General features: G+C 35.0%; 3 protein-coding genes across 3 annotated transcripts; 2 read left to right on the forward strand and 1 right to left on the reverse strand.

Annotated features, from left to right (window-relative positions):
- Nucleotides 1–22,263: 22,263 nt before the first annotated feature.
- Nucleotides 22,264–32,957, forward strand: LOC135213091 (low-density lipoprotein receptor-like). Its single transcript, XM_064246961.1, has 17 exons — nucleotides 22,264–22,421; nucleotides 24,181–24,281; nucleotides 24,460–24,607; nucleotides 25,022–25,128; nucleotides 25,372–25,497; nucleotides 25,905–26,181; nucleotides 26,653–26,777; nucleotides 27,108–27,249; nucleotides 27,660–27,822; nucleotides 28,212–28,352; nucleotides 28,677–28,895; nucleotides 29,110–29,314; nucleotides 29,464–29,616; nucleotides 29,752–29,932; nucleotides 30,082–30,365; nucleotides 30,476–30,664; nucleotides 31,026–32,957. The coding sequence occupies exons 1-17, from the start codon at nucleotides 22,346–22,348 to the stop codon at nucleotides 31,068–31,070; spliced, it is 2,682 nt and encodes an 893-aa protein (XP_064103031.1). The 5' UTR covers nucleotides 22,264–22,345; the 3' UTR covers nucleotides 31,071–32,957.
- Nucleotides 32,958–41,162: 8,205 nt separating this feature from the next.
- LOC135213092 (low-density lipoprotein receptor-like) lies at nucleotides 41,163–55,243 on the forward strand. Its single transcript, XM_064246962.1, has 17 exons — nucleotides 41,163–41,298; nucleotides 43,540–43,640; nucleotides 45,016–45,166; nucleotides 45,900–46,006; nucleotides 46,764–46,889; nucleotides 47,437–47,731; nucleotides 48,281–48,399; nucleotides 49,181–49,322; nucleotides 50,167–50,329; nucleotides 50,707–50,847; nucleotides 51,147–51,365; nucleotides 51,875–52,079; nucleotides 52,511–52,663; nucleotides 52,797–52,977; nucleotides 53,127–53,317; nucleotides 53,425–53,610; nucleotides 53,759–55,243. The coding sequence occupies exons 1-17, from the start codon at nucleotides 41,223–41,225 to the stop codon at nucleotides 53,810–53,812; spliced, it is 2,610 nt and encodes an 869-aa protein (XP_064103032.1). The 5' UTR covers nucleotides 41,163–41,222; the 3' UTR covers nucleotides 53,813–55,243.
- A 12,151-nt stretch (nucleotides 55,244–67,394) lies between these two features.
- LOC135213331 (myosin-2-like) lies at nucleotides 67,395–69,247 on the reverse strand. Its single transcript, XM_064247308.1, has 2 exons — nucleotides 69,072–69,247; nucleotides 67,395–68,838 (listed from the first exon to the last, which is right to left on the reverse strand). Exons 1-2 carry the CDS (start codon nucleotides 69,245–69,247, stop codon nucleotides 67,395–67,397), a joined length of 1,620 nt encoding a protein of 539 aa, XP_064103378.1.
- Nucleotides 69,248–72,089: the final 2,842 nt, after the last annotated feature.

Here is a 72,089-nt window from a genome sequence, read left to right on the forward strand (position 1 = left end):
GCTACAAAATCAGTATAAGTAAAAATCAAAACGTATAGTTTAAAAATTCTTTAGTTACATACTTGGAAATATTGCCTGTATATCTATTAGCATTGGACGCTAACAGAGTTCACTCCCCGTTCAGACGAAGAAGAAGAGGTACCGATTTTAATCTATTCCTTCAGTTCTCCTGTTTTCTCAGAAGGCGAATGAACATCTCGTCTGATCAGTCTAGACAGAGAGTTTCTCAAGATCAATCAAATGTATAGATGGAGGAGAACAACCACTCCATTTGTCTAGGCATCTGATTCACATGTAGATGGAGGAGAACAACCACTCCATTAGTCTAGGCAGATTCACTAAATCAGCAACAAGTTTAACGTTGAGATTTACTTGGTCTAAAATAGTCCTTGGACTGAATTCATATGATGTTTCAAGGACCGTTATATGAAATAAGTAAATATATAAATTGATCTCAGTATGACAAGTCAAAACAGCTTCGTTGCCTACAGAACTAGTTGATAAATAGCTTCGATAGCAATGTGAAAATACACATAAAAAAAGCCGACTACAAGAAGGGATGAGAAAGAATAACAAAACTAAAATAGAAAAAGTAAAAAAAAAAGAAGGAAAGAGATGCCATGACCTTCCGAACCTAGACTTGTCAAGGCTATAGGCTAATCCGATCACGTTATTAGAGAGTGATCGGCTAACAGATGTACAACTCAATATACAAATGACATAGTCACAGCATAATGATAAGGCCAAACTCGTGTTGTATAATTAGGTCTAATTATCCAAAATCATGCTGTACAATTAAGCCTAATTTTCCAAAATCATGCTGTACAATTAAACCTAATTATCCAAAATCATGCTGTACAACTAAACCTAATTATCCAAAATCATGCTGTACAATTAAGTTAATTTCTCAAAATCATGCTGTACTTCCAGGACTAGTTAACCATACTTTTGCTGTACAACGAGGCCTATTTATCCATACTCATGCTCTCCAACTAGGCCTAATTATCCAGAATCTTGCTGTACAGCTAGGCCTAATTGTCCAAAATCATGCTGTGCAACTAGGCCTAATCATCCAAAATCACACTATGAAACTAAGCCTAATTATCCCCACTCACGCTATAATCCTAGGCCTAATTGTGTAAACTTATGGATGGTGTAAACCAGGCCTAATTATCCTAAATCATGTACATCTAGGCCTATAACAATCCAAGACCCAAGACAGATCCGTCATATTGATTCCAAAGTTCATGAACCAGACGTAATAAAGAAGAAGAAGAAGAGGAGGAGGAAGATGACATGACCTCACCTACGCACTTCGACTCCGATCACGCAGCAGGGGCCTGATCGAACTCTATTTTGGAGTCCTCGATAGGATCTTAACCCAAACAACTGTGAGGCAGCTGTGTATTTTTAGCCTCAACCATCCGCAGTTCCATATAAAGGGTTACGCGCAAGAACAGAAGATTTGGCCAAGTTTACGTGGAGCTGTATTGGAGGGCGTTTTTGAGACGGGAGGACGGTCAATGACCTTTTCCCTTGATGGCTCAACAGTGATTGTAAGCGTTCTCAAACTGTAGAGTGTTATTGTCCTAATAGTATATGTATGTATATACATAGTAAATTCAAGTATGTAATATACTTAAAAAAATATATGTGTAGCTTCTAAGCTGGCTATGTATTGTTACAAGAAATATGAGACTACTCTCATCGGATAAAATTCTGAATTTATTTCTGTTAAAATTGTAAAGTATTGTATATTTTCTCTAATAAAAGATAAAAAAAATTATTACAATGAAGCCCATTCTATACATTCTATAATTATTTTCAAGAACTTTTCCTTTTATTTAAAAAATAACAATATCTGTATATACAATTTTATAAACAATCAGTCAATAGCCCTAACATTTGTCAAATTTTATGATCACATGTGAACACAAAACAATTATAATGACATTTAAGTAATACAATTATGTTACAAAATCATCACAACAAATGCTACCACAAGGTACTCAAAAAATGGCAGTATATTGTACACAAAACATTATTTCCAAGAATTGGACTAAGACAATGCGATCTAGCTGACAACGTGAACCAATTGTCTTGACTTAGCTGACAACGTGAACCAAATGTCTTAACCTAGCTGACAACGTGAACCAACCTAGACAAAGGTAATGGTTTTGTGACGTCTATAGCTCAACTCCTGCATGATTTTATTAAATTTATATCCATAAATTGGTCTTGAAAATAACATTCGTATTCGAAATCGAAAAACGCACACAAAGTTTGCATTTATTAGCTGAAAAAAGTAGGCCTATAGTAACATACCTCTGAAATTGGCACGTCTTCATAATATATCTAGATCGAGTATAGTGTGTCATATTGTGCGGTAATTTTGCTGGCATAATAATTGCTCTTTCTTTCTTTCTTTCTTTACTGAAAGTGACAAAGTTCTTCATATTATTCATTCTTATCATCATTGGTAATTCAGACATAGTATAAAAACTTGTTGAGGTATTATTTTCCCTTTATCTCCGAAGTGGGATGCTGGTCAATAAAAACCTTATATATATATATATATGTATATATATATATATATATATATATATATATTATATATATATATATATATATATATATATGACAGCCGATGGGAGTGGTAACTCACCGTCTTCGTCTAGGCTAGGCCTAACTGGAGAAAAAAAAAAAACAAAAGGGGCGGGCGTAATACAAAGGGACTTAAAACATGGAATAACGATAGACCTACCATTAAAAAAAAAAAAGGAAGATAAAGCAGGAATTGGAGACCTTTGAGTTGTACTGCCTGTCGTCACGAATATAGTTAGGCTACAGGCCAAGCGCTGGGACCTGTGAGTTCATTCATGGCTGAAAGGGAAACTGAGAATATAAAAAGGTTTGAAAGGTGTAACAGCGTCGTAGTTGCACTATGAACCAATTGTTAGGAGAGAGGAGTGACGAGAGACGAATGAGTTTTCGTTATAGAAACGTATCAGAAGGAATTACATTTTCCCAAGAAGAGACGTAACACAGTAAGAATTACCAGATACTTAAAACACTTTATCGATAATGAAGGACTAAGCTATAAAAGAAAGAAGAGATACTTATGAATAACAGAGTTGTGAGTCTACACTTTAAAGGTCATTTTACAATACAATACATATACAATAAAAGATTTAGCTCTAATCGAACTACAATCAAGATCACATTATTCATATAACTTTGAAGAAACTACTTTTCTTCGAAGCTCGTACTTTCAATATTCCTGCACCAAATCACGAAAAACAACTAAATCACATCTTTCAGTCATAAAAGTCTACGCCCCCGCCCCACGTAACTGATTATCGGGGACGATTCTACCCTAAAAATACACTTGAACCTGAATAATCTTTATTTTTTTTAATCATTTAAAGACAGTCAAACATCACTTACTGAACTGGTAATTCAACATGACAAAATTATGCGTGTATAATCTAACTTCCACGTACACACGCGCGTGGATACAGACATACACAAATCTTTTTATGCATAATTTCGTTGAATCTCACGGTACCTATGTTGATCTTAGCACTGATTTATGTACTTGGATGATGTTAGGTTGTGGTGGGTTGAAACCATGGTGGTAAAGTATATAGGCTGCCAACGTCATCCCAAAATACTTGCTGAAATCCTAAGTGTAGCATCAAATATATATATATATATATATATATATGCGTGTGGGTGCGTGTGCGCGCTTCTATGCTTTTGTGTATATAACAAACATAAAATTCTTTCTTATTCATTATTACAATAATGATATAATCCTTTCTGAATGGGGTTCTTTTAACAAACCCAATGACATAGCAACGCAATTATATATATATATATATATATATATATATATATATATATATATATATATATATATATTATATATCATGAACCAAAACTCAACCATTACGTTTTATACAACTTTCTTTCGCATAACCCTTAGGCCTATGCTCGATTTAGCCTATACTTATACTACCAGTCTCACCAACCTTGGCAATAAAAACAATAACAAAATTAAGTCTATAAAAAAAACAATAAGGCCTCCATGACCTCAACAAACTGGGAAAGGCCACCAAGCTCGTACTTTATACCTGGCAAACAGTGCAACATGGCAACAAGATTAACATAAAACCGGCATAGTGTTGTAAATAGTCTCATGTTGCTGGTCGCCAACACAGGCATATTCAGAGGATTTATCTTTGTACAGCGACACTCGGAGTGCAGAGAAGGGTTTAGACCTACTGCCTCTGATAAGATGGATGGCCAGTGTTCTGATTGTTGTCATGGGAAGCATCAATAAATCAAGTGGAACTGATTAGAAGTGTGATGGTTTTGTTTCAGAGAGTCAGTTTTTAGAGTTCTGCAAAAGAAAACGATTGAGCCGCCGTTTGTCTGTCCGTCCGGACTTTTTCTGTTCGCCCTCAGATCTTCAAAACTACTGAGGCTAGAAGGCTGCAAATTAGTATGTTGATCACCCACCCCCCAATCGACAAACATAACAAATTGCAGCCCTCTAGCCTCAGAAGTTTTATTCTATTGAAGGTTAAAGTTAGTCATGATCGTCCGTCTAGGTGCCAACAAAACAGGCCACCAGCGGGTCGTGGCTGCAAGTGTCATGGGCCATGGCTGAGTTTCATTCCACCAGCGGGTGGTGGCTGAAAGTTTCATGGGCCATGACTGAGTTTCATACAGCATTATACGCTGTACAGAAAACTCGATTGCTCCGAAGAAACTCTGGGGAATTTTTGCTTGTCTCTTGTTACATTCATTATATGAGTCACGTCAGCAAACCTTTTTTTTTTTTTTTTTTTTTAAACTCGGAAGGAATCCTTTCAAGCATGCTAGTATAGATAACAGCGTAAACCACTTTTATTTTTCAAGGAACTCATAGGAACGCCAATGTAACGGGTAATGAAATGCGTGAATAAAATCCATCCCTTTAAGTGGTATGATCGAACCCGTCAAGGTAGAAATATTTTTTTTTCCAGCTGAAAGTTACACATCGCTCTCTTTTGTTCTGCATATATTTTCCGTTGAAAATCTTTTAAATTTTCCTTATTTCACTCCTTTTTTCCTCTTATTTTAGACGACAAACCCGAGAGGGCTACGAGGTGAAATCAGCCTACAGAGAGAGAGAGAGAGAGAGAGAGGAGAGAGAGAGAGAGAGAGGTTATAGGAAAGGGTGATAACTAAACCAATACAGAGGTCAAGAATGAACCTGTCCCCCGCTTAAACATTTGGAGATCGTAAGATTCCGCAACTGCACTAGTCTAGGCCTAACCATTCTACATTTTAGTTGTAGCCGAGCTAAGACTCCTAGCATACCGAGTGGTATCAAACCTGTTGTTAGAAAATTAGCCTCTCTATCTCTCTCTCTCTCTCTCTCTCTCTCTCTCTCTTCGCCGGTCTGACTGTCTCTCCTTAAACTGTGGCTACTGCGTTGCAAGTCCATCGGCTGGCGCCACTTTGTACCGAAAGCGATCGAGATGTCTGGCTGGATCCGCCACCTATCCAACCCCTCCCCCCTTCCCCCAACAACTCCTCCACGTCCGGCTTCTACCCTCCACCCCCAACTTCCATGGTCATGTACCCAACACGTGGAATAATTGAAAGAATTAAAAAAAAAAAAAAGAATATGAAGGGTTTCGTAATCGAAGCTAATGAACTTAAGACATTTCCGGCCTAGACTGAACTTTTGAATGGCGCTGCATAACGAGTTTTGATTGCTGATGTAAATGAGACAATTCTTAATGTTTCAAGCTCTTCTCTTCCAGTAACCTTACAGGTCTTGGTAAGTGAAGGATATTGGGAAGACTCGCTTATAGGTCTAGGGAAGTTAGCCTTATAGGTTTTTTTTTTAATCTTTCATTAGAGAAAATATACAAATTTTACAATTTTAACAGAATTACATTCAGAATTTTATCCGATGAGAGGATTATCATATTTCTCTTAACAATACATAGCCAGCTTAGATGCTACACATCTTTTATTTTAAGTATATTACATACTTGAATTGACTATGTATATACATACATATACCTATACCTATACAGTGTATTGACATACTCATTTTACCTACCTATATATCTGCATATACTAGAAATCCAAGTAACTACTTGTAAAATGAGAATAAATGTTTTTAAATGACTTACACAATACATACCTATTTCTGAATATACCTTATAGGTCTAGATAAATAAAGGATACTGGGATGCCTCGCCCAGTGGGTCATCTCTTGTGAGTAAAAAAATAAATTAGTATACATAAGCCTATTCCTAAGCCTACATATGAAATTTTTATATTACATTATTACATTTTGCTCCCAAAATTTTCAGTGGAACTCAACATAAGAAATGAAAAACTATCTATCTAAATATATTAATAATAATAATAATAATAATAAAATAATAATAATAATAATAATAATAATAATAATAATAATAATAATAATAATAAACTTCTCTCATTTTTCTTCTGAATATGGAAAAAGAAACCCTCAAGCTTATTAAATACTTACAAGTAAAAAAGTTATCCTCGGTAATCTTGTGGGTTTAGTTTTCCATAATAATAATAATAATAATAATAATAATAATAATAATAATAATAATAATAATAATATGTAGGAAGTGCAATACGAAAAATGAAACCATAAACCACATAGCAAGCGAATGCCCGACACTTGCACAGAACCAGTACATGATTCAGTGGCAAAAGCCCTCCACTGGACCCTGTGCAAGAAACATCAGCTACCTTGCAGTAAGTAATAAGAGGTAACGAGCTCCAACCTGAGGGAGAGTGATAGAAAACGATCACGCAAAGATCCTCTGGGACTATGGTATCAGAAGTAGATGTGATCGTGCAAACAGACCAGACGTGACGTTGATTGACAAAGTCAAGAAGAAAGTATCACTCATTGATGTGCATATACCATGGGACACCAGAGTTGAAGGAGAAAGAGAGGGAAAAAATGGATAAGTATCAAGATATGAAAATAGAAATAAGAAGGATATGGGATATGCCAGTGGAAATCGTACCCATAATCATAGGAGCACTAGGCACGATCCCAAGATCCCTGAAAAGGAATCTAGAAAAACTAGAGGCTGAAGTAGCTCCAGGACTCATGCAGAAGAGTGTGATCCTAGAAAACGGCACACATAGTAAGAAAAGTGATGGACTCCTGAGGAGGCAGGATGCAACCCGGAACCCCACACTATAAATACCACCCAGTCGAATTGGAGGACTGTGATAGAGCCAAAAAAAAAAAAAAAAAATAACTAATAATAATAATAATAATAATAATAATAATAATAATGACTATGGTGTTCTTAGACGAGTTACTAAGCAGACATAATGGGATTAGCTTTTAGTCTAAAATATTCTAGACCTAGGTAATTCGCGAAAGAAAACTAATCATTTTCCTGGCTCCTTATATTTCGGAAATAACTGAACTTACAGTGAGAATGCGCAAGATCCCGTGAAAACACATGACACGATCAGGGACAAATTAAAAAAAAAAAAAAATATATATATATATATATTATATATATATATATATATATATATATATATATATATATATATATCGAGGGAGATAATTAACGTAAAAGACACAACCGCTGCGGAAGATAAAGTACGTGACTACGTTCAGAAGTGAAGACCTTTCTTTTGTAAGACTGTAAGGATATTCTAACAGTTTACAGGAGTCAAAAACTCGTTACAGGTGAGTTAGTTCTTGCCTTTGGCACATCATAAATACATTATTATTATTATTATATTATTATTATTATTATTATTATTATTATTATTATTATTATTATTATTATTATTATTATTAGTTCGAATTCTATTCAAGAAGGTTATCAATGTTGTATGTGACCTAATTGAAGACTACTGTTATAAAATAGATGAAATTATTGTATCCTGAATGTTTGTACAATTATAAAAAAAAAAGTGCTTTAAGGTATTAAGTCCTGTATATGAAAAAAATTAAATATTGTTCCTAAACATAATATGTAATAAAATAATGTACTGTGTACATTAGATATTTTAAATAAAAGATAAAAAATTATTATTATTATTATTATTATATTATTATTATTATTATTATTATTATTATTATTATTATTATTATTATTATTATTATTAAGAACCAATGGCTTGAATTTTTGTTTTTCCTCTTTTATTAAAAAAATGTTTAAAGTTCATTTTACAATTCAATACATATACAACATATGCAATTTATGTGCAAAATCAACAAATATATAGTCATAATATTGTTTTATAGACAAATATACTTAAATTTACTATGTATAATACATACATATCCAAAGTAACAGAGCAAATACAGAAAGAAGAGATCAGTTATTGGAGAGAAAAATATATATATATTCAATATATTTATAGATTTATCAAATTTATCTTTTCTTTAATAGCTGATCTCTTCCTTCTGTATATCCTATTACCTTCTGTTACTTCTTTCAAATGAACACACTATAATCATTATGGTCATTATACGTTTGTGTGTTTGCAGACAAAGGCTAGAATGATGTCACAGTTCACTACTAGACTTTATAATAAGCACAGCATTTTATTGGATGTAACATATAAATTCAAATGAGGCTGCTGTCACTCTGAACGCAATCTGTGGTGTTGTGTACTTAGCCACTTCCTACTTCTTCATTAATTTTGTAAGAAATACCACAATTAATACCTAGTGTTAAGAAAAAAAAAGTTTTAAAGCCTAGTTAATAATAGAAAATAAAATCCATGGTAATTTGTAAATATTGTAGGTATACATTTTTTGTAATATTTTGTAATATCTTACTTATGTAAATGACATGTAATATTTTTCTAATAAAAGTAAAAAAAAAAAAAAAAAAAAAAATTTTTAGTCGTGTTTGAAATATCTCTGTTCCTTTCTGTTTTCTCTTCAGTCGTACAAGGTTTTCCAATCAGTAGGTCGCTGCTTTTAGCTAGGGCTGGGGGCGGGTTTGGGAGGTGTCCATAAACCCTAAGGTCTTAGTATTTCTGGACTATGATACAAAGCCACATCTTTCCAAGCTAGCTTTACCGATGCAACCACGATCATTGAATCATATTTGTAAGAAAAATAAAAAATAAAATAAAATAAAAAATGAGCCCGAGATTCTTCGGGTCAATCGAGTTTTCTGTACAGTGTTTTTAATGCTGTATGAAATCCTCATCAGCGGCCCATGAAACTTTTGGCCACGACCCGGTGGTGGCTTATGCTGTTGGTACCTAGAGCGGTGTCCATATGCACGATTATGGCTGACTTCAACCTTAAATAAAATGTAAAATGCTGATGCTAGAGGGCTGCAATTCGGTAAGTTTGATGGTTGGAGGGTGGATGATCAAAATACCAATTTGCAGCCCTCTAGCCTCAGTAGTTTTTTTTTTAGATCTGAGGACGGAGAGGAAAAGTGCGGACGGACAGAAAAACATTCATCTCAATAGTTTTCTTTTACAGAAAACTAAAAAGTGGAGCTCATTTACAAAAATCTCACTCCTGAATAATTTCTTCCGGAGCTGCCAAAACTTTCATGTTCAAAGAATAAGCAAACACAGCTCTTAAGGAGATGTTTCCAAACCTGTTCTATGATATTTACTTCTTTTAATAATTATGTTCTCGTGGCAGGGGATTCCATCTTTCACCTATGAAAACATAGGAGAGTGTGATTCCAAAAAGATTGAGAACCATTTCTTTAAAACTCGAAATTCACGTTATATACTTGTTGGTCACAACGGAATCAATTATCGGAAGTGTAGATGTAAAGCGAAGGTCGATCAGTCTTTCAGTATCTAAGTGTTGACAGTTAAAATCGCCGATTAATCATTCCTTCTCTTCTAATTAATGGATTAAAGAAGATTATTTCTTGTAAATCCCTTGCTCAGCGTTGCAACCTGCTTATAATATTATGCACAATACTCAATCAATAGCATATAAGCACTCTTGAGGTGAGTTTACACTGGGCTTCACCGCATGTTGCAGTTGCATACGTAAGACTCATAAGCAACTCCTCCCAAATTCTTGTTAGCTCCGCCTAACTGGACTGCTCATCAAGACTCACGCCACACCACTAACTCACCCTAATGAGCAGTCCAGTAGGCGGGGCTAATAAGAATTTGGGAGGAGTTGGTGACGAGTTTTACATATGCAGCGTGCGGTGAGGCCTAGTATTAGCATTATATGTTGTATCTTGTAAGTGCTGGTGAAGAGTAACACTTTGATACAAAAGTCACACCAAATGCTTTCAAATATTCGTCATTATTAAGTAGGTCACGGGAGTGGTACAGTATGCAGCAAAACTCGTGTGACTTTTTTATTTTTGTACTGGACAAGCGTTGTTCTCAAGTTGCCACTTAGTATTAAATCTCGTATTTTATAAACGTGTATATATGAGGAAAAGTTGGTCACTTGTTATATAGAATCTTATAATTGAAATATATTGGAACCTGAAAACCAAAAATATTTCACGCTACAATATTTCTGAACGAAAAACTAACTACGTTACTGCAGCATGAAAACCTCAGATCACCAGTGACTTCCATGAGTCGTGTGGAAATCGTCAGTCCTGGACACTGTGAAAGAGGACATCGCGATGGATGAGCAATGAGAAAAGTTGAGCAGAGCATAGTCTAATGATAAAAAATGGGTGCATTTGGGATATGAATTCGAAGTTTATTACTTTTAGCTTTTTGTGCTTTGTGTATAAAGCAAATGTTAGTCGAGATCATGATTTCGATACTTGCAATAAATTATGGCTTAGGCTTAGGTTATAGCTAGTGCTACATAAGTCTAGTCTCCCGAGGGTTTCTTCAGTTTGAAGAAAAGTAAATAATAAATAATCTGAATAAATAAGCGAGGTGAAGAGTAATCTTCGCTATTAGAAAACACAACTAATTTATATTATTTTACTTTTACTTTAGGAATGGAAGACTATAATCAGGTCGGATATTATCAGCTCAACTGTCGAGTGCAGATTCTACAGAATGACAACTGCAACGTATTATAAACAATAATGGCTAGGCCAATGCTATTGGCTTTTATAACATACTGGGCTATATTCCAGACAGCAAAACAAGTTGCATCAAATCTTTGTAACTTATGAAGGGTGTCTATAAGACCATAAAGCAGGATTTGTGAAATTCTTCCACAGTCTTGGTGTGGTATACTTCGTCATTATTTTCTTCATAGGGCCTATAGGCTTAATGAGAATGATATAATCGAGAAGCGCGAAGTGCACTTGGCCTACGGGTAAGGCAAGCTAAGCCATTGGCGGGCCACTATGCACCCTTCACCAGTTGGGTGTCTAATGAAATCTTAGGTAGATCTCAAGAAATGTAACTTAGTAAAGGCATTAATAAACCAAGCAGCAAATAATGAATATGATTGATAATAATAACGGTACTTAGTAAAGGCATAATAAACCAAGTAGCAAACAATGAATATGATTGATAATAAAAACGGTATAGGTTAAGTAAATGGTATACCAATATAATTATTTTTTAAAAAATACGTATAATTCTTTGAAATACATAGGTCCCTGTGAAAAATAATATACAAATTCAGCAAAAACAAATAGAGTAAACACAACCATCGTCTTTTAAAACCACGTCATACATATATAGCTACATACATACATACATACAGAGAGAGAGAGAGAGAGAGGAGAGAGAGAGAGAGAGAGGGTTGAAGAGGGTTAAATTTAGTATAGTATGAGCCTAGGTTGTCTATTACCGAATTAAGCCGTCTAGGAATACTGTCAACCAGTCTACTGCAAATATTTTCCCCACGCATTGACTCCCACACTGACAAGCAATGGCTTATGATGGCTTGTTTACTGTTCAGAACGGAGCCATCCCATTCCTTTGTCATAATGGCCCATAAATTTTCAATGGGATGAGATCCGGAGATTTTGCAGGCCAGTCGATCCGAATAACTTCTGGATGCTGCTGTAACCACTTTCTTACTGGCATGCTATTATGAACAGAGGAAGTTGTCCATTGCCAAGAATATGGGCAACGGTTCCGGAATCAGTAGCATCCTAACAGATGGAATCAGCACCCTCGTCAAGAATGTCAACATACTGCCTGCCATTTAATCGCTCATGGATTGGCACTAAAGCACCTGGTCCGCAAGACGCCCATCCAACCCCAAAGGCCAGCGGTTATCCTCCCACTTCGTCGATTTGGTTCTACATATTTATCCTCAAATCTGAAAAAAATAGAGAGAAGGATTTAGAGAAAATATAAATTTACTCGATATTCGGAGAGAAACAATGACAGTGGGCTTACTTTTAAATATAAAAGAAACTGTTTTTAACAAATGCAGTTCTTCCTCTCATCAATAGATCTATGGATTAGAAAAAAAAGAAGAACTGGCGCTTTTATTAAGCCATAATTTCAGTAATATTCGCTATAACACCGAACTTTTAACTTTTAAGACTTGAAGTTGCATTGTTAAGAAAACACTATAAGGTTATTCTATAAAACTATGTATATATATATATTATATATATATATATATATCTATATATATATAATATACAGTTCTTTAATATGCATTTAACCACTTATTTAAATATTATAAACAGCTACGTCAGTTGTATTTTCTGCCAGACTTAGTTTTCACAGTGAAATAATTAAAAGAAATCTTTGGTTGTAGGCCTAATAGTATATATTATGAATTCGGAAAAGAGGCATAAGGAAAGTTGTCATAGCATAGTAACCTTAAACGGACTTTTAAGTCAGTGCAATGTGTATTCAAACATTCACGAGACTCGAAGGAAAGCTGAGCACGAACTTCCTCTGCGACTGGTTTCCCGCCAAGCAACACTTCGAAGCGCAGGCGGTCGAAGCGGAGGCGGGATTTTATAGACCTTTAAACTGCTTCCTCAGTAATGACAATTCCCAACTCCCACCCTAGGTCAGATTAATTTATATCTTCTCTTGCATTATTTCTCCCTGATTACATCGTAACTTCCATTAAAGATATTTGTCAGCAGGTTTAAAAACCAGTGTAAGAGGAATTACTATTCATTAAAGCTTTAGCATATATACAGACTAGGCCTATAATACAAAGTATATCACACTAGGCTACCACGTAAAAATATAAGCAAAATAAGTAAATGTTCATACCTGGTTTTTCCTGGACGCCAGCAGTGCAGTCTTCCCTGTTGGTCGTTGCCAAAAAGTCTTCTCGTCACAAATATAAGTTTCCCAAAACTGCTCGCTCTTGACAGATATTCGAGCGCAAACCCGAGACGATGGGTCCATATGCGTCTGTGTAAGTAGAGGCATGAGCGCAGGTTTCCTACATAGAAGACCAGCTTCTCGAAACCGACGTCTTACAGTGTCAACTGATGTTTGTATATTTGTTTCTCGTTTCACTGAAAATGATGACGAAAACGGGTGTTTGGTTATAAAGTTAATTAACACTTCGTCTTCTTCTGCGGTTGTGCAGCGGGGTCTCCCAGATCTAGGGTGGCTTTTCAATCCTTCTCCGTCGTTGTATCGTTTTTAGCCATCTATACACAGTTGTCTTGTTGATATTAAGACGATTAGCTATGTCTTTTTTTTGTTTTTTGAAAAAATCTGGCGAGATGCAGCTCAACTATAGCTCTCCTTGTTGGGGGTGACGTTTCCGGTCGCTGTCGGGTTGCTCCAACCATGTTTGGCAAATGACCACAGTTGACCGTAATGTTAGGCCACGCCCACAACTACATCTCCGTTACGTTCATTACATTAAATAAATTACTATGATGGCTAACATGTAAAATTCGTTTAATATTTACGTCTTTTCATATTTACCATGATTAAAAACTAAGGTGTTAATGTTTTTTCTAATGACCTAGCTATATTTTGATAAAAAATATATAACATTATACTATAAAACCATGCTAAATGAACTGTATCTTTTTATGAGCGAAGTTCCAAAATGTTTCGCCGTTGCAATTCAGTGTCATTAGAAATGTGAAGAAGGTAAGAGTTGCCAGTTAGTCACTTTTTGAACGAAAATCACTGAAATCGGGTCACTCGAGTTTTGCTGCATACTGTACCATTAATTCACCCGTAATTCACTATAGTGAAAAAAGGGGATTAGAGAAAAGTCTCAAAAGTGGCTGGCTTTCAGCCCTGTATGTACCACTGACTGATCCATTACAGACCGACTGTATGACTATACAGTCACGCCGGCGAAGTAGTAAGAATTATAACCATTAAAAAAAATTAATATCTGTTGCAATCTGATTTTGAGGCCCCCTTTATAATAAATGTCTTGACATTACCAAATTCATCCTCTAACTGCAGAATCATGGGTGAATCTCCTACAAAGAAATTTTTCACCAATCAAAAAAAAAAAAAAAAAGTTAGGTGGTGTGTTAATTTTATATGGGGAAAAATGGAAGAAAATGGTTACAAACAAATTCTTCTGTTCTACATTTTAATAGTTGAAATAATGTAAATATTGTATTTTTGTTATTTTTAAATAAATTTATTTAAAAATCACACAAAACCCTATGCAGTTGCTCTGTCATCTGCGTTGCCTGGAACTAATTCCCAGTAATTCCCACTCTGTTCCAACACAACTTCTACATCATATAGCAAAAATTCTTCTGTCACAAAATTTCCTTTGTAAATATCATCAGCACATCTTTCTCACCAACCCATGTTAGCCTTAAAATTAGACCTGGAATGGATCACAGGTACCAATGTGGCCCACTTGTTGATGATAAATATTTGAAAAATATATGGTGCGAATTTTGTATTAAAGTCTTCGTCTTCGCAGCAATTAAGAATTTATCATTCAATGCTGTCAATATTTTTATTTATTTGTTTAAATCAAATTTATTTACAAACATCACAATTTTCATTTACACAATAATTTTTTACAGCAATATTTGATATATACATAATAATTCGGGTTTAAATCTAGTCTAAAGGACTTCCTCCATAAATCCATCTGTTACAATTGATTTTAGTTTGTCAACATAAATGGATTTTAGGAGCCATCTGCAATAATTTATTTTACCTTTGAGAAAACTAAAGGTTTCTATTTCATTTTAAGTTTTTAACTCTGCCAAGAATTGGGTACGTCTCAAATGGCAATCTTGTTTCGATTAGATTAGATGAAGGTTATAATGCCACATGCTTCAAGTTTTCTGTTCTATCACTGCTAGAATACTGTTTTCCATTTTAGTTGTTAGCAGCATCTCGGAATCTTTACCTTTTAAATTATTCTCCGTAGAAATTACGACTTAGACATTCTGTACGGCCAGATTCAAAGATCTCTGTTTAAAGCATTATTCTCTAGTACCCTGAGTCCCAGCACATAAGAGCCAGTGCGTAGTACTATAGTCGATTCACATCAACCGTGCATCTGATGTCTAGGTCAGTCCCTTACGACGCCCCTGATTGGCTGTTGATAAGCCAATCACAGGGCTGAAAACTCTCAGCCTCTCGAGAGAGTTCACACAGGCAGGATGTATGTTCCACCTCTCCTGAGGGATAAGTCTTTCAAAAGTATCCCTCAGGGGAGGTGGAACATACATCCTGCCTATGTGAACTCTCGAGAGAGACTGAGGGTTTCCAGCCCTGTGATTGGTTTATCAACAGCCAATCAGGAGCGTCGCAAGGGACTGGGCTAGACATCAGATGCACGGTTGGTGTGAATCTACTATAGTTTTGCAGAGGGCCAGCGGTAAAGTTCACAAGTTCGAGTGTCAGTCTTTTCTGTTTTTCCGACCTGTATTATTTTTATTTTGTGTCTATATAATTGTATTTTCTTTGTTCATTCGTGTTGATTTGACTGCGACTTTCATCCGCTTTTTTTTGTTTTTGTTTGTTTATTTATTTATTCATTGTTTTATACCTGGGAAAACTTGTTTTGCAATATTCTTAAGAATCTATTACGCCTCTTTAATGCTCAATTTGAATTATATAATGATAATAGTATTGTCAGTTATAATTTGCACCAAAGACCATCGTCTTACCAATATCATTTCTGATGCAATATTTCTGAAAATGAAAATAAAAAATTAAAAAGACTCTAAAGTTGGATGATAAAAATTCCTTTTTAAAAATTGGGAAGCGCTGAGTCAAACGAAAACAAAATTAACAAAAGCAATAAGTTTAAAAAAAAAATAAAGTAGATTTACCCCTAAAAAGTTGCGTTAGTAAGTATCTTAGACATTTATTTGCTTTTTAAATAACATTTTTCTAAAATCTTGGAAGATAAGCTGTTATATCATATGAAGACTCAAGAACTGAATCCGGGGCCAAGAGCCTGTCCTGGCATAAGGCCAGCAAAATCTAAAACAAAGAAAGCCTTGTTACGAATATATATACGTATACATATATATATATATATATATATATATATATATATATATATATATATATATATAATATAAAACGGCAGAAAACTACAATATGAAGGATATACTTACCAAGCCAAATTTGAATATATGTACCCCAAGTCATTAAGTTGCTTAATAAATCAAAATTCTCTGAAGATTTGGAGAAACTGAACTGGCATCAATCCAGCAGAATCTAAAACTGAAATCTTCGTATCTAAAAAAAAGTATTAAAAGACAAAAGAAATCTTGATCACAATGCTATGTCATAAGCCTACATACAGACTGATCAAGGCTCAAGAGCCTTAGCTGGCAGAAGGCCAGCAAATTCTATCACAAACAGCTTCGTTCGAAAAAAAAAGTATCAAAATACAAGAGATATATTCAATATTTCGTTCAGAACTACTCTGGCATCAGTTCAGCAAAGTCTACAATAAACAACTTTGTTCTTAAAAAGAGAAATAATATATATATATTATATTATATATATATATATATGTATATATATATATAACTATATATATCCAATGTTCCGTTCAGAACTGGTCTGGCATAAGCCCAGCAAAGTCTAAAATAAACAGCTTTGTTCTAAAGAGAGAGAGAGAAAATATATATATATATATATATATATATATATATATATATATATATATATTATATATATATATATATATATATATATATATATATATAATATATATATATATAAATATATATATATATATATATATATATATATACATATATACTATATATATATATATATATATATAATATATATATATATATATATATATATACATACATATCCAATATTTCGTTCAGAATTGCCCTGGCATAAGGCCAGCAATATGTACAATAATCAACCCTTATTAAAAAAAGTTCTTAAAAAAACATTAAACTACGATATGAAGAAAAACCCAATCTAACATACACACATAAAAAGTATTTAAAAAAGTATTAAAAAAAACAGCAGATTCAGAACTGTACTGGCATAAGGCCAGCAAAATTTAAAATAAACAACCCCGTGTTAAAAAAGTAAAAAAAAAAAAAGCATATAGCTAACGATTTGAAGAAGAACCCAGTCTAACACATACATAAAAGCGTATTAAAAAAAAAAAAAAAGTATTGAAAGGAAACAGGAGATTCAGAGAACAAACAACCCCATATTGAAAAAAGTTCATAAAAAAAACAAGTAAAGCTACGATATGATGAAAAACCACACCTTAAATAAAAAAAATAAAAAAAACCTCGTATTAAAAAGAGAAGTATTGTAACAAAACAGGAGAGATGTCCAATACGACGAAAATACCCGGAGTCTCTCTCTCTCTGCAGCGCCGTCGTTGTCATAACAAGTATGTTGCTACCAGCTTCCAATATCAGTTACGGGACGAGGAGCTATTATGCAGCGCACTAACATCGAACTTAGCAACAGCCAAAATTCAAGTTACATCATTTACTGGAGTTTCTGTTTCATCGTTCTTCGTAAAATACTTCTTCGTTTTTTTTCTTTCTTTTTTTTTTTTTGGGGGGGGGGGGAGGGTGTCGTCAATACTTAGCTTACAGTCGGAAGTGAAATAGTGTCTCCGTAATCTTATGTGAAAACTTTCATTATGTAGAAGTGTTTAAGAAAATAAATCCATTGATTTCATTTTACTTTCGAAATGGCAAATATTCAATTCTTTGCTTACCAATCAAACCAGCTTTCGCTTATTTTCAATCCTTTGATCTTCTCTAAACTATTCATTTACCGATAATAATGATATACTTCCTGATACAGCAAATAAAAATGGAAATCAACTATAAATTTTTAAAAATTTCCATGTCGCAAAAATTTGGGGGGGGGGTTGGGGGGGGGGGTGGGGGGGGGCTGCGGTTAAGATACTTATCTTACTGTCTCGGTCTATGAAAAACAGTGTCTCCGTAATCTTAAGTGAAAACTTTCATTATGCAGAGGAGTTTAAGAAACTGAATCCCTCGATTTAATTTTATCATTGCAATGGCATATATCTAATCTATTTTCTTACTAATCAAATCAGCTTTCCCTTATTTTCGATCCTTTGATATTTTCTAAACTATTAATATACCGATAATAATGATATATATCCTGATACAGCTCTAATAAAATGGAAAATCAATATAAATTTTCAAAAAAGTCCACAAAATTACTACAGATAAATATATATATATATATATATATATATATATATATATATATATATATATATATATATATATATATATATATATATATATATAGTATATATATATATAATCATACATATATCTAATTACCAATTTATCTCTATAAATAGTTCCTCGCTGGACGAGTGGTTTTTCGCGCTCGGCTGCCAATCTGGTGGTCCGAATTTCGAATCCCGGCTCGGCCAACGCGGAATCAGAGGAATTTATTTCTGGTGTTAGAAATTCATTTCTCGATAGTGTGTGCTTCGGATCCCACAATAAGTTGTAGGTCCCGTTGCTAAGTGACCAATTGGTTCCTAGCTACGTAAAAATATCTAATCCTTCGGGCCAGCCCTATAGGAGAGCTGTTAATCAGCTCAGTGGTCTGGTAAAACTAAGATATACTTAACTTTATCTCTATAAATTACATTATATATATATATATATATATATATATATATATATATATATATATATGCCAGTTATCTATATTTGAATATATAAATCAGCCAACACTGGACTATGTTATCTATACATATATTTACTTATCTCTACGCAATCCACAGAAATTGAAACTCCTTGTGGTTTGGGATCAAGGTCCTTATAACATAATGAAAAACACACTGGCACTGGTACCTATTTGACCTACATAAAAGTCTAGTCACATAAGTTAATATCAGTAGGGCTTAAAATTCTACAGTGGATTTGGATGGTAGTCAGTCCCTTCAAATGTTAAGTTTTATTTCATTTTATTCAATCCCTTCAAACGTTCAGTTTTATTGAGTTTAGGTCAGAGCTGAGGAATGTAACCATTAATACTATATATAACTGATAATCTCTCATGTATACCCTTATTAATGTTAGGCGTTTAAATGCACTACCTTACACGTATTACGCAATACACATTCGTCTTATACGCATAATGGTAAATAACGATTAACTCATACAAATAGGTAATACGAATATACATCAGTTGTGAAACTAAAGTCAGTCATCCAGTAAACTTTAAAACTAAAGTTAGTCATCCATCAAATGTTAAACAAAAGTCGGTCATCCAGTAAACGTTAAACTAAAGTCAGTCATCCAGTGCTAAACGTTAAACTAAAGTCAAGTCATCCAGTAAACGTTCAATTAAAGTCAGTCATCCAGTAGATTTTAAAATCAGTCATCAAAAAATGAGTCTAAACTCCTCAGTCATCCAGTAAAGCTTAAACTAAACTTACGTCATCCAGTAAACGTTAAACTAAAGTCAGTCATGAGAAAAAGAGGGCAAAACTTAAAAGAAAAAAAAATTCAAAAGCATTCTCAAGCTTCATGGATAAGTAGACAATTTTCTATTTCATCTCACTTAACTGGTAAATTCTCGTTCTGTATATCATTTCCACCGACAAGTTCATAATTATATTCCCTTGTGATCAATATAATTCCTTCCTCAAGCCCACTGCATCAAACTATTGCTGCTAACTCATCTATTCGCTAGTAACGTTTACCAACATCATCGCACATCAATATGGTTGGGTATTCAGTTTTTGTTATCAAAATCATTATGCCAACGATTCATCTCAACAGTTTTCATTTACATTCGACCGTGAAATTTCACGTAACAAATGATAAAACAGTTTGGTTAATAATCCTTTCATGCATTGCTATTTTTGTATCAGCTGACTGTCATCTACTGTCATCTTGCAGATCACCTGCATTTCTTCCTTTACTTTACTGTCATCTCTCCAACATCCCTTTTATCTCTTATATACCGTGATACTAACTTTCACAGCTCGATCTACCAGCCACAAATTCACACCTTTATCCAGAACCTTGCAAACACCACAATCAAACTAAATAATAAAGAGCCATTATTTATTTCTCTTAAAGTTAACTGCTAGGGACTTGACTCATTTTATGCCAGTGGATAATATAGGTACATGTATTCATGCTTTTTCAATATGCACATGAGTGGAATGAAAATATTTACCCCAATCTGCAAGGTTGAATCAATTAATCGAGTCACTTGTAATAATACAAGACTATCAGTGACGTGTGTAATATGATACAGAATTTTAGTGAGATACATATATATATATATATATATATATATATATATATATATATATATATAAAGGCAAATGTCACTGTGGGGAAGTGAAACAACGGAGTGGATGCAAGACCTTTCGACACACGGACCTTTACTAGCAGACTAGTAAAGGACGGCGTGTCGAAAGGCCTAGAAACCACTCCTTTGTTTCACTTTCCCTCCGTGGCATTTGCCTTTATTTATATATTTCTCCTGTTCCATATCTTCGTGATTCAGCTATGCATACATACATACATGCATACATACACACATACATACATTCATATATATATATATATATATATATATATATATATATATATATATATATATATATATATATATAGGACAAACCAGTTTGGAGGGATTACATTATTATGAGAATATATATGATCTGATTTATTCCTCATTATCTGTATATATATATTCTTCCCGTTCCATATCTTAGTGATTCAGTTATGCATACACACACACACACACACACACACACACACACACACACGCTATATAATTATAATATATATATATATAATCTATTATATATATTCGATAGCCTATTTATTCCTGCATATCTGTATATATAAAGATTAATAGAGCGAATGGAATATATTTGATAAAAACTTTGCAAAAGCGCGCAAACTAAAACTGAACAAAAAGTGATACATCCATCTAAAGATATGGAATACAGGAGAGATATAAAGAAGAAGAAAAAAAAAGATAATAAAAGAGTGAGAATATATATAACACAAATATAGACTTTAATTACTGTAGACGTCCATGATACTTCATGATACAAGACAGAGACCTATATTATATATATATATATATATATATATATATATATATATATATATATATATATATGATGAGGCTATTAATCTGAAGACTCCCGTGACATATCTCTTTCAAATCATTAAACTTGCATATAGTTCAGTTAAATGTCTGACGGTCTATCGAGTGCCCGTTGCATCAGACTAGCAATATTCGGAGTAATGAAAAACCGTGTAGAAATAACGCCGAGTTCATTTCAATTTGTCCAGCGTGTTCATTAGGAAAGTAAGATGTTAAGACTTCAAGATGCTGATGCAACATTGGAGAGAGTTCAGCTCTCTGGCAACCGCTAGCCTGTGAAAAAGTAATCCTGTGCGTTGGCAGCCCTGACTAGGTGGAGGGAGGAGGATCCAGGTTAGGTCTATCGATATGAATTAAAAATATGCTCCCATTTGTAAATTAAGGATTTTAGAGTGTAGATAATGACGCTCTTTTAATTTCATTTAAGCGTTTCCTTCATATGATTTAAAATATGTCCGTAGTGGTATAAGGCCGAACTGTTATTGACCGAATTCTGGTTCAATGTCCTTACCAAAACGACAAATTCAGTTTCTTTCCACAATGATACTCAAGGAATCTTCCTGTGAACATATCTGTTATCTACAAACATACTGGCATATCAATTTCATACTCTATTACCATGCAATACAGAACGGCAGTCCCAATGTGAACGTATACGAACCAAAATGAAATTATCGTACACCAGCGAACAATTTTCTCTCGTCTCGGGAGGCGAGGATCGAGTATAAAAGACGACGACCCGCCAAGAACGTCAACATTAGGGAGGCAACCAGCAGAGTCGTAGTGTCGGAATTTATATAGTGCAGTCTGTCACACGAGCATGACAGCGAAAGGAAAAATGAAAGCAGCTCTGGTGATTTTCTTTGCCTTGGTGGCCGTGGGCGACTGTGCTTTCGGTAAGTTCGATTTGCGTTCCGTTTTTCGAAATGCAGATTCAGGGAATAACTGACAAGATTATTCCTTGAATTTGTTGAATTTATAATTCGTGTGGGTTCGCAGTGTTACCTGGCAGTTCGAATATAATATTCATATAATGGCACATGACATATAAAGTGAAAGACTGTATCATATGCATTATATTAAACCTATATTAACTTGACATAAGGAAATACTTTCGAAATATTAAACGAAAAGGATAACTTTTGACACGTTCGTGAAATATCGCAGTGTATTAAATATTTCTGCGTGAAACTCCAAATGGAATGTCGAGTTTGATTTCGCTCGATATTTTAGACCTACCTTACGATGTTCGCAGATTTTTTTTCTTTTTTTTTTTAAGTCGGGTTAAACAATAATACTGATACATGCACGGGGAAACATTTAAACAGCTCTTTCCTAATTCCTAAATATTTTGTTACCCATACGTCCAAATCTCCGTGTAAAAAAAAAATCTCTTGGACGGTATATATGCTTAAGAAAATATTTATAAGAATTCTTTTTGTATGACGATTTAAAAACTAATGATTCGGCATATACAACAGCTACTAATACCACTACTCCTGCTACTACTAATACTAGTAATAGTAGTATTACTAGCATTAGCATAAAAAATAAGAACTTGAGTGATTAATACCAATGCAACTTTTCATGAGGTCAAAGGATTAAGCAAGGGAGGATGTTAAAACTGGTCCAGTGGGATACCATTCCAATCCTACTTCAAACTAATGTATTCCATAAGCCCAGCTAATTTACGAAGCCGTACTCGTTTAAAAACATAAGGTAACTACTATTAGTATAGTCTTAGAACGGTTATCATCTTGCAGAATCTGAAGAGAGACTGAATAAGTGACAACAAACTGGAGGCATTCTATATAATGCGAAAACATTAACCCATCCAGAGTAGGAACATCTCTCAATGAAAGTGAGATATACTATATAGGATCTTTCCTAGAAAGTGACCGCAAGGGTTTACGTCGCTCGTTACCTAGTACTAACATTTTTGGGAGTCATTAGCTTTCCGATATTTACAGTTTTTTTGTTTATGTTTGTACAAAAGACGCCGCAAAGGAGATTGTTAATTTAATATGAGCAGCAGACAGAGCACTCAGTTCATTAGGAATGAATAAATAGGATAGTAATTAGTAACTTTCCTCAAGTTACAGGACAGGTTTCAATTTGAAGAATCCAATCAAGTGTGCATCAATCAAGATTGGTTTGCGAAAGCTTTGAGTTTTTGTGTCGTTTTCATAATACCAGAAAGGCGTATTGTTCATATTATGTGACACTGCAACATTATACATTCAAGCAAAGATGAATTCATTCACTTGTCGACGAATCTCCTATTCATGAACTCAATTTCTACGTTTAATGGCATAGCTACATATGAATATAAGCGTTCCTTTATTATAGTTATATAATACGTCTAAACAAGTTTAGGTGACGTTCCTTTGATAGATATTTCTACTTGACTTCAGTTGCTTTTAACATGAGACAAATTTTTATTGAAGAAGACTTCGATATCTTAGTTAAAGCGAATAAACCGATACTTCTCTTTTCTCATCATTTATCTATTCTTCGATGTAACAGAAAGCTCACCGGCCTATTATTGTCATGGGTATTAACAGCACAGGTAATGACGATAACATTATCATCTCATAATTTATAATAAAATATTATTTAGCCTCTAAATGCAACTCTGGATTTCTGCCATTGCAGTGTGTCGCGACACGGAATGGAAATGCGACCGGACGAAATGCATCCCCAAGAAATGGATGTGTGATGGAGACCCAGACTGCTCCGATGGAACAGACGAATTGGTAAATATGCACTTGAGAGACTCTTTCCCACTTTAGTTATACTAAGCAGTTGTTAAATGTATTACACCCAGCACAATTTCTGTGGGAATACACTCAAAGTAAAGGATAGGCGAGGTAAAAACTTATCGCGCCAAACTGGAAAGGAGTTAGAACAGCTCTCCCCCTTTTTTTCCCCCAGATGTCCAACTGCGCAGAGTCCGAAAAGCCCGCCAAGAGAGAATGCAGAGCCACCGAGTTCAAATGCGATAACGGAAACTGCATCCCCAACCTGTGGAAATGCGACGGAACGGATGACTGCAGGGATAACTCAGACGAAGCAGAATGCAGTAAGTATTGTTACGAAAAAGGTTACATTCGGTCTAGAGCCTGACTGAGGGAACTTGAGAGTAATATAGGTCTATCGATCTAACATTACAGGGGCGTTCATGAGATTGAAATTCTCCATTACAGCACTTTTAGAGATGCTGAAAATGTATAGGTGGCTCTTACACTGTTTCTGCTTTATAAAGGCGAAGGCAGTGAATGGTACCAACGGAAGCAGTGTTATTTTCTGTCTTGTATACTTGCTTCTTTACATGTTTATATTCCCCCAGCTCTTCACCTAAACAAGCATCTCTTTAACCGAGTCAGATGAGTTGTTCTATTCAATCCCAAAGCAATACCTATCCTCTAAGCATTCTAGCTAGTATTTAAAAGAATGATGTTACCGTCTCTCATTATTCTCTGCGCTTGACTTTCAGGTGCAACCTGCTCTACAGGAGAATTCCAGTGCGAGAGTTCAAAGCAATGTATCTCCGGCCGATGGAGATGTGATGGTACTCAAGACTGCAGAGACGGAAGCGATGAGGTAAAGTGTTTTGAAGTTACTGAAACAAAACAAAAACAAACAAAGCGAACAGTAGCAATGGTATAACAGCAATTTTGCAGATACAATGCCTTAGGCTTACGATCTCCGTTCACTCATTCAAAAACAGCACCATGAAAGAAGAGTTATCTCTTGTGTAGACATAAGTCATTCAGAGAAGTACTTCCAAACGACAAATGATTCTCAAAAGGATATAATTGTGCTTACACAACTCGTTTATTCCAGGTAAACTGCACAATCACGACTACACCAGTGGCACCCCACATGTTCAGATGTGGCTCTGGGATTAGCATCCCGAAGAGATGGGTTTGCGATGGAGAGATCGACTGCACTGATGGTACAGATGAAGAGGTAATTATAGACAAACTATAATCTTATCTTACATCTACTAAAACCGACTACTCAGAAACCACATTTTTCATTAAAGATAATTTTTCACATCTTTAAGAACCTGTTGATTCATAGACTCAAATCCTTTCAGAGACTATAAACTACTGGGTTTATTATTCATAGATACAAAGAATAAGTTTGATATTCATAGGTACAAAGGAAAAGTCTTGACGAAATGCTTGAAACGAGGTTAGGCCTATAAAATATGTCCAGTGTTATTTTTCATCTATCTGGCGTACCTCAGCTTCAAATTTTGCTCATTCCAAAAGGTCGCAGATGCTTCTGTCAACTGTTGTGTACCAAGACAGTTTCCTTCGCTTCAAATGGTAACTAAAACTAGTTTATTTAAACATTTCCTTTCTCAACAGGAATGCGACGCCGAGTCCCTCAAATCCAAGAACGCCACAGCAGCGCCTAGACCTAGCATCTGCAGAGACAACGAATTCCGCTGCGGTTCCTACTGCATCATGATGTCGTGGGTGTGTGATGGGACTAAAGACTGCATGAACGGCGAAGACGAAGAGAACTGTGAAACCTGCCCACCCAATAAGTTCCAGTGCGCCGATAAGAAGTTGTGCATCCCCAAGTTCCAGAGGTGCAACATGCACAAGAATTGTCAGGACGGATCGGATGAACTTGACTGTCGTAAGTGCCAAGGTTGTTTTTGCTTTGGATAGTAATAGGAGATATGTAGTGCCAAGATCAGTGATGAGTTTGTGATGTTTCAAAATAATGATGTACCTCCGCTCTTCGGAGTAATCATAAATATTTTCACATAAGAAAATGTTATAGCAAACATTCTATATTCTTTGGTAGCTTGAATTTTAAGTCAGTGGCCCCTGTGGGCTTCTTTCCTCAAGAATAGGGTTCACCTTCAGAATAATAATATTAATAAGTAACAATATTATAGATTTCCTTATAGCATGAAGCAGTTTTGTACTAGCCCTAAATTGGCGGATTCCTCCTCGGGAGTAGTAATAACAGGTTTAGGGTGGTGGACGTAGGACTCTATACATAGTAATATAACTCTGTGGCTGACTCAGTACTTGAACATTTAGATTAACATAAACATTTTCGATTCAAATTTTAATCTAGTAACTTTTTTCCCTTTTGTAGCCACTCTTCCGCCCATCCCAGAAGTTCTGGCATGTAACCTAACAACACACTTCAAGTGCAGATCGGGAAAGTGCATCGAACAGAAATATTTATGCGACGGAAAGAACAACTGCGGCGGATGGGATGTAAGTAGACTTAGTAAGATACAATTGGCCAGAAAGAATGTACAGTAACTATCTCGCTTCTAAGAACTAGTCTTGAAGATGGTCATGGAATGTGTCACATCCTTCAGTCTGTCATTTCCAAAGCTTCAAGTTTTGATGATTCTTGCATAGCCAATATATATGCGAGCTATTCAATGCAGAAACTACCAGGGATTAGACTCATATGCAATCTTTAATCCAGAGAAATGTTATTTGGTGAAATCTTAAACCTAGAGAGAAACATAACAAGAATCCCTACACTTCGTCATTCATACATTCCCTGTTGTATAAAAGTTACCTTTCCTTTCTCAGGATGAGAGTGAAGAAGTGTGTGGGGTGAACGAGTGTGAGAGGAACAACGGAGGCTGTACTCAAAAATGCGTCGACACCAGAGACGGCCATTACTGTCAGTGTGACAGCGGTTACAGGCTCGTCGGGAAGTACACTTGTGAAGGTTGGTAGACTCGCTGTTCTCTAAACTTTAAGCTTGATTTACTTCACAAAGAACAAAAGCAAAAGGTGTATTTAAATTAAGTGGATATGTGTCTCTATCACTGTTATTTTAGAAAACTCGTTTCTGGTTACACCAACCCCTATAACAGACCTAGTAAAGACACTGTAATTCTATAGAGCAGGCAAATAGAATACTTTCATGATCCCAAACAAGTTCTAAAGATCCAATTATTCACATTCATGAAAGGCACATTTTCATTTTTCTTGAGCTTCTTGCTTTAAAGAGTTTGCTTTCGAATACCACCTACCAAAATTAGGTCTAGAAATCTAAAAAGTTTATTCTCACTCATCCAATACAAATTTTTATTGGTCCCTTGCTCTAAAAAGTGTACTTTTAAATCCCACTTACAGATATCAATGAATGCGAAGAAATCCCAGGCACATGTTCACAAAAATGCGTGAACACTATTGGAGGATACCACTGCACGTGCCTACCAGGTTACAAGAGGGACCCTGGTAACTACACAAGATGCAAGGCAGCTGCAGGAGAAGCATACCTGTTCTTCTCTCACAGGTAAGAAGACATTACAAATGGCTGTGTAACCTATAGCTTATTGTGTTTAATGTACTTTGAATCATGATCCTTAGAAAGTAAGATAATGTGAATAAGTACTTAACCCTCTACATCAGAAAAAGTTAAGTCATATAGATCAATACTTTCTATTTCCACAGAAGTATTCCATCTTTCTTTGTCAATAATACTGAAATTTAGTACGATTTCTTCATATTCACCATTAAATGGTTGTAAAAATCCATTCTGCTTTCTTTTTATTTTTCTTTGGGTTATATTACATAAAGATTCTTCTAGTAGCTTATGATAAATTAAAGAAAAACCACACCATCCAGACTAAAGGATATTTTATCTGGTATGTGAAGGAATATTAACTTGACACACTTTTCCAGATACGACATCCGCAGTCTGAGACTCAGAGACAGAGACATGACTTCTATCATCACCGATGCTCAAGGAGCCACTGCACTAGACTATATGTTCACCAGCCATGAGATCGTCTGGTCTAACAACAAGGAAAATGAAATTGTGAGGTCAGTATCGTAGCCTTGATCAAGAGATCAAGTTCTTCGGTGGTACAGAATTGAAATATTGTAATCTTAGTGAAGAGATCAAGTTCGCTGTCAAAATTATAAACATCGGAGACTTGTCAGCTAAGTGAAGGGGCAGTCTTCTTTTAAAAGGACAGCTCAAGTATTGCAGTCTTAGTGGAGAAATTTAATCTGCAATACTATAAATATCAAGCAGTTTAGAGCACTACTATCTTACTTTTTAACAGGCTACTATTTAGCCACAAAAGACAAAGAAAACTCAATTCAAGAGAAAAAAAATCACAATTCTCTTCAAATTATTTACAGGGCTAACCTGACAACTCCAGAAATTCGTGAGGTTCTTGTGAAAGGAGACAGAGTATCAGCAGATGGACTGGCAATAGACTGGATTCATAACCACATTTACTACACAGACACAGGAAACTTCAAAATTCAGATGCTATCTTGGGATGCCAAGTGGTCAAAAACTGTTGTCAATGAAAAACTTGGCCAACCAAGAGCTATTGTTGTCAGTCCCTTTGATGGGTAAGAATTAGCACCTGTTGTTCTTCAATATATCTGCAACAATGGCAAAATCCTCTGAACTACACACATCAATTTTAATAGCATATTTCCTTCTTATATATAACTATATTTATGAATCGTTAATAGAAGTTTCAACTTAAGCTTTCAACGTAGTTATATAGATAATCAAATGCTGGACATTTAATCCAAAACCATCATGTGTTACCTATTCCAGATACATTTTCTGGACTGACTGGGGAAATGAACCTAAGATTGAGCGCGCTGGACTGGACGGAGCTGAACGCACCCCTATCATCAAGGAGCCTCATGTTTTCTGGCCAAACGGAATAACCATTGACCACTCCAATGATCACATCTACTGGTGTGATGGCAAACTCAACACGATCAGCAGGGCTAGCCTTAATGGATCTCATATTGAGGTGAGATTTCTTGCAGTGGAGTGACAAACTTAAGTTCTTCTGAACGGCTTAAGACAAGAGTTATGTGCTCCTGTGAAAACTACATAACTATTAATTCATGAAAGGCAGTAGTATAATCTGATAATAATCTTTTCTCATTTTTCAAACAGGTGATCCTCTTCTCGCCAAGTTTTCTGCGACTTCCTTACTCAATCACTGTGTTTGAAGATAGACTGTACTGGACTGACTGGTCTCAGCTAGCACTTTACAGTGCTGACAAGTTCACGGGAGAAGACATCAAGAATATTTCTGCTGGGCATTTGGTAAATATACTCTTGAAAAATATGAACATGGAACATTATTCCTAAGATTTTACATCTACTGGTTCCATAATCAACAAAAGTCTAATACTTCTGTGTTAACTGCAATAACAAACCTCTTTTTTTTTTTTTTGACAGCTTGAATCACCAAAGGTCGTCCATGTATTCCACGAATACAGACAACCTACTGGAGAGAACGTTTGTGAAGGACATCAGTGCAGTCACTTCTGCATCAGAACCATTGCTGGGGATCCACTTTGTTCTTGCCCCGACAGCTTGGTTTTATCAACAAGGAATATGCTCATATGTGTTGAACTCGGTAAGAGTTATGCATCTTCATGTAGATATCAGAAATGGATACAATAGCAACAACCATAATACTGAATTTTAAGTCTTCGGGGACAAAGGTTTTGAAATTATGTCAAATCAACATTTGCCTTACTTCATAAAGGATTTTGATTCTTACAGATTCAGAGGAGGCTGCTCCAGTGGATGTTATCCCAAGCGAAACTACAGCAAGAACCGTTGAGCAAATCACCGACTCTCCTAAACAAGAACCCAAAGTGACCACAGTTTTACCTAAGAAAAAAATCAAGGTACCTCAGAAAGAAGTCAAGGAAGACAAAAGCAACGAAGTGTATATTCCTACCAGAGCTGAGGAACGTAAAGCTCCTCTGAATGAAGAGCCCCATGCTGGAATGATCCTAGGTGTTGCTCTGGGTGCTACAGTTGTGATGGCAGTGTCGGTTTTGGTAAGTCTAGAGTCTACTTGCAGTGAATGGATATGAAGTCTTTACTTTGAATAGCAAAATGAAACAAATGAAATCTTGTAAGTTTTAATGATCACATCATTCTTCCACAGGGATTTGTTGCTTGGTGGAAATCCCGACAGGGAGTTATTAAGCGCATCCGGTTCCATAATCCAGTCTACAAGAAAACTACTGATGAAGAAATGGATGGTGGCGGATTTGTCATTGGACAGGAGGACTTAATATACAATCCAAGTAACTTCCACTACACAGAAGAGCCAGAACCGTGCATGAGAGATGATGTAAGTATTTGGCAAGGGTTCTGGTAGAAGGCAGATCTTTCAGAATAATTTCCTGCGGCCCCTTAATGCCAACATTTTTATACATCTGTGGTCAGCAAGTCTTGATATTTAAGACTATTGGACCCTGGCAACTTTTCAGTTGTTAGTTTATCCTTTTAACAGTAGTAGGTTGCCAGGACATAATAATCAAATCTACAGAGAGAGCTGGTTTTATTTTTTAATGCAAAGGTCATGAAAGGGAAAATGAGCCCTAGCCTACAAAAAGCATTATACTTGCACTTTGATAGAAATTGATAATAGTGAATCTGTTTATGAGCATCTGTTACCCTCTCCTAATAGATTTATTTTTCGACTTTTGCAGGACAATGCACCAATAATACCCAAGAAAGATAAATTAGATGATTAAGACCAGTGCCTTCTTTCCTCAGCATCCAATGACAACAAGGCTGGGCCTTGCAATAATATTCTGTAACATTCTAGGCGTTTATGCAATTCAGTGTTCTTGACATCAATGATATGTTATAAATCCATGTTCTCGTCTAAATCAAATTAGATTGTAAGTTATTTATTGCCAGCTTTGACGACAAAATGAGAGTTGTAAATTACTTTCGTATTCTAAACTATCCATGACAGTTTCAAATCAGGGCATTTTCAGACAGGAATGCCAAGAATAATTGGTCAGTGTTGAGCCTGATCTAAGGCATCAACATTTAACTTTTTATTTTTTTTATGATAACCCAGAAGTTCCACAGCAGCAGCAAACCAATCTGGGGCATCAATCAGTAGGAGATCCCCATTCCACTACCCGTAATTTTGTATCTGTAAACATTTATACCGTCGTATGTTGTGCTACTTTCTGTCTGTGATATCTGTATAGTGTAAATAATGTTCACGCCATCCGAGAAGTTGAAACGGGTTCGACAACCTCCACAGTCGGGCGAAGTCTAACGGAAGTTGTGAATCTCAAGGGCATTCAGACCTTCCACAATTCATTTCTTCATTCCACCATCATCATTATCATCATTTCACTTGTACATTCCATTTTATATAAGCCGTATTTTACTCACGCGTGCTATATTTGTTACGTAGTTGTTAAGGTCATGGCGCAACTAAATGACACTTCATACTGAATCCTATAGTGGGTCTTCTCTACCCAATGTATACATCTATATTCTCGTATTTTAATGAAATGAGGTGCGTTCATTCTTCCAAACGTAAGTGCTAACTTTTGATGACGTTTATTCTCTTTGACATTTTACATTGGACCATGACAGGTCGTAAAGTGACGTATTTAACCAGATCTGACTCTGAGACACTTTATTTATAATTTTCCACATATGCCAGGGTATCATTTTGGATCGTTCGTGAGCTGACTAATGACTACACACCCAAGATCAACTGAACAGCAACAAAGTTTTCAGTAAACACGGCAAACCGATGACTGAACAACACTATGGTTACTCTTTTCTCCAACTTTAATGTAGCAATTACTGACTGAACAACGCTGATTTTTGATAGGACAACAACAGCATACGCGCGTCCGCAAAGCAAAAGACTCATGACAACGACACAACATCCTTCAATAGCCCTTAAGAATACCTTCGGTTGTGAATCTGAGGCTTAGAAGCACCGCAAGACTATATTGCTGCAGCTATTACATATCGTATAGGAATAAGACTTCATCCCATCGTTAAAACTCAGAGAAGAAAGATTCTGTTGACCGATGTGCCAGTAATGCTTACATTTAGTCATACATATATTTTATACGGTATTTATTTCTCGTGCTATATATTTTTGTACAAAGACAGTTATATAGATATACGTGTTTGTGAATGCATCTAAAGTGTCCCGTCTATTCTCCTGCCACGGTCTTCAAAAGACTTAGTGTTGGTAGGTCGTCCTGTTGTAGACATTAGGAATTTGGGACGAAAGCTGCTCCTCGAGAAGAGAGGATTATGGTCCATTTCAATCTGAAAATTTTTAATACTCAATGAAAAGCAGAAACCATTTTGAATTACTCTTATTGTATCGCATCCAAAATAATTCTTCAGGTTTGGAAGAACGTGAAGACAAATCCTCTCTCTCTCTCGAACCAAAATTTTTTTTAAATATTGACTAAGTGCTCAAACATTTTAGGTCTGAGGCTCAAAGCCATTTTGTACATTTTTATATATATTATATATACATATATATTATTTACTGTATCAATATTTTGTGTACCGTCTAATGCAATGACAAAACTTGTCCTCTGTAAAAGGAAAAATGATCTGTAAATAAAGCGTTGTAAAACATTCTACAATCTTTCATTTGCCATTATCAACCTTTGCAACAGTCGTGAAGATCGAGTGAATGAACTAAGTACACATATTACCAAAGACTTCATAATACAAAGATGGAACGACAGGCTTTCTAACTTACCACGTCTACAAGAGTTCATGAAGCTCAAATCAGACTTTCATATGTAATATAAAAAAATTTCAAGAGAGTTATGTCCAAAGAGATTGGAGTACAAAGACTCCCAGCTCCTCAGTGGCGTGATCGGTATGGTCTTGGCCTGCCCCCTCGGTAACCGCGAGTTCGAGTCTCGGGCATTCCACTGAGGGGTGAGAGATGTGTATTTCTGGTGATAGAAGTTTACTCTCGACGTGGTTCAGAAGTCACGTGAAGCCGTTGGTTCCGTTGCTGAATAAACCACTGGTTACATGCGACGTAAAAACTCCATACAAACAAACAAACAAATTTCAGAAGAAAACACTCCGCTTTCATAAATGCTTAAATACAAGAGAGACCAGTCTAGGCTATAAGCTAAAAATTAGAACAGAAGAGCAATAAGAAGGAAAAGTCCAACTAAAAATAAAATCCGTATAAAAACAGGATTTAACAGCAGTTATAAGGGAACAAATGCTATATACAGGGTGTCCATGAAGTCCTAGCACCATTCTGAGCGATAAATACTTGAAATAGTACTGGGACTTTATGGACACCCTGTGTCCTGACATAAATATTAACAAAATAATTTAGGTCAGAATGACTCTACGAATTGATGGAGCTTCGACCTATTCAATTTTACTCACTCCGTTACCGTGAGGGTTTCAAGTTATTCCCAGTTCATTGAAAACTTCAAAACGGAGAGGATTCTAATCTATGCATATTTATTGAACGAAGTACGCACTTTACTTCGTGGAAGTTATTATATAAATAATAAAGCAAGTACGCTTGTACGCAACGACCCAAATTTTCCAGGAAACGCGGAGTATCAGAGAGGCCTCACCATCAATAAAGGGTTGGACAATAAACGACGCCCATGCGAGGAAACGGAGACTGCTTGATCACAACAGAACACGCTCATGGATCGCAAGAGAAGACAACCCACTAAAACTTATAGCTTCCTAAAGCGAGAATATTGAAGAGGAATGTCCTTCAAAATTTAATCATCACAAGCGGTTGAGAAACAGGACTTTGTGTCGGTAGATTGCAATAGAATCATTAAAAAAATTTATATCCAACCTTCTGGATTCATTTTAAAATGTCAAAGCGCTGGAACCTATGAAAGGCATTCGGCGCTTCAACTTAAATCGTCGGTAAAAAAAAAAAAAAAGGTTTGAAAGGTGAAACAATTGTTAGCAGAGGGTTGAGGGAAGTAAGAAGAAAGAAAGAGATCATAAATGGAGGTGCAGTAAAAGGAATGAAAGGCGTTGCAGGCAGCTAGAAGCCAAAGGGACGATGCCGAGAACCTTAAGTAATGCCTACAGTGCAATCATAACCCCCCAAAAAAGGGGTCAACTTCATTAAGAGCAATAAAAATACTAAATCATGAAAAAAAAAATTAAAAAAACCTTCTAAACAGGAAAAGCCAGAAACGCCAAGAAAGAGAAACCAAACAAACATGTTTGTAGAGGTTCTAGCCTAAACGTGCAAATCATTGTACGGGCTGACATCCAGCAGAGAGAGAGAGAGAGAGAGAACTCATCCACACTGGCTCGTACTGCTGTAGGGGAGACATGTCCCGATGTCTGCTGATAAAGTCAAAACCTTGAACGGTGTCAGCGAGACTTGTAAACCGAATAACACCCATTCGAGTTTCTAGCAGGGTACTACTACCACTACTACTCGGAGTCTTACGCCCTTAGCTTTGTACTTGAATGAATAAAAATAGGCCGGTTCCCTCCCTTGAAACGAGATGTGTCCGGATTAAATTGGGTGTTGTCATTTTTTTTATTTTACTGTTGAATCAAAAGTAAAGAACTGCACTTGAAGCTTTTTTCGGATGAAGTTCTCTCTCTCTCTCTCTCTCTCTCTCTCTCTCTCTCTCTTACAAGCACACACACATATTATACATACATACATACACACACACACACACACACACATATATATATATATATATATATATATATATATATATATATATATATATATATAAATGTGTGTGTGCGTATGAGAGAGAGAGAGAGAGAGAGAGAGAACTACGTCTGAAAAAAAGCTTCAAATGAGATTAATGAGGTAGGGCTAACACTTATTGGGATATTTCAGAAAAACACCATACAAAGTCTGGTATTTGGAGACTGGGAACTATACCTGAAAATTTAATATAGAAACCCATTACACAACAACACAAGACTATCCGGCTGCATCATCTACAGTTCCAGTCGAGAGATCTCTCTAGTGGGCGCAGAGTTCAGCTACTCTGGTCCAGAGAAGGAACTGGATAACTCGTAAGAACATGATATGCTTGAAATGTCTGCTTCTGGTAAGCACACTAATGGTTGGACGCCGCATATACTGCTCTGAACAACTCTTTCATCGGGTTTACTCTCAACACAGCTCCTCCATCAAGTTTATTATTATATTCACCTGAGAGCCAGGCACTGTTTTCATATCTGGGGAGGCTCCTTGCTCACTATGTTTCTTGCTAGATCAGTAAGTAGAACTCAAAGACATTCTGTATAAGAAATACGTGGTCATTCCCTTATTTTTTATTTAGATATGACGACTTTTTGGCATACAGTATTCTCACGAGTTTCTTGGCTGTGCTATATAATCGGCCATGCTCTGAAACGGGTGAGGCTTCACATTAATCGGATAATATTTGGAAGCTGCAAAAGTAATGAAATCCATACTGATATTTCTAGCATCTGAAAAGATATTTCTCTACATATTTCTACTCATTAAGATTAAGACTTGTATTCCTATTCATAGCAACTTGAAGTCTATAAAAACCCCTAGACCTAACCTTGCAATTCTTCATTTCTAAAAACTTAACTCCCTCTGAAAGTCATAATAGTAATAATACACAAGACGAACCAATTACTATTAGAATTCTTATCATTAGCATTAGCGGTAGTAGACCTATAAAATCATGAACAATCTCCCAACATGATCACGACCTCACATCCAAACTTTATAACAGAGCCGAGCCAAGCGAGCGCATGCGCAGAAAACGCCGCCCGACGCGCCAAGTCACTCTGAACCTCTTCTCCTTCGACTCAACTCCCGACCACTTCAAGGATACCGAATTATCTATAAAGTCCTTTGTGTCTTATGCGGGATATCCGTCGTCCCCGGGGATGAGACAGTGCACTTAAGGACATTTTAAGGACTCCGGTTGTTTATTACGCCGTGGCCGAAGACCCGTTAAAAGAATAATATATATACCCTAGACGGGACTGACCGTCTGCTTTCGAATTAAAATGGAAGACTGAATTGGCCATTTCAGGTGTAGATATATGACAGTTAGGCCTAGCGTACATGAATATATATTATGTAACAAAAACGCAAAATCAAATAATTAACGTATTAAACGCTTAAATATAAATACAACTGTAAACACTCATTCATATATATATATATATATATATATATATATATATATATATATGTATATATATACACACATACATACATACATACTCTTCCATGCTGGCTGCGACCCAGGACAGCTGACTCACAACCAAGTGTATCATTCACTCCTCAAGTCAACCGGAGCACAGCGATTTTTTTCGGAAACGGGTCCAAGTCACTTCCCCGTGTTGGACTGAACTCCGGTCTCTCGTTGCGCTTGGAGAGGTTGGACCAGCTAAGCCACAAAGATATATATATATATATATATATATATATATATATATATATATATATATCATTTTACAAATACAATAATTTCTACATAACTGTGATAGTTCTGTAGAAATTATTGTTTTACTAAAACGCAAATAAAAACTCAAAATATTTAGTGTATACAATCTTTTCACAACCTAATTTTACATTAAGTTATAAATATTTGACATAAAAGTGTTCAACGATGGCACATAATATTCAATCAAATGTCTTCAGCTTATATTAACCCATAAATATTTAACAAAAATGTTCACAGATGAAGCATATAACAATCAATAATGTCATTCTCCAAAGAATTAAGAAGGCTTCTGTTTGCTCTATTCAATAAAATGCTTTCAGAGAATATTAACCGGTAAATATCTAACTTTAAGATATTCGCGGATGATACATTATAATTAATAAGTTTATTTTCCAAAGGATGAAAACCAAATTAAGATCACCCTTCTCAATAAAGCCTTCTTCTGCTTATATTAACCCATAAATATTTCACTTCAAAATGGTCACAGATGAAACATAACAATGAATAACGTTATTATCCAAAGAACGAAGAACACTGACGATCCCTCTATTCAACAAACTACCTACCATTTCCAAAATGATTAGGAGACCCTCGATTCTGAAAACTAACTCCCTCTCCCCCCCAACTCTAAACCAGCGCCTCAGCGGCGTGGTTTGTATGGTATTTGCGTCGCACCTCGGTGGTCGCGGGTTCGATTCTCGGGTATTCCATTGAGGAGTGAGAGATGTGTATTTCTGGTGATAGAAGTTCACTCTCGACGTGGTTCGGAAGTCACGTAAAGCCGTTGGTCCCGTTGCTGAATAGCCACTGGTTCCATGCAACTTAAAAGCACCATACAAACAAACAAACAACTCTAAACCTCCCCAAACCTCACCAAATATGAATGAAACTCATGACGCTTCAACTGGCCAATTTCTGAATCACGACAATGTGCGCATATGGTCAGTTGGCGGGGCACGGGCATAAACAAACGTAGAGAGAGAGAGAGAGAGAGAGAGGCGCTGCTAACTTCAGACCTGCTTCAATGGATCACGAGCTGGCCACATGTCATGTTACGGACCAAGAGGGGTGCAACTGTTCCATTGTTGTAAATTTTTGATACTTTTTCATGTCTATGAATGTAGGGTATCGACCTATGGGGACTACTAGATTAAAATGTCCCGAGGCTGGCTGAAAGTAATGAGTTGTTTGACAGTATTTAAATCGGGGTAAATGATAGGTATTCCAATTGACTGAAATCGGGTAATGAAATGCATTTCAATTTATTTAAATAGTGCAATCTATTTAAACCGGGGAATGAAAGGTATTCCAATTTATTGAAACCGGGGAATGAAAGGTATTCCAATTTATTGAAATCGGGGAATGAAAGGTATTCCAAATTATTGAAATCGGGGAATGAGAGGTATTCCAGTTTATTTACATTGGGGAATGAAAGGTATTTCAGTTTATTGAAATCAGGGAATGAAAAATATTCCAGTTTATTGAAATCGGGGAATGAAAGGTATTCGTTTACTTAAATTAAGGAATGAAAGGTATTCCAATTTATTGAAATCGGGTAATGAAAGGTATTCCAGTTTATTTAAATTGGGGAATGAAAGGCATTCCAATTTATTTAAATCAGGCAATGAAAGACATTCCAATTTATTTAAATCAGGCAATGAAAGACATTCCAATTTATTCAAAGCAGGCAATGAGAGTTATTGCAAATATCTAAATCAGCAAAGAATTTAAATGAACGTGCCATTCATTTAAATCTTCCACTAAGAATAAACTTACGTTTTAAGAGTTTTACTCTGTTACCTGACGTATTTAAATATTATTATTATTATTATTATTATTATTATTATTATTATTATTATTATTATTATTATTATTATTATTATACATTCCTTTGCAGAAAACCAGACAGGCCATTCATTATACAGAGCTCAACCAGATTTCGCAAAGGTGAAAATATGACACAACCGAAGACGATAGAAGAGAAGTGCTGTATAATACAAATGAAAGAAACAAATAAAATAAAAATGAACTAACATATATACACATCAAATAAGAATAATTGAGAAGTAAGTCGGTAAACAAAAAGCTAATAAACCTTATTGAATGTTATCAACCATGCAATATGTACCAGACTTTTAATTAATTAATTAATTAATAATCTCCTTAGTTGGGTAGCAGGCTATATTGAATCAAAACAAGGCGTGATCCGACCTCCAGCTTACTCGGGGCTCGTGCTAAAATCTAAGGTCAAATAGAGCGTTGTTTCACAAACGAAAATCAATATAAATACGCTATATTTTATAAGAAATAATTGTTCTCCCTGTTTAACATGCCCATTATTTATTTTTTACACTTTCAATCTACTAGATAAATCATAAATATCCCATCCTAAAATTCCTGTATCTTTAAGTCAACACGAAACACCTTTTTCAAAACTTTTCAGGTTTTTTTATAGACCTTTCCTAACCCCCGTGGTAAGCTATAAAAATCTATCATAAGTAATTACCACTTCATTAAAGCACAAAGTTTGTCAGACACATTCATGTTTAAACTCCAACTTCTCGTTAACCTTAGAACTTACTTGAGCTCGTTTTAACCTCAGATGCAAATGCACAAGCCAGGATTCATCTTCATAACAATGTGGGAATTGTAAACTTAAGAGTTTATCACTCTCAGCAATCCTTTATATAACCTCTAGAAAGTAGTAGTATTCTCTGCCTTCCCCTAAGTTTTAATTTTTTTCAGACATTTCTGGGCAATGTCCTTACTTGAGTAGAGAGAGGTCATGCCTATCTCAAATTGTGAAAGTACTTCATTAGTTTATTCCTCATCAATGAAAGAGACAAGTAGCAGAGCCTACTGTTTAACGCATTCTACGAAACTTCTCCAGATTTAGCTAACTTCAAGTAACGGACCCATCGCAAAGGCTATATACCAAAATTCAAAGCTACGTCTAACATTGCAAACAACCATTACACTGAACTACCTTAGAATGACTAAATATGTTGGTTCGTTTGATAGAAGGTGTATTGAGAATTTTAACTGACTTATATTACTCACAATTCACACGATACATAAAGTTGCATTTCAATACGTAATTGAGAGGCGTATTCTATACATCTTTACAAATATGATGACTTAGATTATGTTAATTCTATTTATTAGTAGTAACTAACTATAATACTGACATTTATCTGGCAATACAAAAATACTGGATTTTCACCATCAAAATTAGAACTGCGATAAATCCTGCTTGATTCATTTCTATGCATTAATAGCATTTAATTATAATTCTGAAATTGATCTAACAATACAATATGCAGGAGTTTCACCATCGGAGTTAGAATTGTAGTAAATCTTGGTTAAATGAATTCTAATTATGAATATTATTTTATTTTATGATAATTCTGAAATTTACCAAACAGTACAATATACTGGAATTTCACCATCAAAATTACAATTCTGATAAATCTCAGGCATACTGATTTAGTGTTAACAAAACAGACCGAGTCTAAGGGAATCCTAAATCATACAACTGTATGATCCAACGAGAGGCCACTATTTCATCATCATCAGGACAGTTGGTTCTGATATTATACGTATAATTCCAAAGCTAGCATAATTAAAGCAACATGATATTCCCGTTTGCACGATTTCACAAAAATTCTGCCCAGGACACATTTACTGAGGCACTGATCTTACACATTTACAATTTTGTGAATGGAGTGAAGATCTCCCTCCATTCATTTGAGACGCCATTAGTGTGTTTTGATTTAGGTTAAATGGCAACGTTGTGTACTGCAATGGCAGAGATGGGGGTGGGGGGCTGGTGGGTTGCAGAGGAGGGGGGGGAGGTAGTGGTGGCCTTGGTTAAGGGGGCGTTCACACGACGATTTCGACTAAATTATTTCGGACTTTGATCCCATTTCAAAGGACAGTTCCTCCTAAGACACGTACAAAATGTAAGGAATAACTATAGATGTTTATAGTGCTGTTTGCAGCGAGCTAATGACCGCGACCTCGGTTGTAAATGCGGAGATCGCTACTGCGTTCTTGCGGAGCCTTTTATCGCTCCAATACGCAGTTCATTGACTGGCACGCTTCATTAATATACCCAATTAATATTCGCAATTATCCTTCGATCGCCTTAAAAACCAACTTAATAAATAAAGGACACATGACGTCATCAGTGATAACCTATTCTATCAAAGTCTAACCTGAAATTTCGAGAATTAACACTCTTATTACCTCGAATAGCCGTACGAACCAAAATGAAAACCTCCACCAGTTCCGAAACGCATCGAGCTTTTTGCGCGGGACGATTCGCGTATAAATACCGGTCCAGGTTCCTGGAGTCTTCAGTAAGAAACCAAACGTCAAGAGACTACAGTCACAACTAACCAGTGAATTCTGTCACAGAAAACTATGACAGCCAAGAGGAAAATGAAGATTCTGTTGGTGTTAATCAGTGCTTCAGCTGCTGTGGTCAACTGCCACATTCGTAAGTTGATTCTGGTTCGTCTCGGACACTGTTCGAATTTCGTGCCGACTTCTTAGTGTTTTACCAGATGTTAATTGGACGCGCTGTCCATACCCGAACCATATTCGCGTAAGACACTTCAAATTGACTTGTTTCCGCGACCATTTCATAACATTTCGATATACTTTGTTCGAATTTCGTGCCGACTTTTTTAAAAGGCGTTTGTACTTGATGTTAATTGGACGCGCTGTCCATACCCGAATCATTTTATCTACGGCACTTCATATTGACTTGTTTCCACGATCATTTTATAATATTTCGATATATTGACGGCTATTTTATTACATACTTTACGGTAAAACCCAGGCCTCTTTTTATAAAGTGTATTACCAAATGTTAATTGGACGCTCTCTCCATACCCGAATCATTTTCGCCTATGACAATTAAAACTAATTTGTTTCCGCGACCATTTCATAATGTTTCGATATATTAACAGCTACTTTATTAAATATACGATAAAACTAAGAGGTCTTGTGGTCACGTTACTGTACTGACTTACGACGATTTCATTATTGGTTTTTTTTTATGTTCAACACTCAACTATTTTTTTCTGTCTTAGTGGACTTTCGATACATTAACGGCTATTTTATTAAATACTTTACAGTAAAACCAAGAGGTCTTTTGTCGTCACATTACTGGACTGAATCACGACGATTTCATTATTCTCTTTTTATGTACAAAACTCACTATTGATTTTTTTTATGAAGTTCATGTTTATTTACTGGACTTCAACCCTTCTGCTAGTAGTATCATCGGCTTTTCAACTTCTCTACTATAATGTCTTAGAGACCTCTTTTAATATATACATACATACATACATATATATATATATATATATATATATATATATATATATATATATATATATAAAAGTACATCTATTTATATTTACTTATATGTTTCTATGTATATTCAAAACGAACCATGAGTTTTATGTATATATATATATATATATATATATATATATATATATATATATATATATACATAAATTGTATACATAAATTGTTATTTACACATGTGTATCTATGTATATTTGAAACGATCCACTGGAGAATTCTAAACAAATACTTTCAGCTGCCCTAAAGTACTGCAAGATATTCACCATCACATTTTGGGGAATTTTCTTTTTTCATTTACATATTCACAAATTGATTTTTTTTATTTCATTTGTGTCCCTTTTATACTTTTTTATTTTTTATTTTTTTAACCAATTGATTTTTTATTCATTATTTTTACCTCTTTTATACTTTTTAATTTTTTAATTTTTAACATTTAACGCCTAGGCATTAGATCCTGGAGAAGCCAACATAACATCGTCTGCTCTTTATTTTCAATAACTACAGAAATTATATTCAATAATTACAGGAATCGTTTCCAATAACTAAAGGAATTACTTTCAATAATTAAAGGAATTATTTCCAATAATTACAGGAATTATTTTCAATAATTACAGGATTTTTTCAATGATTACAGGAATCGTTTCCATTAACTACATTATTTCCAATAACTACAAGAATTATTTCAACAATAACTACAGGAAATATTTCCAATAATTAAATGAATTATTTCCAATACCTACAGGAATTATTTTCAATAACTAGAGGAATTATTTTCAAAAACTACAAGAATTATTTCCAATAACTACATTATTTACTTCCAATAACTACAGGAATAATTTCCAATAACTACAGGAATGATTTCCTTTCCATCATTAAATATTTAGGACATCCCCTTTATTCCACAAAGTAACTTCAAATAGAATAATCAACTCCCTTTTGCCATCGTAGTCAGAATATAACATTAACTCTACGAAAATAGTTATTTCTACTACTTGACGTTTCATGATGTGGTTCATGTGGTTCTCTGTTTGCGTAACGCGAACTCATAATATGTTACTGAACAGAAAAACGTTACGTTATTAAGCTTCTTATGTCGAATGTGAATATGTGAATACTTTCGAATAGAATCCAGCGAGAAAAATCCTCCACTCGACATTTAATCCAGACATATTCCTGCGGCCACAAAAATTTATCTAAAAAAATAATAATGAATAAAAATAACAAATAAAAAAAAAAAAAAAAAAAAAGATTTAACTAAAAAAAAAGAAAAAAAAAATCTCGCGTCGAATAGAATCCAGCGAGAAAAATCCTTCACTCCGACATTGAATCCTAACATATTATTATTCCTGCGCCTAAACAGAATGCAGCGACAACGAGTGGAGCTGCGACAGATCCCGATGCATCCCTAAAAGGTGGCTCTGTGACGGAGATCCAGACTGCACGGACGGCACGGACGAAAAGGTACTACTAAATGGACCCATTCATTGTTATCACCATTTCGCCTCTTAACCTTCTATCCAAGACTTTCACTATTTTATCTTTTTTGATTTGCTATCTGGCCTTTACCCTGATTTGACTACGTTTAGCCTCTTTTAGATTTATTTGCCATCTTGGACATTCGCTTATTTTTTTATCTTTTTTGCTTTGCTATCTAGCTTTTACCCTTATTTTACTACGTTTAGCCTCTTTTAGATTTATTTCTTATTTTCGACAATTGGAATTACACTCTGTTGTGTGAAAGCATATCTTGGTTCATGGCAACTTGCTGTATTCTGTAATATGTACACGTCTAATAATAATAATAGGCTAATAATAAATGTTAAGAACTCGTGTGTAATTTAAACACTTCATAAAAAAAATTGGACTGAAGATGAACACAGCGAAGAAGAGTTCGAAAGCTTTGTAAAGTGTTTTTTTAAATTATACACGAACTCTTAAATTTTTTTTTATTATTATTGTGGACCCCTTAGAACAAAATAGTAATAATAATAATAAGTATTTTCAACGGTACGGCCAAGGAACAAAACACACGCTGACATAAGGCTATCTTAGTCTGCACATAGTTTTTTTATGCATTTTGATATTTCAGTTAAATTCACTTTGACCTGTCAACCTGAGACTTTAACTCTTTGAGGTTAAATTCTTTCTTCAGCCTTTAACAAATATTCGACGTTTTAACATTCTCCAAGTATCCCTAAATATTCTCCAAGTTTTCCTCAACTTAAGGATAACATTTTAACAATCTCTGATTTCTCCAAATATTCCTCTCTAACATTCTCCAAGTTTTCGAAACCGTTTTTAACATTCTTCAAGTTTTCCTGAAGTTCAAGAAAGCGTTTTACCATTCGCAAAGTATTCCTCTTTAACATTCTCCCAGTAGTCCTCTTACATTCTTCAAGTTTTCTCTTTAACATTCTCCAAGCATTCCTCCAACTTCTCTTAAACATCCTCCAACTTCTCCTCTCAAGCATTCCCCAACTTCTCTTAAACATCCTCCAACTTCTCCTCTTAAGCATTCCCCAACTTCTCTTAAACTTCCTCCAACTTCTCTTAAGCATTCCCCAACTTCTCTTAAACATCCTCCAACTTCTCCTCTTAAGCATTCCCCAACTTCTCTTAAACATCCTCCAACTTCTCCTCTTAAGCATTCCCCAACTTCTCTTAAACTTCCTCCAACTTCTCTTAAGCATTCCCCAACTTCTCTTAAACATCCTCCAACTTCTCCTCTTAAGCATTCCCCAACTTCTCTTAAACCTCCTCCAACTCTTCCGAACGCAAGAGAACGCCCCCTAAACGTCTCATCCTCGACCCTCTCTCTCTCTCTCCGTCACTGCAGGCCGAGAACTGCCCTGGCGCCTCCGTCAAACACCCGGTGAAGGAATGCAGCTCTCGGGAATTCAAGTGCGACAACGGCAACTGCATCCCGAAGACGTGGCAGTGCGATGGCGCCGACGACTGCAAGGACAACTCCGACGAGTCCTCCTGCAGTAAGTCGCTGTGAATTTGTCGGGTTGATTGATGCCGTGAGAATGATACAATCGGGGTATAATTATGTGATTTACTTTTTATTTTTTTTTTTTCTTTAACTATCTCAGGACGTGATCTATTTATTGGTGTATTTGTTTATCTTATGTCTTAGTATTCTACCCTTGGGTTGTTCTGAGTGATCTGTTTTTCACAAATAGCTTTTCGAAGAAACGAATAAACAAATGATTACCAGTGAATTCGTAAAGCTAATGATAATAAAGTAACGTAACTTATGTGAACGTACATAGCATATATATATATATATATATATATATATATATATATATATATATATATATATATATATATATATATTTTTTTTTTTTTTTTTTTTTTTTTTCTTTCTTTTTTTTCTTTGTACGCTCACATAAGTTACGTTACTTTATTATTATCATGAGCATTACAAATTCACTGGAAGCAATTAGTTCCTTCGAACAGATATTTGCAAAAAACAGGAGCTCACTCAGGACAACTCAATGGTAGAATATCGAGACAAAGATAAACAAATACGCTAGTAAACAGATCACGTCCCGAGGTAGTTAAAGTAAAATTAAAAATACAAAAAATAAATTTGCTGGTCAAAAAAAACTATCATAACTGTAGACGAACAGTGAACGCACCACGATGAAATCTAGAGAGAGAAAAAATACGAAGAAATCCGTCACTTACAGACATTCCCATTCCCACTTTCAGGTAGGGAATGCACGGAGAAGGAATTCCAGTGTGTCAGCACCAGACAATGCATAGCCATCAGGTGGCGGTGCGATGGAACAGGAGACTGCGAAGACGGTTCTGACGAGGTGAGAAAATCAGTTTTTTCGAAAATATGATGTTTTTATAATAAAATAAGGTTTCACATATACTGACCAAACAGTTACATAGCTGCAAGAAAGCTTACAGCTATGTCATTGTTTGGTAAGTCACTTATGTGAAAATATTTATTATTTACTTCGTATTCAACTCTATCGATGCAAAAAAATTAAATAAAAATACATAAATAAATACATATATGGATAAATGATAAACAAACAGATAAATAAATAAATAAATAAATACATAAAAAACCTTTTGATTAAAAATGAATACATAAATAGATAAATAAATAAATAAATAAATGCATAAATAAATAAATAAATAAATAAATAAACAAACAAACAAACGGAAAACCTTTTGATAAAAAATAAATAAATACATACATAGATAAATAAATAAATAAACATATAAATACATTAAATAAATAAATAAATAAATAAATAAATAAATAAATATATAAATAAATAAACTAATTAATTACTTACAAACCTTTTGAGATACTACAGAGAAATTTTGCTATCTTTTGTTTTCAAGTGGACAAAATTTGTCCAGTGAAGCTTTACTGAACGTGTAAAATACATAAGATTAAGGGAATATGTCGACAGCGTAACATTCTAATGACGCAACAAGGGCGTCCGAAATAAATTTAGAGAAAAAGGACTATCTCTCAGGCGAGGTTTGTCTTAAAACCTAAAAATAAATAAATAAATTCATAAAGTTACACGGTGGTGCCATCTTTTGCAGGAGGGCTGCGCTGTCGAGACAACGCCATTACCTTCGACGAAGTTCAAATGCGGATCTGGAATTACCATCCCGAATAAGTGGCTCTGTGACGGAGAATCGGACTGCGTGGACGGCAGTGATGAGAAGGTAAGAATCAATTCGATTCTCAGTTAGTGACGAGGAGGTAAGAATCATTTCGATTCTCAGTTAGTGACAAGAAGGTAAAAATAATTTCGATTCTCAGTTAGTGACGAGAAGGTAAGAATTATTTCGATTCTCAGTTAGTGACGAGGAGGTAAGAATCATTTCGATTCTCAGTTAGTGATAGTGATGAGAAGGTAAGAATCGTTTTCGAATTGATCAGTCAGTGTGAGAAGGTCAGAATCATTTCGATTCTCAGTTAATGGTAGCAATAGTCAGTTTCGTAACGAGAGAAAGAAAATTAATATAACAATAATAATTCTCATATAAACTTTTCTTTGTGAGAGAGAGAGAGAGAGAGAGAGAGAGAGAGAGAGAGAGAGAGAGAAGGCAATATAGATAATTTAATAAAACACTAACAATAACTCCAATATAAACATATTTTCTTTGTGAGAGAGAAAGAGAGAGAGAGGACAATTCAGATAAATAACAACACGCTAAAAATAATAAGAAAAAAACTCTAAAACCTACACCCACTCCGTCCCCAAAACAGAACTGCGAATCAGGCGGGCCCCAGGGATCCGCGGAAGCCTCAGCCTCAGCGGTCACGGCGTCCCCTAGGCCCAGCATCTGCCGGGGGAACGAATTCCAGTGCGGCTCCTACTGCATCATGAAGACCTGGGTATGCGACGGGACCCAAGACTGCGCCAATGGCGAGGACGAAGCCAACTGCGAGACCTGCCCCGCCAACCACTTCCAGTGCGCAAACAAGCGCAAGTGCATCCCCCAGCACCAGAGATGCAACGCCCTCAAGGATTGCGACGACGGCTCCGATGAGGTTGGATGCTGTGAGTGATGCTCTGTGGTTTTGTTTATTTTTTTTTTTTCCGATGAGGTCGGGTGCTATGAGTGGTGTTTTTTTTATGCTTTTTTTTGTTTTAGGTGTCTGTAGGCTGTTTGGGTCTGAGGGATTTATATACTATATATATATATATATATATATATATATATATATATATATATATATATATATACATATACATATATATGTATATATATAGTGTTTATATATAGTGTTGATGGTTTATGGAATCTGCGAATCATGACATGAACATACACATACAACCAAGATTTTATATATATATATATATATATATATATATATATATATATATATATATATATATATATATATATATATATAGTATACTCTCATAGTAAAGAATTGTACAGTAATAAAATTCTAAATAATTTCAACAAAATGCAAGCATAACACTCATTTTTTCTATCGCTCCCTAAAAAAAAAAAAATAGAGAGAGAGGAGAGGAGAGAGCGACGAGAGAGAGATAGAGAGAGAGAAGAGAGAGAGAATTAATGTTGAGAATTGTTCTTTCCAGCTAATCTGTCAGCAGGAGCCGCCAAATGCAACATCACCATTCATTACCCTTGCAAGAGAGGAAAATGCGTCGATCTGAAACTGCTGTGTGATAGCAAAAATGACTGTGGAGACTGGGAGGTTAGTTCGTTCGTTTGTTTTATATATATATATATATATATATATATATATATATATATATATATATATATATATATATATATTTCCAATGCTGATAAGGATGAAGTGAAGTGAAAACTGTAGAGATTCTCAGCAAAATTAAGGAATTTAGTTTATTTTGAAACGAAACACAGGACCTGTAAGCTTTATAATATATATATATATATATATATATATATATATATATATATATATATATATATATATATATGTGTGTGTGTGTGTGTGTGTGTGTGTGTGTGTATATATAATATATATATATATATATATATATATATATATATATATATATACGTATACACATATATAAATATATATATATATATATATATATATATATATATATATATATATATATATATATATATTAGTTTCATTTCATTTCATCTTTATTTAGTATTGGAAAGGATTTATATTGTGATTAAACTATTTCCAATAATAGTAAGGATTAAATGAAAAAGATATGTATTAGTTTCATTTCATTTCATCTTTATTACTATTGGAAAGGGCTTATATTATGTATAAACTAATCCCAATAATACTAAGGATTACATGAAAAGAAAACTCTAATAAGAGGTTCACACCAGAACTTTTGAGAAAGAAAAAATCCATAATATTTTGGAAATCAGACAAAATCTGCAATCCTTAAAAAAACTCCATTAATGCCAGTGGAAGCTGAAGTTCTAAAAGACAAGCCAAAACAACTATACAAATTCAACATAAGTGATGTTTCTTCCATCAGGACGAGAGTGAGGAAGTGTGCGGGAAGAATGAGTGCGAGAGAAACAACGGCGGCTGCACTCAAGTTTGTGTGAACACACGCGAGGGTCACTACTGCTCTTGCAACAGTGGCTACAGACTCGTGGGCAGATACACCTGTGAAGGTGAGTCCTTGGTTTCGTGCCTAGACAAACAGGCCGGGATATCTCTTTCTCTCTGCTAATTAACACTGGAATATTCTTGTACGTTATGTTCATATAATCATCAGTTATTAAAACTAGAAAGATGTGTTCTATAAAAAGAACAGGTTGTGATATCATTTCTGTTAATTTACACTGGAATATTCTTGGACGTTATGTACATATAATCGTTTGGTATTAAAAACAAGACGATGTGTTCTTGGGTTTTTCGTACCTTTAAAAACAGACAACAACAGGAAGATGTGTTCTCGAGTTTTTCGTACCTTTCAAAATAGACTGACACATTCTTTCTTACAGATAATTATCTGGTATCAAAACAAGCAGATTTCTTGGTCTTTGCATTAACTTCACTTTCACTTTTGAGATTATTCAACTCTGAAACCCCTCTCTTTGAACTGAATACTGAAATGTTCTTGTACTTTATGCATATTTAATTATTTGGTATCAAAACAGGTATATTTCTTGGTCCTTGTATTAATCTTCGTTTGACTGTTAGATTATTTAACACTTGAACCCCTTTCTTGCTGGTAATATTTTCCCTTTGGAGTCCTCATGTGTTTTTAGACCATTGACCTCATCAATAAAGGCTTTGAGTTAAAGATTTAACGAAAGAAAGACAGAAACACTCCTATTTTGACATAGATGGGGTCACTAAACGAAAAACCGTCAGCCAAAGCAAAGATGGTTAAGAAAACCTCCCAGGAAAACCACACTGCTGCAAAAACCGAGAAATAAACAGTCCCCAAGAATTAAGTCATTTTCCCTAACAGTGTATACATAACCACTTCAACTACCTTGAACTCCACAGACATCAACGAGTGTGAAGAGATCCCAGGTACCTGTTCCCAGAAATGTATCAACACAGACGGGAGCTACCACTGCACCTGCTTACCGGGATACAAGAGGGATCCTGGGAACTACACCAGATGCAAAGCTGCCACTGGGGAGCCCTACCTTCTCTTCTCTCACAGGTGAGAAGCTCTCACTGACCCAGACTATTAAGGTGTTAGATGAGAAACTCACTGACACAGACTATAAAGTGTTAGGTGAGAAGCACTCACTGACACCCAGACTTTAAAGTGTTAAGATTCTTAGAGAAGTGTGATTCTCTTCGTTCACTTGTCAACGGAAGAGGGCAGGAAAGAGCTTACTTAAGAAAGGCCATATTAAACATAAAAATTTACATTTCCATGTGTCTGGGATGAATGTGAAAATCACCAAATATTTTGACATGTCCACATTGCAGTATTTGATGTATATGCCATGTAGTTACAGCTTATTTATTGTATACACCAGCACCGGTCTCCCAAAGGTAAATCCTAAATGAAGCTATCGCTCTGTTTCACAGGTATGACATTCGCAGTCTGAGGTTAAAGGACAGAGACATGACCTCCATCATAACTGACGCCAGAGGAGCCACAGCCTTGGACTACAAGTTCAGCACCCACCAGATTGTTTGGTCAAACAACAAGGAAAACGAAATTGTGAGGTCAGTATTGCAAAATCCTTAGAAGAAGCTATCGCCTTAGTCGTTCAGCTTACAACCTTTGACGGTAATCCAGATCTATACCCACCATGTAATGATGACAATCCAGATCTATACCCACCATGTAATGATGATAATCCAGATCTATACCCACCATGTAATAATCCAGATCTATACCCACCATGTCATAATCCAGATCTATACCCACTATGTAACTGGAAGCTACTTTAAGTGCATCTCTAAAAAAGAAAACCAGCAGTGCATGGTCTTTATATATATATTTTTTTTTATAACACCAACAGAGCCAATTTAACTACACCTGACAACCGTGAAGTCCTGGTCAGAGGAGAAAGGGTGTCAGCAGATGGTCTGGCAGTCGATTGGATCCACGACAACATCTACTACACAGACACCGGCAACTTCAAGATCCGCATGGTGACCTGGGACGCCGAGTGGACAAAGACGGTGGTCAGCGAAGACCTTGGTCAACCGCGAGCTATCGTTGTGAGTCCTTTCGATGGGTAAGTATCAACGGAAGTGTTTTTAGCCTAGAGAACAACAGCTGCTTTGGGATAAAAATGTAGGTTTTGGGCTCCTCTACTGGAATATTGTGTGGACAATAGAGTCAAGTAACTGTGAATGGATGAAAATCCAACAAGTTCAATGCTATCAGTAGAAAGTCTCTAAGGTCGAGGTATCAAAACATCTAAATACCACAGAAACTTGTTTAAAATCACGATTTTTGAAAGTAAATTGTATTTTTCCTAACTATACAAACCTGAGGTCCTTTACACGAGAAAGTAATTCCTCACCTAAAGGACCGAGGACTTGTATATCGTGTAGGAACAAAAATCAGTTTTTATTTGGTAATGTTCTTGCTATACAAAACGACAATACCTCCTACCAAAACTATGGCAGATGTTAGTAAGGGCACAAGTAGCTAACTGTACAAGATTTGAAGGAAACTGGACTAGAATATCAAGAATGAATACAGACAAGATACTGAAGACCCTGACTCCATCTTTTCCAGATACATCTTCTGGACCGACTGGGGAAGTGATCCCAAAATTGAACGAGCTGGATTAGACGGAGCCGGTCGGCTACCAATTGTCCGAGAACCCCATGTCTTCTGGCCGAATGGCATCACGATGGACCACTCCAGCAACCACATCTACTGGTGCGATGGAAAGCTGAACACCATCAGCCGAGCTAACCTGGATGGATCTCACGTTGAGGTGAGAATGAAGAGGCTTAGCTAGATTTATGTTACTGAAGTGGGTTATAAAAGTGTCATATATTTGGCTTAACAGTGCCAGAGTAACTATGTTCTTTACTATATAACCCCAGCTATTATCGATTCCATACAAAATTACTAATAATGCTGTAAGTAATTGTAAGGTAATGTTGGGTAATGATACTGCTAATAATAGTAATGACACTAAAGCTGTCATGATTATGAAAATTAGCTACCCACAATACAGAAGAGACTCCAAGGTAATCTTTATACAGCTACACACAGTACAGAAGAGACTCTAAGATAATCTTTATAAAAACAGTTAGTTCTGGTTCATAAAACCTGGTCGTGTTAATCTCCAGATACTAGAAGAAATTAGAAGAAATAAGCCTTCATGATGAAGAGAATTGACAGGTTTAATCTAATCAACAGGTAATCCTCTTCTCACCAAGCTTCTTGAGGCTTCCCTACTCAATCACTGTTTTTGAAGACAGACTTTACTGGACAGATTGGTCTCAACTGGCTCTTTACAGCGCTGACAAATTCACAGGAGAGGACGTCAAGAGCATCTCTGCAGGACATTTGGTAAGTGGGAATCCTCGTTAGTTTTTTACGGTGAAAGTGAAAACGTACGCCTATGCCATGCTCTATATCACCAAGTAAATTTTGCTCTTCAAATGTTTTAGTGTTTGTAAACATCTCAACTTTTCCTCGCCAGCTGGAATCACCCAAAGTTGTCCACGTGTACCACGAACACCGACAACCCTCTGGAGAAAATGTCTGCGAAGCACACGGATGCAGCCACTTCTGTATAAGAACTCCAGCTGGTGCTCCCCTCTGCACCTGCCCAGATGGCATGATCATGTCACTGAGAGATTCTCGCAGATGCCTCGATAATGGTAAGACGCTCCTTGCTGACCTCACACCAGGCACTGTTCTGAAGTCCACAGACTTGTAAACTGTAATTCAAAAGCAAACTATGCTCTAGATCTAGAAAATCAACAAGTTACCAGAAATCTTGAACAAATATTCTGTATTTCTTTTACAGAAGCAGAAGACGAAGACTTTTACATCAACCAGAATGGAAACCCAAGAAGCAATACCGACGCTGAAATTGTGGACGATACCTATGTGCCAACCAAATCTGAGCGCAGCAAAGTGAGTCAACTGTCTGGAACTCATCTTGGAATGATCCTTGGTGGAGCTATTGGATCAACAATTGTTGTCGTGTCAGTTGTGGTAAGTTCAAGGGTAAATTCTATAAAAACTCAGAAGAGTTGCAAAAAAGTTAACAAAAGTCTCCTGTGAATAAGGAAACCTAATGAAAACTCTTCTCCATTCCTCAGATATTCATAAGCTGGTGGAAAACTAGACGGGAAATCAAGCACATCCGTTTCCAGAACCCTTCATATAATAAGACAAGGGATGAAGAAATGGACGGTGGTGGACTCGTCCTCAACAAAAACGATCTGCCTTACAACCCGACAGATTTCCATTATGCCACTGAGCCAAACATGTGCACACGGGAAGATGTAAGTATGAGGTGGTTCTCCAGATGTTAAACAGATGCACAAAGTGGAAGTTTAAGGTTTTCAAATCACTGGCAATAAGTTTGATATATCTGACCTTAAAGATGTATACGATCTAGCATTGACAGAAGCTATTAATATTTTTTTTCAGGACGAAGCACCTCTCACACCAGGTCACAAAGTCGGTTCAAAAAGCTCAAAGTAAGGCCAGGCCCATGAACTGAAATGACAGCTCCAAGGACAATTACCAAAATGACCTTTTTGTCTCCTAAATCGACTCTTTTCACGCTGAATACTTATTTATTACGAGGCAGGATGAAGGCCAAGTTAAGAATGAACTCTTCCCCAAGTATATTTTTGCTATTATTTAAATTAAATGAAGATTAAACTTGTTGTGACATTCACAGACAGGAATGCCAGTACAGTCATGCGTTCCAGAGAGAAAAGTTAAAGAATCATAAACAATTCTTGACTCAGTTCATGTAGTAAAGGGAACAGTTTATAAATCTCATACCAATGGAAAAAAAATCAAGACAAGTGTTTGAACTCAAGAAATGTGCTAATTTCTGTCTGTGATGCATGTACAGTGTAAATAGCGTCACCAATGTCTCTCGGAGTGGGCTAGACCCATCTCAGTCAGAGCTAGACGAGTTGTGTAGCTGAAGACGTTGCCATCATTCATAATTCATCAGTACTGACCTCATTAACGTCCCATCATCATCATTATCGTGTCATCTGTAGATTGCATCCCTCATAAAGATTACTCATAGCATTTAGTCACTTAGTCATTAGGGCCTTGGCACACACAAGTATAATAAACTGGATTACAATTCCAAATGAAATCAAAGCAGGATAGCTTAGCCCTATATCCGTATAAGACATCTCATGGCAAGAGTATTATTTGTTTAAACAATTTCTATGCATTCATATTGATGCTCAGTATAAATTCTAACTATTGTGTAGTGCATTATAAACACTATGTTCATTTTCTGTTGTAGACTCAGTAAGCTTTTACAAATTCTTTAGCTGAATAGTTCAAAGGAACTTGTTATTTTGCAAAGTTCCCTTTGTTCATATTCACATGTAGTGTGCCAGTAATGTTTACATTAGGCAATGATAAATAATAAGCAATATTTATTTCTTGCACTATATTTTTATACGAGAAATATTATGTATGTGTTTGTACCCAAGTATTGTGGTTGTGCAAATTATTATTCATGAGATGTGGGAGGTCCTAAAATATTTAAAATATGCATTGGTGTTCTGCCCCGCCCCCCTCCCTAGTCGCATTTGACGAGCTGTATAAAGACTGCATACTTTTAAGTTAATGTAGCTTAAGTTAAGATTCCATAAGAATCAGGAATTAAAATATTTGATGTTAGTGAATGCCGAGTATTAGTAGGGTTAAGATCAATCATTTTATAAAAATTGTGTATTCCAATTCTTAGGAGTCTTGCTTTAATAGGCTACATTCCAAAGAATCTATGACTTGTGCTTCTATATATTTTATATTTAACGTTGAATAAGCTTCTTTGTATATGTATATTTTTTGTATGGTTGAACCAAACTTTATTATGTTTAAGTTGTACTTGTTTAACGAAAGAGACCAGTTAATAAAACGTGGTTGAATATATAAGACCTGGTTTATTTTCGCATCCACCTCATTGACAAAGATAAAGATGCAAAAAATAAAATAAATAAAATAAAAAATAAAGTAAATAAAAAATAATAAATAAATAAATCTCAATTAAAAACCAACTGAACCAAGAACTTCATAGTCAAACAATAAGACGTCTTGCTTTATTTTTTTTTTCAATGAATACCGAAATCTTTGAGGAAAAATACTAATAACATCTCAGGCCAACAATGAACTACTTTACACATTCCTAAGTAAACTCCTCAAGTCCAAGGGTATCTTGCCAACAAAGAACTTATACCCGTAACTTTAGTTATTACGGAACTTTTGCCGTTTTTATATACAATGTATGTTGTGAGGTACTGTTAAGTTGTTTAAACAATCGTTTGCCCATGTTGGGTTGTTGCCTCCTTACTTGTTTTTGTTTTTCTGTGGGGCATGTTGTCTTCTCGACTTCGCTGTTACTCATCTGTGTTTTTGGGATGTGTTCCTGTTAACATTCATGAGCGGTTTCGATGACTACAATGATTGTCTGTGTGCATCCTCTTTGACAGCTGGGTCCTGTAGAGAGTCTTTTACCTCTGAGTTGTAATAATGATTATTATTATATGTTGTCTGGTTAGTTATGTAATATTGTTGCTGTGTGATTTTGATATTTATAATGTTTATTGACTTATTGCTGTGGCGTGTGCTGCTTGTAATATGTTGATTTCTTTGGGTTATGCAGCTTGAGTGTATTGTGGATTTTTAAGTTTTGATGTAGCTGTTTGTTGTTTTAACTACTGTTTATTGTTTGTTATTTTACTATGTTTCATTGTAAAGTAACTTGGTTGTGCTACATCTATTGTTTTGATTTGTAACTTTGTAACTCACTCCTGCTATGTGATTTGATGTATTTATTTTTGCCCAAATCCCGACTCGCTTGTAAATTTGTGAATAATAAACTAATATTAAGGAAATTTTTGTGGTTTTGCTCCGCTCCTTCTTTGTTTGTCCCAACTGCTGTCAGTCATTCCAGTCCCATTTTTTTTTTTTTTTTAATTCTGCAGGACCGAGTGCGGTCCATTACAATATAATGCCACTTTGGACATTATACTAGGCCTAGTGACTGCCAGCCATCCTATTTGAGAGTCGGTTACTCTTTGTAATTCTTTTATAAATGAAGTGGTATGAGAACTATAAATTTCTCTGGCAGTTCAGGCTGAGAGAGAGAGAGAGAGGAGAGAAGAGAGAGAGAGAGAGCAAAGGTCATGTGTCTAAGACTGGAGGCTCTTTATACCGCAAGTTGGCCTCCCTGCCTCCCTTCTAAAAGTGCTACTTTCTCCAGTGCGCCTTTAACTTAAGAAACCAATAAACACAATCTAGGAAAACAAAAAGCTAATGGTAAACAGCAAATTACACATGCTAAAGCGACACAGTCTCTATTAGACTCAAATTCACAGGTGGCAATAATACGCCATAGGCTAACAGCAAATGTGAGGAGGATGCACCAATCCACGTGCACCAACCCACACCAACCGCTTACTAGTCGGCGTTGGTCTAAATCATTATCGACGAGAGAAGTTAATCATCACTTCAAGCAATCTTATCTAAGAGTAAAAAAAATTAACTTTAGAACTGCAGCGTTGGCAGAAGAAGATCTGAAGCGTGTGAACCCGATCTTATCCCATCTCTATAAATACAGGTTTATGACTAATGACAAGTTCTCTGTAGTACTAGATGATACACCTATAGAGCTCTATGGATGTATTATATACAGCAAACAATTATCCCAAAATTAAATCTACAGAGAAAACAAGACCAGAAAACTGTTATTAACAGTGGAATTACTAACAAAAAATTCAGAAAGCCATAGGGCTATCTAAAAAAGAATTACAGAAGTAGGCCTGTGTTAAGATAAACTTTTGGTAGACCCAGAACTCCATGCAAAGAAAAACCAAACCACATCTGACAAAAGTAGGCATATATTAAGACAATGGGTAGACCCAGAACTCCATGCAAAGAAAAACTAAACCATGCAGTAATACCACATCATTTCGGAAGGGTAGTAACGAAGGCTTTGCCTTATAAGAGCAAGAAAGCAGAAAACTTATCAGCCCTTCGGGTAGTATATTTTCAGCAAAACATTAAAATGCCATAAAAACGAGATCAAGTGCTCTTAAGCGTACCCCCAAGCAAGGGCGCTTATACACTATCAATGATATTGAGCTTCAAGCACAGACTTATGCTTGAGTACACCAACATCTGATCATCTGATCACCAACCAGCGTATAGCCACAAAATTAAGACCTCCAGGATGTCTCAGTTACTACAATTAGCAGCACAGACTCTACTTATCAGCCATACTTAAGCAAATTCGAAAGGTGAATGATTGGCGTCCAAGACTCCAGGATTTGAGAAATAGTACCATGATGGTGTATACTTAAAAGAAGGAATCCTGGCAAACTAATGATGGAAAACATTACACGTAACTTAGAAAATATAATAATGTAAGCTGCTATAACTTATTATAGGAAGGAATACTGGTAAATTAATGAAGAGTACGACTAAACCGTTAACAGATTTCACTTGTATAATAATAATAATAATAATAATAATAATAATAATAATAATAATAATAATAATAATAATAACAATAATAATAATAATAATAATAATAATAATAATAATAATAATAATAATAATAATGACAACGACGTAAATGGAACCTCTGGCAACAGAGGAGCTTCGTCCGGCAACCAGGTATTCAACCCAATTGAAGGGGAAGACGGTCAGGTACTTGGAGGTCGTCATCCAGCAACTGATCACCACAACACATAGTAAGAAGAGTGATGGACTCCTAAGGAGGCAGGATGCAACCCGGACCCCCACACTATAAATACCACCCAGTCGAATTGGAGGACTGTGATAGAGCAAAAAAAAAAAACAATAATAATAATAATAATAATAATAATAATAATAATAAGTGCAATTGGAATATATATTTTAAGCTATAGCCAAGCGCTGGACTTAATAATAATATAATAAGAGAACTGCTTTTTCCCAGTGTAACTGGTGACGAATTAAGATCAGCGAGTCCCACAGTATCCAAACATATCTTATCTGAGAGAGCACTCGATTTCTTATCTACGAGATTACTCTTAGCTGGAAGAATCTAGAAGATTTCGAATTAAACGGTTCAATGAACAATAAATCTACCATTACTCACCAGAAAACACGAAAGCTTATCGTTTTGGAGTGACGCAACACAATATGTCACCACCGTGACTCGGTTTATAGCTTCGTATCAGTATTATCTAGGCTAAATGGCTGAGTGAGTAGTTTTGGTTTCGTAAACTCGATGAATCACACGTCATTCATGAACAGTTCATTCTGTATTTAATACAGATAGTAATATATATTAATATAATCAAAACACTAAGTAAAGTATCATGATCACAACTGTTTCATTCATAAATGTATAGGCCTAGTCAACTTGTTCATAATACTGTTTTCTTGTTATTTGATTCCGACTGACCTTATAGCTTTTAAGCAGTGAAAGAGCATGTTCATTTTTTCCCTTTCCATTAACATATTATAGACGTGATCACCACCAAAGCATAATACTTTTAAAAAATCAATAAACAAGGCCTTATGTAAATGATTTCCACAGGCTAAAGACATCAAGGTTCTTCGATGGACGTAGACCTAGTCCTATAAGTAAATCAAGTTAAAAAATCATAAAAACCAAATAACAAAACCTCATTCTTAGTACATAATTATTAAAAGTCTCAGTACGAAAAGAGCTGTAATATAATACTAAAATGTTTGTGCCCATACGACTATTAGGCTATTTGGCAAGGTCAAAATAGACTGGATTCAATGTTCTGTACATGTGAAACTTAATTTTGCGCATAATAAGATTTATTTACGGTTAGTTATTACGCGCTAAAGATTTTCTATAGATTATTTCTTCATTTCTATGAGTCACAAATACATGTGGGTTAAGTTTACTATGTACTGAGAGAGTTTCACGTTTTCTTTGTTCCATTTTTTATCCACTTTTGGGTAAACTTCGGTTAACTCAACATCCTTTCAACGAATTTTCTTCAATTATATTAAAACGTCACATTGCTACCGAGAAAATGGAGGCAAAGGAGAAATTTAAAGAACTGGAAAAAGCCCGACATAACTTCAACTACTCGATTCCCGCTGATTGGAAACACGCATTAAGGCAAGAAATATATGGAAAACTTCATAGAACTACAGACACTTTGATTAGAAAACTGGACAGAAAATTAAACCACCTTATCAAAAACAGTGATTGGACCAATAATGCTAGAAGTGATTGTGTGGTGAATTTATCGAGCAAACAAATAAGTGATAATGCAGTGCGTGCATTAGGCTTTGGGTTGTCTTTCTTCATTTGTAACAAACCCTCAGCTTTATCAATAGCGACATCTCTATATAAGTTTGAAAAATACTGTGACCTACCACAAAATCATTTAGACATTATCAAGGGCATGACATATAGTGCTACGCATGCCTATCATGAAAATAACTTCCCCGCTCGCTACAGAAAAAGTTTAAAAGAATTGAAGAATGATAATAGCTTACACATTAACAAGGCTGATAAATCCAATAGTTTAGTGGTTCTTGACAAAACTGACTATATATCACGCATGCATACTTTACTAGAGGATGAAATAACTTACAAAAAACTCGCAAAAAATCCGTTGGACCAAGTAATAAAAAACTTTAATATCAATATCAAACAAATTCTTAGAGATCAAAAAGAACTTTTGTGTAAGTTAACTGTAAAGTGTCCCTCATTACCTTATTTATATGGCCTAGTCAAAACTCATAAGGAAAACAAACCTATGCGTCCAATTATTAGTACTGTAGGATCAATTGTTTATAAGCTATCTAAATATCTTACTAAATTGTTATCCCCTCTACTAAGAACTGTATCTAATTCACACATCCGGAATTCTCTTGATCTTGTGGAAAAATCAAATAATATTGTACTAAACCCTAGCGATATCTTTGTCAGTTTTGATGTATGTTCTTTGTTTACAAAAGTCCCTATTGACTCTGTGCTAGAATATTTAAGTAATGAACTTGTACTGCATGAATTACCTATGTCCGTTAGTCATATAATTTCCTTGATAAGTTATGTATTTGTGATTGCAGATTTATTTTTAATGGAGAATATTACCAACAAATATTTGGTATGGCCATGGGTAACCCTTTATCACCTCTCCTTTCAAACTTATATATGGAATTTTTTTGAGAGACAACACCTCCCGAATATCACACTTGTCCTCTTAAAATGGTACCGATATGTCGATGATATATTAGTAGTCTTACTTGTTGGTATCGATGTAAATGATTTACTGTCTAAATTGAATAATTTAGTGCCATCCATAAAATTCACTGTTGAAATCGAAAATAACAATGTCATCCCTTTCCTAGATGTATTAATACATAGAGAATCTTTCCAATGCAAATTCAGTATTTATAGAAAACCCACAAATAATTTAACATATGTACATTTTTATTCTAGCCACCATCTTAATATTAAAATTTCAATTTTTTCTTCTATGTTCCTACTCGCTTTGCGTATCACGAGTCCACAATATCTTGACCAAGAAATAGAATACATAAAAAAGATAGGAAACGATCTCTGCTACCCACCTCATTTAATTGATTTATGTTATCAAAAAGCTCACAAAAAGTTTTACAGTGTTGCTATTAATGAAAAAGATATGCCTAAAAATGTACTTAGCTTACTTACTTTCGTGGATTTGAAACCATAAAATCAATATTTAAATCGTTTAATGTTAATGTAGTGTTCTCTTATAACAATACCATTAAAGATATGCTAATTAAGAATAGTCCCGTAACAAATAACAACATAATTTACAAAATTCCTTGTAAGGATTACCCATCGTTTTACGTTGGTCAGTAAAGTAAAAAGTTATGTGTACGTATTAAGCAGCATATGTATTCAGTTAGAACAGCCCAGACTTCAAATGCACTGTTTATCCATCTGAGTGAAAAATCTCATTGTATTAATTGGGGTGATACCTCGGTAATTGCTAGATCTAATGATTATGTTTCAAGAAATATACTGGAATCGGCAATTATACAAATCACTAATAAAAACAACCTAAATCTTAGTCTGGGAATGTACCATTTGGACCCATATATTTGTAAGATGTTTATGAAGGACCTTAAAATAAATGAACTACTAATAAATTAGTCCTACATGTATATAGTTATTATTTCTCTCGCTCTCTCTCTCTCTCTCTCTCTCTCTCTCTCTCTCTCTCTCTCCTCTCTCTCTCTGGTTCGATATTCTCTCTCCCTCTTTCTCTTGCTCGATATATATATTTATATTTTCTTTCGTCTTTTCACAATAATAATTTTTTGGAAAAATTTGTGTAAATTTCATGATATTAAATTGTATATGCTTCCGTGTTTTTTCAAAATGTACTGTTTTCTGGAAGAATAACTTGTTTACTGCGTGTGTCCCCAAAGATGTGGCTACCCTCAGGTGTTTCCTCCTTTCTGTAGAGTGAAATCGCCCTTAATGCTAATCTTGTAGTGTCAGTTTGGATATTAAGCCTTCTTTTGACTATGTTGTTCTCTGTAAAATCAGTTTGCCTCAGTAAAGGGTCCAAACAGGACCGAAAGTACTTGGCTTTCTCGCTTTTTCATTTTTTCCTTCGTTGCAAAAAACTTATATATATATTATATATATATATATATATATATATATATATATATATATATATATATATATATATGCAAGTCCCATTGAAGTTAGTGTATTTCTTATGAGAACAATTTTTCTTATTCCTGGGAAGCTTGCTAGAAGAGAATATGCAGTATAGACTTATTCAATATTATATAATAAATAATATTTATAATGTTTACTTATTTATTGCCTATGGCTTACAAGGTATTGGGTATCAGTCATATTTATTGATTTCTTGTTAACAATCCAAATTCCTTTATTTTAATTTGTTATTAGGTTTAAATCGGCCTGTCTAAGTGCCGGTTCTTTTATTTTTAGGATAAAATATCAGGCTTTCTGTTTCGTTGAAGCTTATTGTATTCGTCGGCTTATTCCAAAAGCGTATTATGTATATCACGAAAAATAATAATAATAATAATAATAATAATAATAATAATAATAATAATAATAATAATAATAATAATAATAATAATAATAATAATAATAATAATAATTCGTGGTCGTTGAGTTAAGTTAACCGAAGTTTACCCAAAAATGGATAAAAAATGGAACAAAGAAAACGTGAAACTCTCTCAGTAAATAGTAAACTTAACCCACATGTATTTGTGACTCATAGAAATGAAGAAATAATCTATAGAAAATCTTTAGCGCATAATAACTAACCGTAAATAAATCTTATTATGCGCAAAATTAAGTTTCACATGTACAGAACATTGAATCCAGTCTAATTTGACCTTGCCAAATAGCCTAATAGTCGTATGTGCACAAACATTTTAGTATTATATTACAGCTCTTTTCGTACTAAGACTTTTAATAATTATGTACTAAGAATGTGTTTTTGTTATTTGGTTTTTATGATTTTTTAACTTGATTTACTTATAGGACTAGGTCTACGTGCATCGAAGAACCTTGATGTCTTTAGCCTGTGGAGATCATTTACATAAGGCCTTGTTTATTGATTTTTTAAAAGTATTATGCTTTGGTGGTGATCACGTCTATAATATGTTAATGGAAAGGGAAAAAATGAACATGCTCTTTCACTGCTTAAAAGCTATAAGGTCAGTCGGAATTAAATAACAAGAAAACACTATTATGAACAAGTTGACTAGGCCTATACTCGGTACCAACTCGAATTTTGGATATCACTTTGATGAATGAAACAGTTGTGATCATGATACTTTACTTAGTGTTTTGATTATATTAATATATATTACTATCTGTATTAAATACAGAATGAACTGTTCATGAATGACGTGTGATTCATCGAGTTTACGAAACCAAAACCACTCACTCAGCCATTTAGATAATACTGATACGAAGCTATAAACCGAGTCACGATGGTGACATATTGTGCTGCGTCACTCCAAAACGATAAGCTTTCGTTAGGCTACTGGTTGACACAGTGAGGGTCTTCAGGCCGTGTTTTCTGGTGAGTAATGGTAGATTTATTGTTCATTGAACCGTTTAATTCGAAATCTTCTAGATTCTTCCAGCTAAGAGTAATCTCGTAGATAAGAAATCGAGTGCTCTCTCAGATAAGAAATGTTTGGATACTGTGGGACTCGCTGATCTTAAATCGTCACCAGTTACACTGGGAAAAAGCAGTTCTCTTATTATATTATTATTGAGTCCAGCGCTTGGCTATAGCCTAAGATATATATTCCAATTGCACTTATTATTATTATTATTAATATTCAAATGAAATCTGTTAAGGGTAAGAGCTTTCGATGCAGCTCACATCACCGTATTCTACAAGTTAGGTCTAGTCGTATTCTTCATTAAATTACCAGTATTCCTTCCTATAATAAGTTATAGCAGCTTACATTATTATATTTTCTAAGTTACGTGTAATGTTTTCCATCATTAGTTTGCCAAGTCTCCTTCTTTTAAGCATACACCATCATGGTACTATTTCTCAAATCCTGGACGCCAATCATTCACCTTTCGAAATTGCTCAAGTATGGCTGATAAGTAGTCTGTGCTGCTAATTGTAGTAACTGAGACATCCTGGAGGTCTTAATTTTGTGGCTATACGCTGGTTGGTGATCAGATGATCAGATATAAGTCTGTGCTTGAAGCTCCATATCATTGATAGTGTATAAGCGCCCTTGCTTGGGGGTACGCTTAAGAGCACTTGACCTCGTTTTTATTCTATAAAAGCGGGAAAAAGTAAGAAAATATCTAATGAATCAATTCGTATATGCCTAGCATTCTTGGCTAAGGTGTTTATTCATAGCGATACTATACTTAAAAGGCTATTTTTCCCATAGCAGGATGATTTGATAACTGTTAACATAAAGGAATTGTTTTTTAAATATTCGAAATCAATTTGAAATCAGAATAAGGTTTAGATGATAGGGTATCTTTCGAAATTAGTATAGTTTGACTGGTTTAGGTCTATAGGCTACTAGGCTACCAAGCTTATAACTTCCCTGCTATCACTTTATTACTATAATCTATAATACACATCTTTCGATGGAGACAAACGAAACTAGGGTTTGTTACATTTGTTACACGTATAAAATACAACTATTTGTACTTCGAATCGACTAACCGAAGCTATTTATTACCGTTTGTTCGCGTTGTCCTAAACACAGATCTCACAGAGTATAAATAATATTCATTTACCTATATATGTTATATACATATATATGTGATATATATATATATATATATATATATATATATATATATATATATATAATATATATAAAGGTTTTTTGCCACGAAGGAAAAAAATGAAAAAGCGAGATAGCCAAGTACTTTCGGTCCTGTTCGGACCCTCAGTAAAGTACTTGGCTGTCTCGCTTTTTCATTTTTTTCCTTCGTGGCAAAAAACCTTTATTTATACATAGCATCACGTTTTATATACTTCGTGATCAAGTTATTCATATATATAATATATATATAATATATATATATATATATATATATATATAATATATAAATCTATATTATATATATATATTACCTATATATTTATATATATATTTATATATATATATAGATAGAATGTATAGAATAATTATATGGTAATATTATTATAAATAATATATTATAATATAATACTATATATAATATATACTTATATAATATAATATTAATATTTTATAATAATGTAAACTATTTAATACTTATGTATACATACAATATGGTATATATATCTATTATATATTATATATATATGGATTTGTTTTATATTAAATATAATAATTAATATATATATATATAAATAAATATATATATATTGTATATATATATATATATAATATATATATAATATATATATATATATATCAAATCAGACGTTGACTGAAGGAACAGGCCAATCTACATAGTTTTTTATTCCAACGTTTCGTAATAACATTTATTACATCTTCTGGGAATCTGTCAATTAATTAAAATAATAATATTATAAAACAATCTTAAATTTACTAAAAAAATTAAAAAAATTGTAAAAAGACTAAAATTTACTAAAATATACAATTACAGAAAATTATTATTTAAAAGCTGGAACCGCCAACCAACCTTAAGTTAAGAGAGAGAAAGACTGAATGATAGGAGACAACAAAAAAGGAGACACGTTAACTAAGGTACAGTTGGATGGAGGAGGTTTGGGTATTCAACTGGGGAACCATGCAAAAATCTGCAAAACACATATCGAAAGAGACGATTTTTGCATTATAGGGCAAACACCAAACCCCAAGAATTACCCATTTTAGAGTCATTACTCATTAAGCAACTGGTTCCCCAGTTGAATACCCAAACCTCCTCCATCCAACTGTACCTTAGTTAACGTGTCTCCTTTTTGTTGTCTCCTATCATTCAGTCTTTCTCTCTCTTAACTTAAGGTTGGTTGGCGGTTCCAGCTTTTAAATAATAATTTTCTGTAATTGTATATTTTTTAGTAAATTTTTAGTCTTTTTACAATTTTTTTAAATTTTTTAGTAAATTTAAGATTGTTTTTTTATAATATTATTATTTTAATTAATTGACAGATTCCCAGAAGATGTAATAAATGTTATTACGAAACGTTGGAATAAAAAACTATGTAGATTGGCCTGTTTCCTTCAGTCAACGCTGATTTGATGTATTCCTTGGTCGTCACCTGCCTGCCCTTGGGTTGTATATAATATATATATATATATATATATATATATATATATATATATATATTATTTGTATATATATATATATAATATATATATATATATAATATACATACGTATTCGTATATATCATAAATAATATTTACATACCTATATATGTTACATACATGTAAAAAAAAATATATATATATATATATATACATGTATGTATATTTATACATATGCACTGTTTGTATATAAATAAATAGATATGTGTATGCATATATGTATGTATAATATATATATGTATGTATACATATGTATAGATCTAGATAAAGATAAAGATATAAATATGGCCTTTAACGATCGTATGTGATCTCACCCCTGGGGCATCATTGCTAAGAGAGCGTCATAGAAATGGGGGTTTAGTTTAACCAGGGGTGGGCCCTTCCCCATTTCTCAGCTCTCATAGCTAGCCAAGATAGATGAATTCCTAAGACTGATGACCCTTCTTCTTGTAACGCCTCCAGACTATTCCTCTGCGGTTGATTCTAGAAAACAGGTGGTTCTTTTACTGAGTCCAATATCCAGTCATTTCTCTGTTAATTGTAGGAAACCCTTTGTTATAGACAGGAAGCTTCCAGTCGCCTATAATCAGACGACGTCGAAGCACAGCGACTCCTGACAATGCCCTTCGATGTCTTAGTGCCCCTGCCACACTGGGATCAAACACTTTGCATATGTAAAAGGCATGAAACTTACGGGTTTTTACACCGCGCCAGTGGTTGCCACTGCAGTATATGCTAGGATTTGATCTCTTATGCATTGCATAGCCCATATTTTGCATATATAAAAGGCATTGAACTTACGGGGTTTTACGCCACGCCAGAGGTTGCCACAGTAGTATATGCAAAAAGTGGGATGCAATTTGTAATGCATAATCCAATTCACATATGAAGTAGTAGGCATGAAACTTACGGGTTCTTACACCGCGCCAGTGGTTGCCTACTACCCATATGAGATTGGGCTTTGATACCCTATTCCGACGGTATCATGCGGCAGGAGAGAGAAGGGATGCACCATAGTCCAATGTTGGACATTAGGTACACAACAATCCAGTCTTCGGGCACTTATCGCCAGGCCACAATCCTCTGTAGTCTATCAATCACACAGACCTGGTTCCACAACCATATCCAGGAAGGATTTTTCTTACAAACTTTATCGTTTTCCTGTTCTCTATGTCTGAGATTTCTTGCCTTCTATCCTCTGCAAGTAAACCACAGTTCTCCTAAAAATGCAGAGGTTCTTTGACTTGCACCCTTTACGTGACGGCGTTTATCTTGTAGAGTTCTCGGACCATTTTAGCATCTCGCTCCAGTCGTTGGAGGTTGGCTGCAGATATCAGCCCCATTTTCTGGTGCAATTCATCTCTGTTTAGAGGCTTCTCAATTGATGGAGTTTCATTTGGGGCCTTTGAGTGCCTCTTGGTGCCAGCTGAAGGTCGTTGCAATCCTTTGATTTGGCGAAGTTCTTCCTCGATGCTGTCCATTCGTCGGTAGAGGGCTCTGCAGTTGATCTGGGGCTTCTTCAGACACCGAGTTTTATCCGAAGCCTTTTTGTCTTCAGCTTTCGTTATCGTCCTCTCTCTTCTGCAAACTTCCTTTTCTTTATAATTCTTTGGTCCATTAAGGATTCTGACCTTTCCTAAGCAGCTAATCTTTGTATCCTGCGCCAAGATCTCTTCTTGGGGTCTTACGATTTCCATCAATGCTTCCATCTCTTCAAAAACCCTGATCTCTAGTTGCTCCTTCGTCTCAGCAATGTCGAATTCAAGTTGAACTATCTTCCTAATCAGTTCATTCATCTCTCCATTTGCCGTCGGTTGTTCTGCTACAACAGATTTAGATTCTTTCAGTAAACCACTGACTTCCAATTGTTTCTGGGTGCATTCACTTTCCAGTCGAAGGATCTCGCTATCCTTCTGCAAGTTCTGTTTTCTCAGCTTTTCCAGTTCCTCGTTTTGCTCAAGCTCTTTCAAATTTTCGTGGGCCATCTGTGTCTGAATGGTGAGGACTTGTAACTCGTCCTCTAAACCTTTCATCTTCAAGGTCTTGTTCTCGTTCTCCCTCTTCAGATTTTCTATGTTCTTTTCTTTCCTTCCATTCTCTTTTCGAAGTCCTTCCAGATCCTGATTCAGCTTGTTCATTTTTATTTGCATTTCGTCTCGGCTTTTATCGTTTTGCTGTAGATTTCGATGCAAAGTGTCCTTCTCCATCGAGAGCACTGAGACCGTGCTTTCCAAAATAATTAGCATCTGGTCTCTCTCCTCGTTTTCCTTCCTTTGGACATCTGTGACCTTCGCCTTTTCAATCATTTCGCTTTTCAGCTTCTGCATCTCTTCGGACATTGAACTGATCTTTCTTTCCTTGTCTTTGTTTAGTCGTTCGAGTTGTCTGATGTGTTCTTCCATCTGCAGTCCTGCTACGGTCAGGCCCTCTACCTTGTCCAGTAATTCGTCGATCAGCTGATCCTTTTCTAATCTCTCTTTCTTAAACCTCAAGAAAAGATTTTCATTTTCCTTAATTACTTCCTCGAACTTCCTACTTGTATCAAAATTCCTGGTTTCTTCTTCACTATCTGGATGGTCGCCTTCTTCATTCCTGGAACGTCCGTATTCTACTTCGTTATCCGAAACATGGTCTTCTTCAAAGCCAGAGTGATCAATTTCGTCCTCCTGATTTCCAGCCTCCTCAAGACAGGCAGAGCTGTCCGAGGCCATGAAATCGACAAAGAACTGAACCATTTTAATGCTAAATCCACGAAGCATAAATACTCCAGTGAATAGCATAACAATAATGGCAAACAATGTAATCACTCGGGGGACTTGAAGCATGGAGTTAAAGCACTGTGCAAGCACAACTGTAAGCAAACTAAGAAACATCTTTGTTCGTTACAAATCAACTCTATTTGCCTTATCGTTACTTTCCAAAAATCCCACGTGACGTGTCTGGATTCTATTTCAGGAGTCATTTCTGGTTCCGCCGGAGCCGATCCTGTCTTCGAATGTTTGCTGATGCCCGGACGCAGTAGAGGTGACTGGATTCCGGAGTCAATTTGGGCTTCACGGGACCAGGGACTTTCTGAAGATCCTGGAGCCAGCCAGTCTTCACACATGCTAACACACAAGCGCGCTCCTGCACACACTTACTATATATATATATATATATATATATATATATATATATATATAATGCGAATACCACGGGGAAATGATAGTCAGGAATCCAAGCGCTTTCGTCTTTATTCAGACATCGTCAAGGAGCTACTTGACGATGTCTGAATAAAGACGAAAGCGCTTGAATTCCTGACTATCATTTCCCGTGGTATTCGCTTATTTATGAAGTCACGTGCATCTACTGTGATTTTTAAGCATATATATATATATATATATATATATATATATATATATATATATATATATATATATATATATATATATATAGTATATATATATATATATATATATATATATATATATATATATATATATACTGTCTGTGCGAACTCTATTTTTAGTACAAAAGAGCTGACAACAGATACACAATTTAGGTCATAAATAAGAAAGCTAATTAGAATGCAAATTTATCATCGACAAAATACTTTCGTACAAGAATATTCATTTGATAGTTTGCCTCCTCAGTTCCTGCTGCATTTTTATAGGACAGGAGTACTGTCGACACTGTTGATCTTTGACATGGAAATATATTTTAAATACTTGTTATCATTTCAATAAGAATAATTATATTTTGTATCAATAAATCCCGTCACAAGTTTATAAGTGGGCTGCTGACTCTGGTTTTAGGTTAAAATGGGCTAATACATTTTCACTTTAAAAGTATAAGCTCAGGATTTAGCATAAATTGGCCAGTTTATTTCATCCTTATAAGTACTACCTGCAATATACTTTCACTTTATAAGCATTAACTCATGTTTTAGAATACGTTTTCCAATATATTATAACTTTATAGTTGTTAGCTTAGTTTCAAGTAAAAATTGGTCAATATATTTTCCTTTTATAAGTATTCTCTCTTATTTCAGTGTAATTTGGTTCATATATTTTTAATTTAAAAATATTAACTTGGTTTCAAGTGTGAATTGACAAACATATTTTCTCGTTATTAGTATTAGCTTAGGGTATAATGTAAATTTACCAATATATTTACACAGTATAAGTATTAGCTCAATTTTAAGTATGAATTGTCCAATACATCTTTACTTTATAAGTATCAGCCTAGGTTTCATTATTAAATGACAAAACGTTTCCATTTTATAAATATTAGCTCAGTCTTAAGTATAAATTGGCCAATATATTTTTTCCTTTATTAATATTAGCTGGGGCATTTTTACTTAATAAGTGTCAGATCAGGTTCCAATATTAATCGACCAATATATTCCATCTATACAAATTTTACCTCGATTATATAGTCAATAGTAGATTCACATCAACCTTGCATTTGATGTCTAGGCCAGTCTCGTAAGACGTTCCTGATTGGATATTGATAAGCCAATCACAGCCCTGTGATTGGCTAATCAACAGCCAATCAGGAGCGTCGTAAAGGACTGGCCCAGACATCAAATACATGGTTGATGTGAATCTAATATAGTATATTCTCACTTTGTAAGTACTAAGTCATTTGAAATTCTCAGAAGCGTTCAGATTCAGTTTTCAGTTCCTAGAACCTGTACGATACTACCCCTGAGGCGTGACGTCACGAGGTTACGAGATGCGGAAGGCGATTTGCTCCAAAACCAGAGACACAGACGCTGCTAAAAATCCAATGATGACAACAATAAACGCAGCCTGAAAAGGATGAAATATTCTCATTGTTAGATTTGTTAAAACTGTACGTAAAGGTCGCCACTAGCAGTCAGTTATACCTGCGTAGTTATGCCCGCGCAGTCGGCCTGTGCAATTAAAACTGAACCCAAGCTATACCTCAGGCAAAACTAAACGTTATTGGGTTCAGTTTTAGCTGCACAGGCCGACTCCGCAGGTATAACTGAACGTTAGTGGAGGCCTTTAAGATACATAGTTGTATTTGATCTAATTTTGACGCAATACAAAATTTTTTTTATTTGTTAAGAAAATGTTAATGTGAAAATTCCTGAGTAATGCGTACAGAATCATAATTCGATTTTGGCAAATTTTTACCTAATACAAAACCTTCTACACGTTAAAAAAAAAAAAAAGAGCTATTTTTTAAAAGGTTGAATCAATAAGTGCAGAATCAGTTTGATTTTGGATGATTTTGACGCAAGACAAATCTTCTTTATATTAAAAAATAGTGCAACAATATATTCAACGAAGGAAACAGTTCCTTACGAGAGTAAAAATACATTGGCAATGATTATTGCAAAAAACTCGATGAATTTCTATCTAGGTATTAATTAGATCTAGGAAATATGTTTTATGACATGAGTAACATGACGATTCATTATAAATGATTGATAATGGCATGTTCCGGAACTTTTGAGAAAAAAAACCCGTTTTTAAGGTTATTGATATGCCTGGTTGTGTTCAAAACGTCTGAAAGTAGTATGTGTATATATATATATATATATATATATATATATATATATATATATATATATATATATCCATAAAAAAATGGTAGGGAACGACCCACTAGTAAATAACCCCTGTGACAAACAGACCATTAACAAATCATTTTCAAAGGTAGTATCAAGTTAAGAATTGACTTAGAACTGTCCTAGAACCACTAAAGAAAATGGTTGCTAAAAGAACTGTATCACCACATCCATCTTTTGTCAGAACAGAACTAGATCCTTTTAGACAGAGTAGACACAACTCATACTCATTGTTGCAGCAAGAGTTTTTTAAAAAATATAACAATAAAAGCAAAATTGATCAGTGCAAACTGACACGGTTTTTCAAAGACACGACGTACACACTCTCTAAAAAACTGGTGGCAGAGTTTCGTAATTTTTCGTTCAC

The sequence above is a fragment of the Macrobrachium nipponense genome, chromosome 42 (genome assembly GCF_015104395.2).
Source record: "Macrobrachium nipponense isolate FS-2020 chromosome 42, ASM1510439v2, whole genome shotgun sequence".
Taxonomy (NCBI): domain Eukaryota; kingdom Metazoa; phylum Arthropoda; class Malacostraca; order Decapoda; family Palaemonidae; genus Macrobrachium; species Macrobrachium nipponense.

Bases quoted from the DNA above. Each gene is read 5' to 3' on its own strand.
- LOC135213092 (XM_064246962.1), top strand. From the start codon at position 41,223: ATGACAGCCAAGAGGAAAATGAAGATTCTGTTGGTGTTAATCAGTGCT. The intron at 52,080-52,510 runs GTGAGAATGAAG...TCTAATCAACAG, and splicing joins TGGATGGATCTCACGTTGAG to GTAATCCTCTTCTCACCAAG. The intron at 53,318-53,424 runs GTAAGTTCAAGG...TCCATTCCTCAG, and splicing joins TTGTTGTCGTGTCAGTTGTG to ATATTCATAAGCTGGTGGAA.
- LOC135213331 (XM_064247308.1), bottom strand. From the start codon at position 69,247: ATGTGTGAAGACTGGCTGGCTCCAGGATCTTCAGAAAGTCCCTGGTCC. The intron at 68,839-69,071 runs GTGGGATTTTTG...GGCCTCGGACAG, and splicing joins ATAGAATCCAGACACGTCAC to CTCTGCCTGTCTTGAGGAGG.
- LOC135213091 (XM_064246961.1), top strand. From the start codon at position 22,346: ATGACAGCGAAAGGAAAAATGAAAGCAGCTCTGGTGATTTTCTTTGCC. The intron at 28,896-29,109 runs GTAAGAATTAGC...TACCTATTCCAG, and splicing joins GTTGTCAGTCCCTTTGATGG to ATACATTTTCTGGACTGACT. The intron at 30,665-31,025 runs GTAAGTATTTGG...CGACTTTTGCAG, and splicing joins AACCGTGCATGAGAGATGAT to GACAATGCACCAATAATACC.